The 62,228-nt window shown below is 42.8% G+C and overlaps 1 protein-coding gene across 6 annotated transcripts; it reads right to left on the bottom strand.

Annotated features, from left to right (window-relative positions):
* Positions 1 to 18,238: 18,238 nt before the first annotated feature.
* ASRGL1 (asparaginase and isoaspartyl peptidase 1) lies at positions 18,239 to 58,899 on the bottom strand. 6 transcript variants are annotated; one of them, XM_083177243.1, is made up of 8 exons: positions 58,745 to 58,899; positions 55,610 to 55,648; positions 49,384 to 49,575; positions 46,046 to 46,188; positions 37,510 to 37,664; positions 27,967 to 28,085; positions 25,468 to 25,578; positions 18,239 to 19,472 (listed from the first exon to the last, which is right to left on the bottom strand). In XM_083177243.1, exons 3-8 carry the CDS (start codon positions 49,568 to 49,570, stop codon positions 19,252 to 19,254), a joined length of 936 nt encoding a protein of 311 aa, XP_083033369.1. In that variant the 5' UTR covers positions 49,571 to 49,575; positions 55,610 to 55,648; positions 58,745 to 58,899; the 3' UTR covers positions 18,239 to 19,251. The 6 variants fall into 6 exon arrangements, with proteins under 6 accessions (XP_083033369.1, XP_083033367.1, XP_083033368.1 ...); XM_083177241.1 differs by lacking the exon at positions 58,745 to 58,899 and adding an exon at positions 58,346 to 58,444; XM_083177242.1 differs by lacking the exon at positions 58,745 to 58,899 and adding an exon at positions 58,180 to 58,297.
* Between the last annotated feature and the right edge of the window lie 3,329 nt (positions 58,900 to 62,228).

Below are 62,228 nucleotides of genomic sequence, written 5' to 3'. Positions count from 1 at the left end.
TGCCACACTCATCTGGTAGTCCAGAGAAGTGGGTTGTCTTTAATTATGTTAGGAGCCTTTTGATGACATTTGGGATAGAAAGAAGGCAATGGCCATGTAGAAAGTTTCTCCAACAATGTGGAAGTGTGCAACGAATCCCGCAGGTGATGTAAAGCATGACTGTAGTCTTTAATGTTAAGGAAAATTAATTCCTCCACCTGTTATATTGAATGATATAACTTTGTCATGTTAATTCCAGGGCACCCTCCTTTCATATAAATCTGACATTATTTTGCCATCTTTATGTATTAAAGCATTGGGAGGGATAATAGTATGTATAGAAACCTACAGAATGATTTAATTTCTTATAAACTAGCCTTTATGTGCTCACTGAAAGGAACAGTGAGTCACACAAAGGTGCTATCCAAGGAACAACGGTACGGAGATGTGGCAATAATCAAATATAAGCATATGCTGATAGTTTATCAAATTTCAATTCCAAAAAAGAGGGTCAATTCTGGAGGTGACATTGGAAAAGGTTGAGTGTTAAGGTAAAGAGAAGGGTTGAAATTGGAAAGCCCTGTCAAGTACCTTAATGAAGGGTGAATCTATTGTCTCATATATCATTGATCACAAGAGAAGTAGTAGGGGCGAAATAAGTAGAAATCAGGACAATAAAAGTAGGGATTAAAGTCTCTAGCTTCCAAGACAATATACAGATGTGATAATACAGTAGAATAGAGTCACATCTTAATGGGGGTAAACAAAAAAGAGAATAGAGTCAAACGCCTTCGAAGGTGAACTGAGGCGTGGCATCCTCTAACAAAGTTGGTTACCGGTACATTCCATGGCAGAATACGTTGGAGTCTTGTAGCCATAATTGTCGATTTTTCCTTAATCTACAATTAATAAGGTAATGGGGCAATACCAGAACTTAAGTCTTTATAAGGTTTCAAGAGAACTATAGTAAGGTAATTGTTTAATTATGGAAATAGGAAAGCATCATGTTGAATTCCAGGACAGTGGGGAGTAAATTATGATTGAGACTTTTATCATAATCTAGCCAGGTCTCAGTTTCATGGAGACGGAGGTGTTTAGTGGAAAAATGTAATTCGTCAATTACAGGTGTGAATTCTGAGTCGGAGAGCACTGTAGCCTATGGGATATATTGTGCAAAAATGATCCTCAACTGCAATGGGCGCTGAATATACTTTGAGGTCGACAGACTGTGCATGTGTAGAAGTTCCATTAACAGAGTGGAGACTAATGATGCATTTCTTATACTCAGAACACATCACTACCACCCTGTAGGTGATCATTAACCAACCCAGACAATCATTTCTTATTGCCGTAAACAGCAATAGGAAATTACAATTATCCCACAAATGTATAACTATGTCCTTATTATGCATGGTTTTACTAATTTTTTTTACTGTATTTTTCCTAACATTATAGGAATAAGCAATGCTCTATGCTGTACTCAAAAAGTGGGAGGGGGTAATTGGGGATGTTTAAACTACATATAGTAATTAGCAGTAAACTGTTGTAGGTGTCGTCTGAGGCAGCACAGGCTGCTGTAAGTATTAACAGATGTGTAATCTGCTGCTTACAGTTGCAATAATGAAATATTGTAGTTTAACATTTCTTTACCTTACATTCATTTTCTGCCTGTGAAGAATATGCAGGAAGTGTCACCTCTCCAGAGCATTTGCTGTCTGGCTGTTTTAAACTGGAGTTACAATAAATAAGCCTCTATTATAATGTCATATAAATGTATCATTCAAAGTACACTGCAAGCAAAAAGTTTTAGATTCCCCATTTTCCCAATTTCTATTTACATATGCACAGTTTATTGGATCATTATTTATAGTAGTTGCAAGATGCAACCTTGATCAACTAGGCATACACATAAATGGTGTTGTGGCAGCACATTTGATTCTTAGTGCCAGTCACTTTAAGTTGCCAACTCAGTATCCATCAAATACCAAAACACCATACTTGTTTGCTCCTCCATGTTTGATATTTGCTGTTAGATGGCTAATTTACAAACCTGGTGAGTTTTGGTATTAAAAGCATTTCCCTTTTCAATTTTGGATTTAACATGTAGCTTGATTGGTAAATAAACCCTACACACTAAGGACCCATGCTATTTCCTACTCAGGGCATACAAAAGCCCTGTGTGTTGAACCAAAGATTTCACATTTTGATTCATTGGTCCAGAACACCTTTATTCCAGTCTTCAGCAGTCCCATGAACCAGACAATTGTATTTTTCATTGCTGCACAACAGCTGAAGTAAAAGCTTAACCCATTACTAACCCAACTCATAACACTGAAATGTACATTATATTTCTGCTACCTTAAACCTTTGTGTGTTAACCTCTACCGTTTGCAGAGGTTCTCAAAAATCCAAAGACTAAATATAGTATAAATGGCACTTTAATGGAAACTACTGAGGAAGAGAGGGATCTAGGTGTCACTATTTAAGGGAATTTAAAGCAGGTAGGCAATGTAACAAAGCAATGAAGAAGGCAAGTCAGAAGCTTGGTTGCATAGGGAGAGATATCAGCAGTAGAAAGAAAGAAGTAATAATGCCACTGTATAGGTCATTGGTACGACCTCACCTGGAGTACTGTGCTAAGTTCTGGAGGCCATATCTCCAGAAGGATATAAATACATTAGAGACTGTACAAAGAAGGGCAACTAAAATGGTGCATGGCCTACATCACAAAACGTACCAGGAAAGACTAAAATATCTTAATATGTATACTTTAGAGAAGGGAAAGGGGGCACATGATAGAAACTTTCAAATATATCAAGGGTTTCAACAAGGTACAGGTGGGAGACATTCTTCAAAGAACACGAGGACATGCACTGAAACTAGAGGGAGGAAGATTTAGAGGAAATTTGAGGAAGAATTACTTCACAGAAAGAGTAGTAGATAAGTGGAATAGCCCACCATCAGAGGTGGTAGACGCAAATACAGTAGTACAATTTAAACATGCTTAGGATAGGCATATTGATATCCTTACAAAAAAATAAGGATCAAATATGGTTTGAGGTAACATGTTTAAATAAAGGGGCAGACTAGATGGGCCAAGTGGTTCTTATCTGCCGTCAAATTCTATGTTTCTATTATGTTTCTACCATTTCATGTTATTCACTGGATTTAAATTGCGTACATTTACAAAAAAAACTTGAAAAATAGGGAAGTTCTAAAAGTAATGACTAGAAGTGTTTACGCTTACATCATTATCAGTTAAGCCCCGTACAAGTGGGGTGAGTTATTTTATTAATTTACAGTTTCTTATATAACGCAGCATATTCCGTTGCGCTTTACATTTGAAAACAACAATAATTAAACAAACTGGATAGATACAAACCGATATGGAGGTAGGAGGACCCTGCTCGCAAGTTTACAATTTATAGGGATAATAGGAGGGATACATAAGGATAGAATTCCATAGCATGGCAGTCCCATCAGATTACAAGACAGTCCTGATGGTATGCAATTAGATATAAATGCTACTGGAGGTTATGTGAGGGTTACGAAATATTATACGCTTGCCTGAAGAGTTCAGTTTTCAGGGAATGCTTGAAAGTTTGGAGGCTAGAGGAGAGTCTTAGTGTGCATGGAAGGGCATTCCATAGGGTGGGTGCTGCCGAACAAAAATCCTGCAAGTGTAAGTGGCAGCAAGTAATGAGTGTGGATGAGAGACATAGATCTTATGCAGAGCGGAGAGGTCGGGTGGGGATATATTTTGAGATAAGCGAAGAGATATACTGTATGTTGGTGTAGTCAGAGTAGTGGCTTTGTATGTAAGTAGAAGTATTTTATATTGAATGCGGTAATATACAGGCAACCAATGGAGGGAATTGACAGAGTGGATCAGCAGACGATGAGCGTCTAGCCAGAAAGATCAGCCTCGCAGCTGCATTCAAAATGGTTTGTAGTGGTAACAGTCTTTTCTTAGGAAGACTGAGCCTTGTGGTACTCCAACGGACAGAGGTAGTGAGGAGGAGGTAGAATCAGTGAAGCGAACCCTGAAAGAGCGATTAGATAATTAGGAAGAAAACCAAGAAAGGGCTGTGTTCTGAAGACCTAAGGATTGTAGTGTTTGTATGAGAAGAGAGCGTTCGACAGTATCAAAGGCAGCTGAGAGATCTAGAAGAATAAGAAGTAAGAAATGGCCTTTAGATTTAGCAGTGGCCAGATCATTGACTACTTTATTCAGTGCTGTCTCTGTGGAGTGTTGAGAGCGAAAGCCTGACTGAAGTGGGTCCAATAAGTTGTAGGAGTTAAGAAAGTGTGTGAGGTGAGTGTAGGCAAGTCTCTCAAGTAGCTTGGAGAAGCATGGGAGCGGAGAGAAAGACAGTTTGGATCAGAATTGTGTTTTTTAGAATGGGAGTAATAAGTGCATGCTTGAACAGAGAAGGAAAGATACCAGTAGAGAGAGAGGTTACAGATTTTAGTTTAGTTTGGGATAAGCACTGTAGACAGAGCTTTACTGACTTGTAAGGGTATAGGATCAAGAGGAGAGTTAGCGGAGTAGGAAGATGAGAAGAGTGTGGATACTTCATCCTCACTTGTGGGGTCAAATGAGGAGAAAGTGGCAAAGGGCTCGGGAAAGGAAGTAAGCAAGTCACTGGCTGAAGAAGAGCATGCCATTTCATCTTGGATTTTAGCAATCTTTTCCTTGAAGAAGGAAGCAAGCTCTTGCGCACTGATATTGGCAGGTGGGGAGGGTGAAGGACGGTAAATAAGTGATTTAAATGTGTTAAAAAGTCGCTTGGGGTTAGTAGCATGAGTGGAGATGAGAGATTGAAAATAAGTTTGTTTAGCAGTGGTTGAGCATTACGATAGGAGTGGTAGGTAGTCTTAAATGTGACAAAGTCACTTGGATTTTGAGATTTACACCACTGACATTCCAATCCACATTATAGTTTTTGCAGGTGTCTTGTTAATTTAGAGTGCCACGGTTGGCATCTAAGCCTACGTGGATTGTGAGGAGTAGCTGGAGCAGCTTCATCCAGGGCAGTTTGTAGAGTCTGGTTCAGGTGGGTTACAGCTATCTCGGGACAGGAAAGTGTAGAAATGGGTAAGAGCAGTTGTTGCAGAGAGGTAGAAAGTTGTTGAAAGTCAATATTGTTAGTATTTCTGCAGGTTAGAGGAGGCTTGCATGATTTAGGCATTATAGTGTTAGGAGAAATGGAGGAGGTTGAGAAGGTGATAAGGTTGTGATCCGAGAGATGGAATGGAGCATTAGTGAAATCAGAAACAGAGCATAGCCTAGTGAATACATCTGTGTATCTGTATCTGTGTATCTTTTAAAATGTGTCAGTGATTAATGAGTGCAGCTGTGCAGCAGCTAGGTTGTCTGGAAAATGTGAACTGTTGGTAGCTCTCGAGGGCTAGGGTTGGCTACCACTGATTTAGATTGTCACTGTATGTACTCAAGATGTGAGCCGGCAATGGCGATGCACAGTGCCGCACATTGACATCACTATGAGCTGTACACAAGGAGCGATCCATGCTTAATTTCTAAACAATCTAGACAGATTGATTAGAAAACAGCCCCAAATTGCCCCATGTGTATGCCCCATAACAATTACCTTTGTGTTTAGTAGTATCCCACGTCTATATTCAGTACTGTATATAGAACCATATAGGCACATGTGTGCAATATAACCCTAACAATATATTCCCTCAAACTGTACCAATACTTATTTCGATATAAATGTAATGTAAAGAAAAATGATGAATGAGCTACTGTATATAGCAAGTACTAGAGAGGCACTACACTTTTATGCATCAAATGTTAACAAAACATTTTGAAGGTGATTTTTTTTTTTTGCGTAAGCAACTTTGTTCCCCTTTTCTCAGTGCTGACTGACTTCATTATTATGTGTACTGGTTTAATAACTCATAGCCAACAACTCCTTCAGTTAATACTTAATTAAATCAAAACACAAGATTAGCCAGCCATGACTGCTGCGCTTGGAGATTTGTGATTAACTGAATGAACTTTCAAAGGTCAACTCAATGTCAACACTTTGCTTTATTATAAAAGTTGCTTCAGTACATTACACACTACAGTATACTAAACCCCCCACAAGTGCTAAGTATCTTGTACTAAAACTAAATAAACTGAATATCAGTTGTGGTCATACATTGTAGCTTCTTGTACCTATCTATTGTTAGATTGCTCAGACATACAGATCAGTTTGCCTCTACTACACTGGTTCCATCTGAATAAACAGACAAAGTTGAAGATTATCTTGAAAATAGTTTCCATTAGACTGCATAGATTTACAAAGCACATTCATTCCTTTAAAGGGTTTAACCCATCAAGCACCACTTTCATATATTATCTAAAATCCTCAAATTGCATATGATACGGTATATTAAATTGAAATGTTTTATGTGAGCAAAATAATGGCTCACCAATAAAAATAAGCGATCCTGATTCTTAAAAAAATATTCTAATATAATATAACAAAAGGGACAAGTACAGTAAAAGCACATACATATTGTATGCATATAAAGTTGCATACAATGATTCTCAGATGAGGTTTACCATATTTAAGGATTTCATTTAATTAAATTTGTTCCGTTAACAGATGAACTATAGCTGGATTAGAGCAATCCCCCCCCTTAATATCCAGCACATTGCATGAGCCACCAAGTGTCCCCACCACTTAAAACAACTACTTGTCTGATGTGAAGGGGGGGGGGGGGGTAGGGTTGTTCCAATATACAAGAAAGATGTTCTAAAAATGGAAAGCCAGATGATCCATATTACTTAACCCCTTCAGTGGAGCGCTCCCTAAAAAACACCTCCACCAATGTGTCTCCTGGGGCCGAGCATCACCGCTGAGCACATAAGCCGCTGCCCAGCCCTGCCCCCGGCTGTATGCGGCATGACGTTAGCAAGGTTACACCGCACACAGCCGGGGGGGGGGGGGGAGGAGACAGAGCTGGGCAGCATTTAGCTCATCGCTCAGCTTATTGGCGCTGCCGGGCACTAAGCAGTGCAGACAGTGGCAATCCTGAGAAATTTCCGGGTTTGCCAGTCTGGGCACTGGAGCATAGCAGGAAAATTCTCAGGAGCACCACTAAAGGGGTTAATGAATATAGGAACCATTAGCAGGTTCCTAGAGGTGGATCTTATGTCTTAAATACCATTAGCAGATTGTTGTTTTAGAAGAGAGAGAGATTTAACAAGCAAGCTGATTGTTTATGCTGAGCAGCAATCACTTGGATGGTAAGAGTGGTTAGGGTTCTTGAAAAGGCAAATTTAAGTTGTTTCAGGGGATACCACTCAGTGGGCTCAAGCGCCTTGAAAAGTTTTTGGGTAGGAGAAAGCTTGTATATAATGTCTGTTTTGTACCTTCATGATACTGGGCACATATATATTATATTATATACATATATATTATAATATATACATATATATTATAATATATATATATATATATATATATATATCCACATGAAGTCCGTACCTATATTCAATGAAGCCGCCACTGTAATGCTCACTCCAATGGAATCAATCCAATAGATAACCGAAAAAAGTCTTGGAGGTATTTCTTATTTGCAAATAATAAACATCTCTAAAGGTGCCCATACACGGTACAATTATTGTATACAATATTGTATACAATATCGCATCTCATCGCATATCGGTTTTGCGATGAGATCAGATGAGATGAGATCTAGTACAAAAAGTATGTGCTGCACATCTCATCTGATCTCATCGCAAAACCGATATGCGATGAGATGCGATATTGTATACAATATTGCATACAATAATTGTAACGTGTATGGCCAGCATAAGACTTTTTTCATCTCAATGGTGAGTGCCCTCTTTCCTATACACACACACACATATATATGCCTCGGGACACCTGCAAGGGTGCCCTGGGTTGATGGTCCAGAACCAATTCAAATTATAGGTACTTATGTAGTATCTGGGCTGCCGATTTTGTGATTGTATGCCTTACCTTAAGGCATACAATCAGATGCGATGCGATTCGATGCGATTTTGCATAGGATTCAATGTTAAGAAGGTCCTGTTCATTTCCCCACTATCCAAGTGGGCATAGAGTTGATTTTATATAGCGTGGCGAGCGCAGCGAGCCACCGAGCCCGAAGCGTGGCGAGCGAAGCGTGCCCCGCGAGGGGACGCATATTTCTTTAAAAGTATTCTGTGTCCCCTCACGGGGCTCGCTACGCTCGCCACGCTTCGGGCTCGGTGGCTCGCTACGCTCACCACAGGTTTATATCCAACTCCATGCCCACTTGGATAGTGGGGAAAGGAAAAGGACCCCTTTTTCCCATTGAATTCTATGTTAAAATGGACTCAGACCATTTTAACATTGAATCTTATGGAAAAATCTTGACCATCGCATCGCATACGATTTGGTCGCATGCGATGCGATGCGATCCGATTTCTAAATCGGACGCCCAGATACTACATAAGTACCAAATTATATATGTTCTATGTAACAGGTAGAACCAGGGCTGGTGGGTGCCAATCATAACATATGTGAACAAACCAAAGCTAATCCTATCACCACTTAAATAAACCTAAATTGCCAAGAAAAAAAAATGTATTCATCATAATGACCTGTAATGTTTACCTTTTATAAAGGAAATATAAAAAAAAAAATTTACACACATTTTTTATTTGAATTTATATAACAAATGTGAGCAAGGCTGGTATTTGTAGCTGATATTTTGCAGATCTCTCACAGATGTTGGCACTCAAAGGGTTAAGATATTTTTTTCTAAATTAGAAATAAGAAACTTTTGGCCTAGGGTGCCCTGAAAACATTCAGATACTCTAGGGCAGGCATGTCCAACGTTGGCCCTCCAGATGTTTTGAAAACACACATCCCAGCATGCTTTGCCACAGTTTTGCTATTAGAGAATGCTAAAACTATTGCAAAGCATGCTGGGATGTGTAGTTTCAAAACATCTGGAGGGCCAACGTTGGACATGCCTGCTCTAGGGCATCGTGATTGAAAAAAGTTTGGCAACCCTTGATATATGTCCAAAAAAGCCAGCACTTGCTCTGTAATCACACACCAACTGCTCCAGTGCCCTCCGTTCCCCTCAGCAGGGAAGAATGTAACACAGCAAGATTCCGTGGCACTCAGGAGACTATATACAGCAGTGTCAGCAATAATAAAACAGTGACTCAGTCGGAAATGTTATCAACGTTCGGGCTGTTATGCCCTTTATCAAGATATGAAAACAATGCAAAGACATACTTACATATACACATATAGATGAAAAACATGACAGACACCCCGTGCACCCTCCTCCATGGCCAGCTCCCGGCGGAGACCCGATGACATCACAGACGCGACCCAGCGCTGACGCACCCAGCGTCTCCAGGGGCGTGGCTACCCCTCTGTGAATCATCACCTAGGTGATGAACAGTATGTTCACTAAAGATTGCCTCTGCCTGGTTATTGGACTGCTGTTATACCCTTTCTATGAGAGGGCACCGGGGCAGATGCAGTACTTTAGGGAGAGTGCCAGGCTGAACCCTGCTTATATATATACATACACATACATACAATGTACTAACAGACCACACTGGCAAAACTCTTATAGGAAAAAAGTCATTGTGAGTCTGTGTATGTGCAAGGGTTAAACAAAACCAAACCATCTAGCCTGACTATGATTACAATCCCCCTTTTATACCCTTATGTATCATATTCTGCCACTAGTTAGACAGGTTTTCCCAAAGCGAACGTCTGTCTGGATGGTTTTCAGATCAACTGTTATTCTAAAATTATATTTTATTAAAAGAAACATTATAACATAAACAAGCATCATTTAATATATAAATACATTTAAAAACAACAATAGAATTTTTTACCGTTAACAATTGCACATCATTTTTATATCCATATATCTATAGATAGATAGATAGATAGATAGATAGATAGATAGATAGATATAAAAATGATGAGCAATTGTTAATGGTAAAAAATTAATTCCAGGGAAGTTCACTTCAAAGTTCTGAAGTATTGAATGTTGTACAGTTTCCTTACAATGCCTTCTACGTGAAGGATAATTAGCTTTTAACATTCCCCAGTGATGCCAGAGGAATGGAGGGGGCTGTCAGTATTTGGGGAAATCGATGAACCCGATTAATTAATCACGGCTTGGTTACATGGGATGCGACTGTATCATCTACATCCATTCCCTAGCACAGGGGTTCCCAATCTTTTTTGATTCACGGCACCCTAGAGAATCTGAATTGTTTTCACGGCACCTCTAGGTCCCAAAAAAATGAATTAGATTGGGTTTATATGCGATTCTTAGCGTCAGTTATGTGGTAAAGGGCAGGATTTGCTTCTGTTTGTACACATTCTATGACTGGCAGCCACCAGCACTGGTTTTGCTCATAAATAATTAACCATTAATAATTTGAGTTGGTCCTGGACCACCAAGGCGCGGCACCCCTGCAAGTGTCCCGAGGCACCCCAGGGAGCCACGGCACACAGTTTGGGAACCACTGCCCTAGCATTAAAAAGGAAATCCTGGGAGGCATTTTTTTTCAATAAAATATTGAAATACATTTTTTAGAAATACTTTTCTTACATTTTTAAAAACAACTCAATTTTGCTAAATGGCCAATCCTTTCTTGCTATTCCCAGGCAATGGGTGATATAACTCTAATATAAGTTAATATTCTGTTTTATGCCCATTTATTTCATTCAGTACATTTAAAATTGTTCACGGTGTCTATTTTTATTATATTTTGAATTTGAAATATTGTGACTACTGTCATATTAAGCACCATTTAATACATTATATTGTTGTTTTTAAATGTATTCATATATTAAATGATGCTTGTTTATGTTATGTTTCTTTTAATAAAATATAAAATTTTAAAATAACAGTTGATCTGAAAACCATCCAGACAGACGTTAGCTTTGGGAAAACCTGTCTAACTAGTGGCAGAATATCATACATAAGGGTATAAAAGGGGGATTGTAATCATAGTCAGGCTAGATGGTTTGGTTTTGTTTAACCCTTGCACATACACAGACTCACAATGACTTTTTTTCCTATAAGAGTTTTGCCAGTGTGGTCTGTTAGTACATTGTACAAATCCTCAAAGTCTAAAAAGAGAATAACAGCCAAGGACTCAGTCAATCTCAAATGAAAAATAAGGTTTACATTTTTTTTTTCAGTTTTTTGCCAAAACTTGACAATTTTAGAGAAGACCATAAGTTATGCATGATGGCAGCCCCTGTATTTGGATACAGTTACAGTATGTCTTTCCCCCCACCAAGTGCTTCCTTTGGGCCTTTCATATCTATATATTAACTGTTAGCTTGTCTGGCTGAGCAACTCTGAAATCACTGAACACATTATGAACATATATTCACCAGTGTGTAGGCAGGGTTTAGGCTAAAACGGTGTACACACACTTAATTTTGAAAGGTTTTTGCTTATAAAAGCAAATTGAATCGAAATCCCATGGTTTTTAAGATGCATTCGATGCGAGCTCCCGTTTTCTCTATATCGAAAAGAAAAATAGACTGTGCAGACAAGGAAATATTGAATTCGATCCAGTAAATTGCATGTGTACACTGTACCTTGAATGTGTAAGAATGCAAAAATACAGATCTAATGCCAAATTGAATGCAGAGACCTAATGCCAAATCTAATGGAAAATCGAATCGGACATCGAATCTAAAGCAAATGGAAGCATGTGTAAACACCTTTAGCAAACTAACTTGTGAGGGGGGACTTTACATAAAAATGTGTTATAATGACATAAATCCCACTAACATGATTAGACACACCAGATGACGTGACCGTTCATTTTTTCCCAATGATCACATACATGAACAACTTTCAACGGTCATCAAAACCCCATCTGTATCACTTTGCAACTGTAACCACTACCATCTGATACAGAAACATTACCAGTGATGCAAGTAAGGGGGTATGGTGTGGTACGGCGTACTTTTAAGAAATATGTTGCCGGTATGCCGTACCACCCCACATCCCCTGCTGCGCACTGCCTCATTCTTCCTTCACCCCTCCACCACCCACCGACACTAAGATGAGGAGGAGACCGGAGCAGGCCGCCGCAGGCTTATCCACCCCTCTGGCGGATCTCAGACATTTAAAATGTGGGACAGTCATAGCTGACGTACCGGCAGCTACGGTGATTGGCTGCTGGGCTGCGAGCTTTGATTGGCTCACGAGTTAGCACCATATTTGAAATGACAAAGAGATGCTGGAGGGGTGAGGGAAGACTGCAGTGCTGCTCTCCACTCTTATACTCTCAGTGGCAGCGGCAGGAGAAGGCCAGCCCGGGACTTCAGAGGTGAGTCGGCAATACAGGGGCAGTATGTAGAAGCTGTACAGGGGATATTATAAAGTGGTACTACAGGGGGCATTATGAAGTTGCACTATAGTGGCCATTATGTATAATTGGCACTACAGTGGGCATTATGTATAAATATCACTGCAGTGGGCATTATGTATATGCGGCACTACAGGGGGCATTGTGTGTAGGCAGCCCTTCAGGGGGCATTATGTGTGTAAGATGCACCCAAATGCAAAGGGGTGTGTGTGCAAAATTTACAATTATGCTACTGCATGTATAGCATTACCTGAAAGTGCCGGGAACACTGGTGCCGCCAGGAGAAGATGCAGAAAGCAACCATGCCAGGAAAACCCTAGCAGTGAGTAATTATAAGCCTTATTGTGAAGCCTAATATTGAATGGGCATTAGGGTGTGTGGCATAATGGCTAATGGGCATTATGGTGTGTGGCATAATGTGTAATGGACATCAAAAGATTTCTGTAGTGCTCGCTAATCTAAGTCATTCTCTGGTCACTCAGATTAGCGGTGCCCTGCTCCGAGAACAGGGCGGGCAGCTGACATCCGGTGACATCAAACACCAACATAAAAAAAGTGGAATATGACTATTATGTTGGTGTTTGGTGAAGATTAGAGGAACCTATAGGAATATTTTGACTATCTGGCCGCTGGAGGCGCAAATTACGCGTTCACTTACCCCTTGTTGTATATCCGGTGACATCAGCTGGCCGCCCCCGGAAGGCTGGTGTCCATCCCCGTTCAAAAGTAGACACCCATCGCTTTCATGGGTATGCCCCCACAAATGCCCCCTGGCCGTCTCCTGCACACCCCCCTGCTGCAACTATGCAAGTCTCGGAGGCCTCCCACACTGAAGAACTGCACATGTGCATAAGCGATTATGCACATGCGCAGGCTGTCAACATCGGTCTCCGTTGCGAATTTGCAACAGGGCGAATGAACCAGAATCATCCCCTATATATGCTGCAAATACATGCAACACATAATATAATAAAATATAACAGTACAAATATAATCAAGTAGTAGGATAAACAGATTCAAAATAGTTACATTCCTGAAGATAAACAATACGAAGGCATGAGCAAAAGCTAATCGAATTAGCTAACTGATAACTGTTCAGTGCAGAGAAGCAAGCCTTTTAAAAAATAATAACTAAGAACCCTGAGAAGAGTATTGGGTCCACTCGACAGTGTCAACATAAGCAAAAAGTGGACAAATGAAAAGGATATATTGAGTTTGTGGAGTACAGCAGTAGCGGAGTGAAGCACCTTGCCTGAAGCATGACAAGCAAAGCAAGCCACTCAAGGGAAATCAGTACACTAATTTTGGGTCCATGTGATGAAATCTACAAATTGACCTAAAGAAAATTAAATATGCATTTCAACCTTTTATGTGATGACCATTGCCATGTCCATATTCTGAAGGTGTCGACATTTTGTCAATGTCAACACTTTATGCCATAACCTCTTGCAAGTGCTCAATACAGTGAGCACAGAACTGCTTGTTGTATCATTGTAATCAACCACCAGGTGGCAGAGAAGCTTTACTGATTATAAAACTGTCTTAGTGAAGTGGAAATAGAAATGGAAAAAAGGCTCTTGAAAATCAGCTTTTCTGGTTAATAGTCTGAGTTAACTTAACATTTCATTTCTCCTGCAATACTCTCAACACTTCACCTTTTATTGATGGAGAAAGGAAACACATATGTTAACCATAATGCAAGTGTAACGTAAAAAGTGGATTTTTGATTCTTACCTGTAAAATCCATTTTTCATAGGCCAAGCTGGACAATGTAGAACCAAAGAAAGGTCCCACGGGTTTGCAGGTGGGCGTATTGGAGGTGTAGAGCCCCTTGTAAGAATGTGTGAATTGGAGAAGATGCAGCTATCTTTTGTTGAAAGAGAACAGAGAGAGCAGACACCTGAACCTTCAATGAAGCATGGCTAAGGCCTAATGCGAGGACAGATTGCTGCCAGATACGATGGTAAACCCACACTGAAGACGGCTTTCTAGCCGCCAGCACAGTCTCAATGATCAAAGGTGAAAATCCTCTTTTTCTCAAGACCGACTGCTCAATAGCCATCCAGTCAAAGCTAGTCTGTTACACACTGCGAAAATAGTAAATATTTTTGCAGTGTGTAACAAAGTAAGAGGTGGTCCATAATTTTAATTATAATTAGAATAAAAAAGTTATGTATTAAGATTAGTCATAGTACTGCAAGGGTGCCCCCAAACAGAGTTTTCTTTTTCTTCTCTTGTTCTCTCTTGAACTAAATAGTCACATATGACACTTTTAAAACTCGGGGTGCACCACTGACTGTCACATCCAACCCAAGAATATATCTAAGGGCGTGGTGACTAATAGGAGAATTCACTCCAAAAGTCAGTAGTCCCAAAATATTTAAAACAGTAAAGACCACAACATCACAAATAAATATAACATAGTGCTCAACAGACTGGTGCGATCTCCATCCCATTCCCCTTTTCCTTCTATACACAATAAATAAATTGTACAGATATTCTATTGTTTGTATGAACAGTATACAGCTTTGTGTGACTCTTTAGTCTAAAGGTCCATACACACTGGGCGTTTATACCCAGCGTGTATGGACAGCAATGACCTCTGTCATCGCTGTGGGGAAAGCCGCTCAGTGCATACACACTGAGCGTCTTTCCCCCTGCCTGGCGCGGTCATTGTGTGCGCGGGGGGTTGTAGACAGCATTGCATAGCGCATTGCTAAGTAAAGCCGCTCATCTGCTGGTCATACCAGCAGATGAGCGGCTTTCCCGGCAATGATGCGCGAGCGCGCACCACCGGCCATAAAAACTTGTTGTTTTGAGTGGCTTTCAGCTCAAAGTAGCCAAGTGTGTATGGGCCTTTATGGCCACTAGCAGTTTACTGATAAAGTGCTGAATATGAGGAGCAAAATAATCATAATGTCATGGGCTGCGACCGCAGCCACAGCTGTTATTCATGTTCTGTGTGTTCACCGGATCATTGCTCCAGGTTTTGGCTGATCCACCTTGCCTTGTTTCCATGCATACCTTCGTCTGTGTTGGGTGTGGCTGCCTCCTAAGCTACTTGGTATATAGTCATGCTCAGAGTGTTAAAACCTGCCTGTTATACTCCTTGTATATATGGTGATTTATACTGTCACATAGATCCTCAGAGATTGCTAGCAAAACCAAACTCCTGGCTGGAGATTATTCCAGAGTCCAGTGTATTCCAGCCTGTAGATCTAGGACCTCAGTGTATCAGCTGTGTCCTAGATTGCTCCAGCCTGTGTCTGAGTATTCCAGTAAGCATACCTGCCATGTATCCTGTGAGATCATGCCAGTGTCAGAGCACCATTGATTCCAGTTTGTGAGATCTTGTCTGTGTCCAGCTTCTGTCCGGAGGTGTTGTGAGTACCAGAGACTTCCCCACACATTGTGGAGGAAGACACACTTTTCATTACTATCTGCCACTGGTATTCTCATGGCACCAGCTGGAGCCATTGGTTTTGTCACTCGACAGAGTCACAGAGGCGGTTAGGCACAGGCCTAACCAAATGCTACTTGTCATGTTTGTGTATTTTGTTTGTCTCATGGCAGATGGCAGAGATATTGGTCTAATTCTGTTACGGTCCTAGGGCAGTTAGGTAGCAGACTTATCCGCAATACCTTGGTTATAGTTCTTGTTTGGTTTATTGCGATGGATAGGCATTATAGCAGTAAAGGCCACAAATTCTGTGTTCAGTCCTTGTCTGCAAGGTTGCATACTCTAGTACCCTAACTCGGTTGGGACTTTGTGTCACCGCAAAAGACCAGGTGGCATCCAAGTACAGGGTGGAGCTAGTCTGCCTTAGAAAGGTGGCTATTAGTGGCAAAGTCTAAGACCTCCGCAGGTGCCAGCCAACTAAGGGTATTGTAATAAAGTCCGGGCCAGGTGCTGCTGTGGCTTCACAACCTTGGCCACAGAAGCACAATTCAGGCTGTAATCAACACCTTGCAGACCCGCCAGTCAGAGTGAGGGTTCACCCCACATTATTATAACAAACAATAATAACAATAATGATAATAATCTTTCCCCCTGCCCGGCGGCATATTAATAATAATAATATTAATAATAATATTATTATTATGTAGATACCAATCTACAGCACATTTTTTCAAATTGTAATTTAGTGAAGAAACTATTAAGGGCCAGATTCAGAGACTTCACATGTGCTGAATTTTCATTGTGCACGTGTCAAAGTGCCGCACACAATAAAGAGTTAAGGGTTAAATCCCAACTGCCGGGATGCCGAACACTAAGTAAATGTCAGGGCAGAGAAGGGGAGGGGGATTTAGGTACAAGGGGGGGAGATTTAAATTAGGCTATGGGGTGAGAGGGTTAGGCACTAGTATGGTGGCTGCGGGGGGGAGTTTAGGCTGCTGGTGTCAGTATTCTGACCACCGGCATCCCACCAACAGTCATCTGCATGTATCCTATAATGGATGCCCCCGCAAAGTGATTGACAGGAAGTGACTGTTTGGGGATGTTTACATAGTGTTAGCAGGGGGTGATTGTTATAATGCAGATATGTAATGGAATGTATCTGACATCAGCTACAATCCCTAGCCTACAAAAATATGGCACCTGTGTGACTGTATGCTGTTGACTAAAGCTGGCCATACATCTACAGATCGATTGTCCGATCTGTCTGGTTGGAACAAAATCCTGGTAATGGATGAGAGCAAATGACAGTTGACCATTTGCTTGGAAATGCTGGAAAACTGCCAAAAACTGTCACTCAGACATTACCAGGTTTTTGTTCCAACCAGCCCAATCTGACAATCAATCTGTAGATGTAGTCGAGCAGTCAGTCTTGCCATAGCTCAGGTGGGCATCACTAATTTCTGGGAGGCAGCTTAATTTGCTGAAATTAGCAACTGATTAGCAAAAGACAATTTTGAAAGCATTAGCGTCCATCTCTGAAATCGGGCCCTAAGACCACAGAGTTCAAACTGCATTTAAAAGGTGTAAAATATCGTTCATGCACAAACAATTAAAACACATTTTTTTGATGGTAAGGAAAGGGGAATGAAAAAGGCATGGTGATGGGGAGGGGGATCACATCATTATCTAATAAAAAAGGGTACATGTGAGTTATCCGGACGCCCGATTTGAAAATCGGGTCGGATCGGGCACATCGCATCGCATCGCATGCGACCATCGGATGCGATGCGATGCGATGCGATGACCCGATTTTTCCATAGGAATCAATGTTAAAATGGACTGAGTCCATTTTAACATGGAATTCAATGGGAAAAAGGGGTCCTTTTCATACCCCTACTATCCAAGTGGGCATGGAGTTGGATATAAACCTGTGGCGAGCGTAGCGAGCCACCGAGCCCGAAGCGTGGCGAGCGTAGCGAGCCCCGCGAGGGGACACGGAATACCGTCCCCTCGCGGGGCTCGCTTCGCTCGCCACGCTTCGGGCTCGGTGGCTCGCTACGCTCGCCACAGGTTTATATCCAACTCCATGCCCACTTGGATAGTAGGGGTATGAAAAGGACCCCTTTTTCCATAGGAATCATTTTAACATTGATTCCTATGGAAAAATCGGGTCATCGCATCCGATATCGCATGCGATGCGATGCGATGCGATATCGCATCGCATCGCATCTGATTGTATGCCTTAACTTAAGGCATACAATCAAAAAATCGGGCGTCCAGATAACTCACAAGTACCTAAAAAAGCAACCATATTGTATGTGAGAATTAATAGAACATGGAAGTATCTTTTTTTTTATATAATACATTTCATTTCAAATACTTCTCAACAAAGTTGCCATATTAGTAAGAATTAAAAAACTTTTACAAGTGCAGTATATAGATTAACAAAGCACGAGTAGAAAATCAATGATCTTTATTGGGAAATCTTGTTCACACACCATGAATTAGCTATAGTGCAATTGTATGCATTGTCTTCTTGGTGAATACATGAAACCCACACTGAAGCTTCAGGTATCCGTCAAGATTCATAGATTGCTATAAGAATTTATTTTACACCAGTGTCTGCTCACACCTCAGTGTGTGGAGCATTTGCTATACCTCTATTTCAAGTCCATTGTTCCCCGTCACCAATATATTTTACTATTTCTTCAGGTAGGTTCTTAACTCTGCATTTAACCTATGTCAGCACACTATATGAAGTCAGTAGCCATCAGTTACTATAATATACTTTTCATACAGTATACTGATATTAAGCAAAGCCTTTCAGCTTGCTCTCAACTGGTAGAATTGAGTAGTATTTACTATAACGGACACCAACTAGAACTTGTAACTGTTGTACTTTATGATATTGGGACAATATATTAAGCCTTTTGGAAGTGATAAAGACCGATAAAGCACCAGCCAAGCAGCTCCGTCCATGTTACAGGCTGTTTGAGAAATGGCAGTTAGGAGCTGATTGGGTGGTACTTTTTCACTCTTCACTTTATCACTTATGTCTTAAAACATTCAGCCCATTGTGTATCAAATTGATACATATTTAACTTAAGAACCATTGGCATGCTGGACCTAAAGCACAATTTTAATGCTGTATCTTTTCCAGTTATATTCTTGTTTAAAACCCCAAAAAGGTTTACGTTTTTTAAACTGCAGCGTGGATCACAGCTGGTTAATTACATGTGTTTTACCAAATTGCACTAGATATTTAGTTATAATCATAGACATTTGCTTCAGGTGATCAGTAGCGCTTTGGGGGTTATATCCATTACAATTCTATACTCGCATTTGGCCATCAATTTTGATATTTGTATCAAGGCAATGGCTGTTTGCCACACACATACTTACATTTATAATCACATTTTGCGGGATTACATAAAATAAAAAACAAACCAAGAAAGGTACGTGGGTGTAATTAAAACGAAAGAGATTCATCAATAGGAATGGTATTGGTTTCTCCTGTATATAGGCCATATTGTAATTGTCCTTCTTTAGCGGTGGCCCACGACATCTGCTCGGTGGAAAACTTGGCTGCCCATTCACCAGTGTTGTTAACAACTATAACACCCCCATAGCCATCCACCCTGGTTTTCATGTAGTTTAGACCTGCATCTGCAGCCTCTTCTGTACACATACCTAAAATAAAACAGATGTTATGTCAGACTTAACACTCAAGTATACTCAACAGAAGGGCTCGGCAGCTAATCGTAACACCACTCAACTTTTTTTATTTTACTTTAACAAGTTTCAGTGGTATACGGTCAGTTGCTCGACCCTATTTAGGTCGACATGAATTGGGTCCACCAGTGAAGGTTGACACCTAAAATGGGTCGACATAGTTAAGGTTGACAAGCATTAGGCCAACAATGGCAAGGCTGACAGCCAAAAGATCGACATCAGTTTTTCACTTTTTTTTAGCTGACAGTTAGTACTTCATGGCCTACCATCTACTGCGGCGTGGTGGGAGAACAAAATAGTGTGTCCCGAGTGCAGCGAGGCACCGTGGCCGAAGTATGGTGAGCACAGAGCCATGCAAGGGGACGCGGTACACTTTGACGGTGTCCATGTCGACATTCGGGACAAAAAATAATTGTAAAAATCCTGTCGACCTATTTCAGGTGTCGACCTAAGCCCTGTTGACCTTCAGTGGTCCACCTAATTAGGGTCAACCCAATGACCCATAACCATTTCAGTACAGTTTTTGTGATGAACAAAGAATACATATGGTCAAACGTTCACCTTTAAAAAAAGGCATGTAAGCCCCGTAACATCCGCTATATGCACGAATATATTTGCAGTTTGCAAAAGGCTGAGTGACACGGTTTCACCTTTTCCCATATACTGTATATGCATTCTAAGTTATTAGTTTAACATTTCAACACTGTATTGCTGCGTTTTTGTAAGGAAAACACACACGTAGCAATAAATCGTTCAACTGCTAAATAAATCACTTGGAATATATTGAAGTCTTGTTCGTTTACAAACAATACACATAGGTGACATTTAATGGGAAGAGATATCCCGACTTTTGCAATTTTTTGTAAAAAAAAGGCCAAAATCGCACGTTTGAGAAATCGCCAACTTAATAGGATGCGAATTGCGCTTTATATCGCATCTTTTTCCTGGCCAATTCACACCTGTTGTTTTTTTTTTTTTTTCTTTTGTATAATCAGTTTTTATTGAATATTGAAAGTAATAACAGGGGGTTCAAACATTGAGACATTGAATTATGCGAAAAGTCTGCTTATCTCGGCGCAGCGAGACATACAGTTGTCAACAGTACACAATCTTATAAATACTCTTAATAAGGTCCTCAAAGGTCTATGAAGTCATTTAAGTGTAATAGATTGAGGCACAGAAAGTAGATCGAGATGTGTGTATTCGCATTAGTACAGACAGATTAATGTGCCTGAAGTTAGGTGGGGAGAGAATACAAAGATTCTATTTGTAGGTAAACTAGTTGGACACAGTCTTGAATTATATTAGTTTCAATTTTCCTCTAACCTTCTGTATTCGGGAAAGGTCAGTCCCCTCCCCCCCATCTTTATCCCCATCTTTCGTTCTCCCCTTACTCCCCACCTGTTGTTTTTAATTCACACTTCACCTCGCATCCAGATATTTTCCCATTGAAAAGTATACAAATCGTTGATTTAATAGGATGCAAATTTGGAATTCGCCTTTGAATTTTTAGTAAAAATCACCACCTGAACAGACCAGGTTGTAATGGGCGTTTTGAAACACACCCATTTAAAAAAAAGGGAAATGGTTAATTTTTACACAGGTGTAACCTACTATAATCAGAAACTCCCCTACATATACCCCAACATCATCAAGGGCGACTGTGAGGGTTTGAGAGATGGAGTTTTTGCAGTTTGGAGTTGAGCTGTTCGATTTGCAGGCCATGCAGGGTGTGCGGGTGACCCGGCATTCGCAGGGCGGCGTATGGTGGACTTGCAAGGCTGTGAATACGCAGCCTTGTGAGTCAACTACAATAACTACAGCCCCTAAGAAGTTCTGCCCTGCCTGTTGGATTCTTTCATGCATACATGCTGCTAAGTATGGTGTGCATATGTTAAAAATGTACTTTACCTTTTTACCCATTTAAAATCCCATCAGTGCAAATCAACTATTAAAACATTTTTCAGACATATTTAGAAACAAACATGATCATGTTAAGCATTGAAAATAAGACCAAAATGCAGGTTACAGTAGCCAAACGTGTGTTACTGTGCAGAAAAATGTACACATACAGTATACATTTGTAGAAATTGTGTACTTCTACGAAAACGTAATCACATTCAAGGAATGTCAGAGAAAGATTTACCCCCCAATTAACGCTCCTCTATGTGGCGGCATAGTTAGTGAGGTACTGATAGTTGGCCAGGAAGGCAATATGTAGGCCCCCTGTGCGACTCGCCCGCTTCCTTTCGGTGGCCATTTTCACTTTGAGGAGCCCCCTGATATCATTGCAGCACTTCTTCACATTGCGCACTTTGTGCTTATGGTATTCATAGCGGTTAAAAAGGGGCACAATGGAACGTATAGGGGCAGAATTTTCTTCCGTAAAAAGCGCACATGGCGCCCACTGGGAGTGCATCCTGTGGTAAAGCCTGTGTCCCCCTACATCCCCTCCTCATAGTCATCCTAGCCACCATCACTCTCCTCCTCCTGCCAGTCTACCTCCTCATGCTGTGTGGCAAACAGGTCCTTTTGTGTGCTGCTGTAGCTGGTTGCAGCAACAGCCTCATCCTGCTTGTCCTGTTGTGGGTGCTCCTCCTGCCTCCTCCCTGGCACTTCCCTCCTTGGCACCATGCTAGCTCTGTCACTGCTGGTCTCTCTTGGTATATTTCCTCCTCTCCTGTCCATGGTGCTCTCCTCACTACCTTTCAAAAGGTCAAAATGGCGCCAGACATAGGGTATGTGATGCATAATTTAGGGGACTTAGTTGGGCCAATAGATGTGTGTGTGTGTGTGTTTGTTGTATGGTTTGGTAAGGTAATGTTAGAAATCGCATTTCGGTTGGTCAGAAATTCGCACATAACCAGGTCATTATCGCACCACATCACATTTTTCAGCTGGGAATTCGCATCCCATTAAATTGTCACTTTTATAAAACATAAAAAATTGTCAGAAAATGCGATAAGGTGAGATTTAGAAACCTTACTAAAAATTGCACTCTATTAAATGTCACCCAGAATTTCTAAAAGTCTCCAAGTGAAGCGGTTTGTTTCTTTTGTACCAGTGCCAGGCTTTTTGGGACATATATACAGTATTTATTTAAATAAATATTTAATTTTAACTTTAAAACTTTAGGCTTGACAATCGAATTGCTGTATGCATCTTTCTTTGCTGTTGAAGAAACAGACACTGTATGCTATTTCACACATTTCCGGTTTTGACCTGAAGGCAAAAAGCTGGACGACCTTTTTTTTACTGGACAGCAGTGCCTTTCACATGCAATGCTTTTTAGTCAGATTTAATGATGTGCTTATAAAAAAATTGGTAAAATTAAAAAAATGATACATATATATTTTATTTTTCAAACAAATCAAAATATATCTACAACAGTTTCGGCCATGGTTGTCACATTAATTCTGGTGGCGGGGTTTATATATGATGTCAAGTTGGGGGCAGGGGGAGCTGAACTTGCACACTGAAAACCAATGTGTGTGAAAGGCCCCCATATCCCTATGAACACACTGACCTGTCAGGACAGGCCAAGCAAGGGCCAAACAGCCGTCCTTTCCAGGGGATAGATTTGGCTGTTACCTGGCCGGCCCTTGTGAAAGGACCAGGCAAGGCTTTCTTGCCATCTGGCCATAACCTGATAGTGTGAAAAGTATCTTACAGGAGCGTGTCTCCAGCTCTCCCAATATAGTTATCTTGGAACAAGTATCACAGTAGGCAATTCAGTAAAAGTTAGAGGACTTTTCTCCCCTAATACTGGAACCCAGCAGGTAAACTAGAGCACAATACTTAATTGGGACATTTACTTATATATTGCTCCAATGCGATTCCATCCCATTAAAGGGGGTATCCAATTATCTGTGGTAAATTACCATAGCAAATTGTTTCACCTGGGGGCTATCCAATTAGTTCTGCTAAAGGGGTGTACACGGAACGATTTTTGCTAGTGAGCGACTTTAACTAAGCGATTTTGACTAAGCGATTTGACTAAATGCACCAGCGATTTTGACTAAGCGATTTTGTCTATGGGCGATTTTGACTATACTAGAATTAACATACTTGGTTGGTATTCATTGCAGATCGCGTAGTGAATATCTCCCTCAGCAGTGAATAGCAGCAATTTTGACTAGACTGCCAGCGATCTAGTCAAAATATTCTTGCCTGGCAACTCTTTTTTACTAAGCGATATTATAGGGAGATTTGTCTAACCTTGACAGAGATCTTTACTAACCTTCTAAGCAATTTTGACTATGTAGTCAAAATCGTATAGAAGGATCGCTCCGTGTGTACACCCCTTAAGTTTGCATGGGCCGCAGCTTATCAGCAGATTTCGTATCACCTGCCTCAGGCGAAACCAAATCCCCAAACGCAGCCCTGATTTCAAATAAAACTGGGGCTACGTATAATGAAAACTCACAGGTTTCACTGAACCTTTGGTTTTTGATTAGAATATTGTTTTCCCCCAGAAATTCTAAATTGGATAGCCTGTAAAAAAAAAAAAAACGAAACCATTGGTGAAATACCAAAAAAAATAAAAATTAAACAGAAAGTGGCTGTTTTTGACTTTTCACCACTACCTGGATAATACCCTAGGACAGGGGTGTCAAACTCAAATTCATCGGGGGCCGCATCAGCAGTTTGGTCACCCTCAAAGGGCCGGTTGTATCTGTAGGTCCCCCTGTATAATTATAATGCCATGACACCACAGGCTGCTCCCCCTGTATAATATAAAATGAATGCCATGACACCACAGGCTGCTCCCCCTGTATAATAATAATGCCATGACACCACAGACTGCTCCCCCTGTATAATATAATAAAAGTAATGCCATGACACATAAATGATTATACAGGAGGAGCATCCTGTGGTGTCATGGCATTATTATTATTATACACGGGGACACCTCAGGAAACAGCAGATATATATATATTTTTTAATTGTGAGTGTGATCCTCATCCTCACTTACTGTTTCTCCGTCTGTCCTGCAGCTGCTGCGGTTTCCAGCTTTTCTTCACTGCTTGCTGCGGCCACACTGTCCCCGACTCCCGGTCCAGCTTCCCTGCCTGCTCCTACTTCTCTACAGACGCATGGGCGGGCGGCGTCATCGTCATGACGTCCCCACCCAGTGTCTGTCACTGCCGGGCATCAGAGGGAACAGGCGGCCGGGCCCTCCTCCACGTAGCCGTGGAGGCCGGCGGCCATGTTTCTGTAGCCGCATACATATGTGCCTACAGGAACATGGCCGCCGACAGTGGAGGAACAGGTAAGGCGGTGGGGTGGGTGAGAGGAGGTGGCCTAGGCAGGAGCTGGGACACACTGCCCTGCCTGCTATCTCCTCGCGCGGGCCACATGACGAGGTCTGGCGGGCCGGATTTGGCCCGCGGGCCTTGTGTTTGACACCCGTGCCCTAGGAGTACTCTTCTGTTAACTTTTCAATTAGGGTGAGTTTATTTGATGTACTACACATTATGCTGGTGAAATGAGATTGGTTTTAACAATTATTTGGATATTAATTGTTATATAAGCAATTGTGAATTTATGTTTATTCAGTTATAATAAAAAGTTACCTGCAACCACTGCTCACAAGTGGCACTTTCTCTCGTATATTAAAGTTTTTGTTGAGCAGAACTAAATACTGTAACTGAAGATGGTTTATCTCACAGCCACTTTGTTAATGATTGTTCTCTGCAGATATGGGCATGGCTGTGCGGTCACAGATGGAAGACATAAGTGTTTGACTATAAGGATTATGATGTACTGATCTAACACATTACAATAAAACATGGGTCACCAACTAGATAAAGACAGTTTAAGTATTAGTGTTGTATATCATTCCACTAGAATAAATGTAATATAGCGCTGTAATAAATTACAAACTATACAAGTTCCCCATTCTCAGTCATTACTGTCGTTACAATGCAACAAAAATATCAAGGATGATTACCTTTCTCCATATAATGTAGGATAAGTCTGGCTAGAGTCACTCTCATAATGCTTTCTCCATGTCCTGTGGTTGAGATTGCACCTACATTATTATCGGCATAACCTCCAGAACCTACAACAGAGACAAGTTTAGACACTATAATCTAATGGAGAAAATCCTCTCCTATTCTCCATTAAGGTTTGGACACATTATTTACTATGCATCTCTCAAACCCTCCCCAATTTTTGAATATCTTTCCACATTGAGGAACTTTTTGCATCCTTTCTTATTTTTTCTAGTTTTGCATATTTGTCACACTTAGGGCTGTATTCAATGCTGTGGCAAAGGGGTTTTCTACAGTGAGGATGGCTTATTTTTGGCGAGGAAAAGACATGCCCGCCGTCAAACCCCCTCACCATATTCATATATGTTAGGCCAGAATTATCACCAGATTCCCCGCAGGTTCGCCGCAAATCCGCTGCATTTTGTGGTGAGCCCTGCCGTTCTAATGGCCACACTCGCCGTTCCACCTCGCCGAAAGGAACCAGCAAGTTGGAAACGGCAAGTGAAGGGAGTTGAAAACTCTGACAGCAGGCTATAGGCACTGCTCGCCGTCAGGGTCCTTTAATACCCCTCTTAATTGTTTCAGACTGAACATATGACAAAACGATATCCGACACTAACTCACTCTGTGTGATATAGTAACTGCCTAATTTAAAACAATGAACCAAAAGGATTTTGACAACTGGGATCAATTACACTAAACAAAAATCAGGCTTCATTACCGCCAGCCTTGTCGAACGGAGACACAACTAAACCATATTTTAAACAAAATTTGCAGATAACGACCATTTGTTACGGCAAATTCTTAATACCCCTGTCATTTGTACATGCATCCCAATCTGGGGATATCGTAGCGATGCCATGCTGCATGGCCCTCTTTCCCCATCCTGCCCCGTTGTGTAGTGTGTACCCAGCATTAAATAGAATCTTACTAGCAATCTAAAGTTGGCTAAAAGTAAATCTAATTGAGAGACTGTGGCAATTGAGAGAATGCTGGAAAACTCTTCAATGTGTCTGAAGTAACAGCAAAATTCTTCCACAATGATGTGAAAGACTGACATCTAGTTATCTGAAGCATTTGGATGCAATTGTGGCTACTAAAAAGTAGGACAATCGTTTAATAGGTTTAGGGGGCCAATTATTTTTTTATTTACTCAGGTTTTCTTGATCATAGAATTTAATATCTGAAACAATTAAGTGCAACAAATAGGTAAAGTCCAAAACTATTATTGTATAAAATTAATTCCAGCATGTTAGGACCATCTAGGCGTTTACCCAATAAGGTGGATATATACTGTCATTAGCTGCACTAATTTTTTAGGATGACAAAAATGGGCTATTATTAAGCTAACCTAGTCTAGCAAGTTTTTAAAAAAACAAAACTATTAGGCACACAAAGCATAATCCACAATAAGTGAGGCCTATCGGGGCTAACTGAATTGCTACTGAGGAATCGCCAACCACGGTAATCTACTGTGGCTAATTGTATATTCCCCTAAGAAGGTTTACTAAAGCTTCTACCCCAAGTCTGAAACAATGTCAAAGACTTTTCAGTACTTATTTCCTAGCACAGCGCCCACGATCTTCAGTCGTTTGGCATCTTATGCATTGTATTGCATCGCATACCATACCATACCATACCATATACCCACATGGGATGCGATGCAATTTTAAATTGTATAAGCACCCTAATGGGTTTTTTCAATGTTCATTGGCCCCCCTATACCATTTTTTATTGTATAAGCATGGGTGCTTACAATGTTAAATGCACCCCCACGGCACCCCCACTATCAATGCCATCCCGAAGCGTGGCAAGCGCATCGAGCCCACGAGGGGCGGCGGTACGCTTCCTCCGACCTTTTCATACCCCCAACATCCACGTCGGCGTGGAGTTGATTTTATATAGTGTGGCGAGCGCAGCGAGGGGACCCGTATTACTTTACATGTATTCCGCGTCATGCCATGCTGACCTATTTCATGTGTCGATCTAAGGGGGACAGGGTTGGAAGGTTGACAATGGCTAGGTCAACAGTCAAAAGTTTGACATTAGTTTTTCATGGGGGTTTTTTGAGCCGACATGTGCTGACAGGTGGTATTTTATGCTCAACCATCCACTAGGAAATGGAGGTAGAAAAGAATAGTGTGCCGAGCGTAGCGTGGCACTGCGCCCGAAGCATTTAAGAGCCATGTGAGGGGATGCGGTACACTTTGACGGTGTCCATGTCATCTATGTCGACATTCGGGACACAAAACTTGAAAAACTCATGTCTACTTTTTGACTGTCAGTCTAGCCATTGTTGACCAAATTCTTGTTTCGACCTTCCAACCCTGCCGCCCTTCTGTGGTCAACCCAGTGCATGTCAACCTAATATGGGTTGACTCAATAATCCATACACTTCTGAATTCAAATTAATTATTGTAGAAATTGCACATCTTTATTTTAGAGGTTACTCTCACCTATACATGCTGTATCCCCAACACGGCCGACCATTTTATTGGTTATACCGCCGGTAGATGTTGCTGAAGCCACATTTCCTTGACTGTCAATAGCAACAGCTCCAACTGTTCCCAAACCTCTACCAATAAAATAATATACATGTTAATTAATGCCAAGTGTTTTTAAAGAATAAACAAAATATAACCGGTACTGTATTTGTAAGCAGCTAGTAAGAGTAAACTCTTACCCTCACACACACACATATACATATATATATATATATATATATATATATATATATATATCTCGAGAAAAAGAAGGCCACACAATGCGCTCAGTGAATTTAGTTAAGCAGCAACCCTGAGGGGGTCCCCTGTTAGATAGGACCCAGTATAGACATAGAGAGAAAAAGGACCCAGTATAGACATAGAGAGAAAAGGGGTTTTCAGGGTGCGCTAGGACCTTTTAATTATTTAAGACAGTATGGTTTAAAATAGGAAAAATTTAATAAACATTTGCTCACAGAGCATAGCAGTATAAACAAAGGTCGAATTGATACACTTTACAATGTATAAAATGACATAAACACAATTCAGGTCAACAGTTGAAATGCGCCCAATAGGCCCAACGCGTTTCGTCGTGAACACGACTTCCTCAGGGGCACAATACAACAGTAGGCAATGATGGTCACACAGTCAATGGTTTAGGGTTTGGACACCAACCAAATATAGAAATTTCACAAAGAGGAGATGTCCTTAGGTGATTATAACATAATGTCCACCAGCTTGTTTACAGATGAATAAACAAATAGAGAAACCATTCAAAGTTATACGGCTATAATGACCACTTTCAATTGTAGATAGATAAGGGGAATTAGTAGCCCAATGGAAAGATGTGTACTGCTCAGCTCCAAAAGTGAAAGCACTTTCACTTTTGGAGCTGAGCAGTACACATCTTTCCATTGGGCTACTAATTCCCCTTATCTATCTACAATTGAAAGTGGTCATTATAGCCGTATAACTTTGAATGGTTTCTCTATTTGTTTATTCATCTGTAAACAAGCTGGTGGACATTATGTTATAATCACCTAAGGACATCTCCTCTTTGTGAAATTTCTATATTTGGTTGGTGTCCAAACCCTAAACCATTGACTGTGTGACCATAATTGCCTACTGTTGTATTGTGCCCCTGAGGAAGTCGTGTTCACGACGAAACGCGTTGGGCCTATTGGGCGCATTTCGACTGTTGACCTGAATTGTGTTTATGTCATTTTATACATTGTAAAGTGTATCAAATCGACCTTTGTTTATACTGCTATGCTCTGTGAGCAAATGTTTATTAAATTTTTCCTATTTTAAACCATACTGTCTTAAATAATTGAAAGGTCCTAGCGCACCCTGAAAACCCCTTTTCTCTCTCTCTCTCTATATATATATATATATATATATATATATATTCGAATAAAAGACAGCGTCACTCCAGTGGACTTTTTAGAAAATGACGTATTGTAGAAATCAGTAGTATATCGACATACATCTACTGCATCAACGTTTCAATGTACATAGACATTTTTCTCAAGATGAGATGTATGGACAAACGTAGTATCACAGTAAGCAGATACATATATACTCACCAGCCCCTTCATGTCCATGCTGGTGAGTATATATGTATCTGCTTACTGTGATACTACGTTTGTCCATACATCTCATCTTGAGAAAAATGTCTATGTACATTGAAACGTTGATGCAGTAGATGTATGTCGATATACTACTGATTTCTACAATACAAGTCATTTTCTAAAAAGTCCACTGGAGTGACGCTGTCTTTTATTCGACTACCTGACTGTTATCAGAAGGCACCCGTGGCACTACCGTGTTGGAGACACTCACCAGTCTTTTAGCAGAGTCACATAAAAATTTTAATCAGGCAGCATGGCAATCACAGAGGGTCGACGTTTCGGTCCACCTCTAGGACCTTTGTCAAGAGCAATGGCATACATCAATGCAGCGATATTTATACACAGCTTAACCCGGAAGTGATACTCCTTAATTACTGTGGTCACAATAGGTTCACCACATACAACAATAGATACAGCCTAATAGAAAAATGCACTGGGTAATATTTACAACATCAATCATTATTATTTTTAAATGTTATACTGTACCTTGTTAATGATCTCGTTTAGGGAGGTGAATGGACTGCGTGGAGCGCAGCGAGACGCATGCCGCCGGATGTTGTGGGGCAGCGTGTAACCAGGAATGTGTTCCTCTATTGAGGGATACACTTTCACCAAGCAGGAGCGTGTAACAGCGTCACCTGACCAGGAAATGTCTGGCTGGTGCGTGTCACGCTTCTGGGGGTAGTTCTATGGGCAGACAAAGCAGAGGGAAGCACTGACAACAGCGCTTCCTCTGTATGGAACGCAATATGCGTTCCACCTCATAGTATATACGTTTGAAGCATCAATTACGCTATTCCTAGCATGATAGTGCTTGTATAGTGCCACAGGCATATTAAATCAAATTTAGCGATAATCTATCTTCACATAAACTGTCTAAACCTGAAACCGATTTATTAGCTAAAGGTCTCTCATTTATACCCACTGTACCGTTTGACCCTTTCCAGTGGTCCATAGACAAATATAAGATGTCTAGAAAACTGCGTCTTGCAGAGAAATTCTGTGATTCTACATCTGTTGCTCCTGCGACCGCGTTCAAACGAAAAAGTGCATACGACCCACAGTCATTTAACCCAAGCATCAAGATCTTTAACAGACTAGTGGACAGTGATATACCGACCACCACAGCTCACCCCAACCTAAGGAGACAAAACTTAACCTACCCTGAAAAAAACGCCTTGCGATCATTAAAAAACAACAAGAATGTTACCATTAGACCGGCGGACAAAGGGGGAGCTGTGGTGGTCCTCAACACTGTTGACTACCACGCTGAGGCAACGCGCCAATTAAGTGATGCTAATACGTACAAATGCCTCGATGGGGATCCAACGAGTGCTTTTCAAACCAAAGTTAAAACCCTACTCTCTGAGGCCCTAATCAGCCAATGGATAAACCAGGACTTGTATAACTATCTTATGACTGATTTTCCAATCTGTCCGATTTTGTATCTGACACCCAAGATACACAAGACACTGCAGCAGCCCCCTGGCAGACCTATAATATCTGCCAGGGGCTCGCTATTCTCAAATATTGCTATCTATTTAGATAGTTTTTTGCAGCCGCTGGTCCAAAAAACCAATAGCTATTTGAAAGATACGACAGACTTTATCAAGAAAATCATGACTGTACCGTTCAATGAGAGTAACCTATTGGTAACCATGGACGTTACGTCCTTATACACGGTTATCCCTCATGATTTGGGCCTCCAGACAGTCAGGGAAGTACTCATACTTAACAATCATACCCATCCTCCAATTGACTTTTTGATTGCACTGTTGGAACTTGCACTGACATGCAACTATTTCTGATATGCTGACCGATATTACCTCCAGACTGCGGGTACCGCTATGGGTAGCAACATTGCACCGTCATACGCGAACCTATTTATGGACGCGTATGAACGGACCCATATACACCCGCAGTTTGGAGGTAAATTGGCATTTTACCATCGATTTATCTTTGATATCTTCCTTATATGGAATGATACTCATGAGTCTCTGCAAGCGATGTTCAACCATCTGAATGACCTTAATTCACCCATAAGATTGACTATTAACATCCAGAAAGAGTCAATTGAGTTTCTAGATGTCACCGTGTATTGTACTGACAGCGGCTATGGTCACAGGCTGTATCGCAAACCCACTGACCGCAACACGCTTTTAAGATCAGAGAGCTTCCACCCAGTAGGACTGAAGCGGAATCTGCCAATATCACAGTTCCTGCGCGTGTTCCGAAATAATTCAGACCCCAACAATGCGGAAGTACAAATACAGGAGATGATTTTGCGCTTTAGGCACAGAGGATACGACAAACCCTCGATAATGAAATGCCTACAGAAAGCACACAAAATACATAATACCAGTCAAATGAACAACAAGAAACAACTGAGTGACCCGTTTGTAATCACAACGACCTACAACACAGCGAGCCACATATTGCATAAAAACATCAGGCAGCATTGGCACATTCTTTCCACCGATCCTGTCTTTAAGGGTAAATTGCCCAAAAAAACCCTTGTCAGCTACAAGAGAGGTCGCAACCTCAAGGACCAATTAATGAGACCAGAATTGACGCCTATCACCAGCTCAAGCACATGGTTGACGACCCCAAAATTGGGCTGCTATAAATGCACCGGGTGCACAACATGCCGCAGCATGAATACTGGCCCTTCATTCCATCATCCCTATACTGGGAAGAAGATAGAGATACGACACCGATTATCGTGTACCTCGGACTTTGTGGTTTATATCTTAAAGTGCCCATGCTCTCTAACCTATGTGGGTAAAACCACCTGCCCATTTAGGCAACGCATGGCCAACCACAGGTCATCCATTTCGACGGCACTTCAAACCGGTATAACTGACAAACCGGTGGCCAAGCATTTTTTGTCCGAAAAACATCCTCTATCTTCACTACGATGCATGATAAGGATACCGCCACTACCGAGAGGTGGTAACAGAGCAAAAATACTTCTGCGCCGTGAGGCGATGTGGATTTATAAGCTGGACACTATCTGGCCGCGGGGCCTGAATGATTCAATCCATTATAATATCTTTTTAGATGAATAATATCTTTATTTCATCTTTACTTTATTAAGATGTACCATTTGCGATACAGCCCGTGACACTAGTATAACCACAATGCACCCTTGCCTAATATGCTAGCAATGACTTATATACTTATGCTGTAGTATGCCATATTTTATCGTTATTAATACTTTAAGTTTCCTTTATTTATGTTTTATCACGCTTTTTTCACGTTTTTTTTCTTATTTCATTCACTCATTATTTGTTGCACTCCATGTATTTAGCATAAAATAGAGAACATAAATGTCATTATACAACAGCAAAACCTGATAAGTGGACTCCCTTATATTATCGCTAAATTTGATTTAATATGCCTGTGGCACTATACAAGCACTATCATGCTAGGAATAGCGTAATTGATGCTTCAAACGTATATACTATGAGGTGGAACGCATATTGCGTTCCATACAGAGGAAGCGCTGTTGTCAGTGCTTCCCTCTGCTTTGTCCGCCCATAGAACTACCCCCAGAAGCGTGACACGCACCAGCCAGACATTTCCTGGTCAGGTGACGCTGTTACACGCTCCTGCTTGGTGAAAGTGTATCCCTCAATAGAGGAACACATTCCTGGTTACACGCTGCCCCACAACATCTGGCGGCATGCGTCTCGCTGCGCTCCACGCAGTCCATTCACCTCCCTAAACGAGATCATTAACAAGGTACAGTATAACATTTAAAAATAATAATGATTGATGTTGTAAATATTACCCAGTGCATTTTTCTATTAGGCTGTATCTATTGTTGTATGTGGTGAACCTATTGTGACCACAGTAATTAAGGAGTATCACTTCCGGTTTAAGCTGTGTATAAATATCGCTGCATTGATGTATGCCATTGCTCTTGACAAAGGTCCTAGAGGTGGACCGAAACGTCGACCCTCTGTGATTGCCATGCTGCCTGATTAAAATTTTTATGTGACTCTGCTAAAAGACTGGTGAGTGTCTCCAACACAATCTACCTATAACTATTGGACCTACCATTTGGCCCTCTATGGAATGGCACCCCAGCTATTTTAACCACAGCAATATGTGAGTGCCAGCAATACGAAGAATATATATATATCTAGCAGAATCAGGCGGCACTCACGGAGTTCTTTTAGTGAAAAAAATGCAAATTTATTGCATGTTACAGACCCTGTAAAAATTATCTGAGTGAATACACAATTGTATAAATAGACATTTTTTTTTTTTCCCCTTCGGCAAAAATAGGGAAACAAAGGGGGCGTTTCATAGTGTAATATTTTCTTTAATAAACTTTAAAAATTAGTTCACAGAAAAAAATCCCAGAGGATAATACTCGTACCAAGTATTTATAAGGTTTTATATCGACCACTGTCATGACACCGCATGCAGGCTCTCCACCAGCAGGACTCTGGAGCCACAATACCACACAGACCGTCCTCCATGAACAGCGTTGTACGCCGGGAACGCTCTCCTCCGTGTAGCAGCCACACACAAGATGCCAAGCAGGATCACAGTTGCATCACGCATGCCACGCCCCAAACGCGTTTCGTCACTCAGACTTCGTCAGTGGGCTGGTCTGCGTGACACCAGATGCTGCTTTACATATACATTGCAACTAATCCCTCTCCGGCAATTGCCGGGTAGCTAGTCCATTCAGAAAAAGACGGGTTTCATTAATTTCACAATTACTCATTTAATATGCACGATTGCTAAGTCCCGCCGGGGATTTTATCATAAAACTTAATGAGGATAGTGTTTAGCACCTCATTTTTCACAAGAGTTATTTTAGTGTCTGCAAAGGAGATAGTTTTTATTTACCAGTATGGTGCTTAGACATGATCATATACATGCCCCGCTTGAAGAAACCATTAATGTGCGTATATACCCTCTGGGGGCCTAGAAGAACTGTTTTTAAGAATTCTAAATGTCAGTCCTGTGTAATCTTTATTTTAAATGATATGTATGTATTGAAATTTTTTATTCCAAATCAGCACTTCCAACTATGCTGTATTGTATATAAAAAAATGTTACTATTTAAAAGCTGATACTTTATACTATTAGTGTTAATATAAAGTCTCATTTTATTGCTACACAAATAGTCTTGAAAGGTTTCCTGAGATGATATAATTTTTAATTGTAAAGCTGATCCATTTAGGACAGTGGTTCCCAAACTGTGTGCCTAGGCACCCTGGTGTGTCTCAGGACCCTTGCAGGGCTGCCTTGGGTTGGTGGACCAAGATCAATTCATATTATTTATGGTCAATGTACCAGGCAAAACCAGTGCTTGTGGCTGCCAATTATAATATATGTGGACAAACAGAAGCATATCCTGTCCCTCCCCACATAACTGACATATACACACAATGGACTTAATATTATATATTTTTTCTCTAAATTTCTCGATAAGAAGCATTTGGCCTAGGGGTGCCTTGAAAATATTTTGTTGCTCTAGGGTGCCGTGATTTGAAAAAGTTTGGGAACCACTGATTTAGGAAAAGCACGGAGTGATTAGTGAAGACAAAATGAGAGGATTTATGTACTATGTGGCAAAAGGTTTTCTAATAAAAAAATAGAGATATTCTAACAATACTCAGAAGTTAATGTAAACAGACTAAGTCTCCCCAAAAATATTTCTAAGCACCATACTGGTAAATAAGAACTATCTCCTTTGCGGACACTAAAAAAAACTCTTTCTTGTGAAAAATGAGGTGCTAAACACTATCCTCATTAAGTTTTATGATAAAATCCCCGGAGGGACTTAGCACTCGTGCATATTAAATGAGTATTCGTGAAATGAATGAAACCCGCCTTTTTCTAAATGGACAAGCTACCCAGCAATGGCCGGAGAGGGATTAGTTGCAATGTATATGTAAAGCAGCATCTGGTGTCACGCAGACCAGCCCACTGCCGAAGTCTGATTGACGAAACGCGTTTGGGGCGTGGCCTGCATGACGCAACTGTGATCCTGCCCGTCGTCGTGTGTGGCTGCTACACGGAGGAGAGCGTTCCCGGTCTGTGTGGTATTGTGGCTCCAGAGTCCTGCTGGTGGAGAGCCTGCATGCGGTGTCGTGACAGTGGTAGATATAAAACCTAGTGGTATTTCAGTCCACAGCTGAGGAAAGATTCGGTACGAGTATTATCCTCTGGGCTTTTTTCTGTGAACTAGTTTTTAAAGTTTATTAAAGAAAATATTACACTATGAGGCGCTCCCTTTGTTTCCTTATTTTTGCAGAAATTTAGCACCCGCTGGACTCGGGTTTATACATCGGGAAGCAACAGTCTAAAGATTTTGGACTAAGGCCCTTATTCTAGTTGACTCGGACGGATGCGTATTTTCAGACGGCCATCGAATGTTCTTAGCCCCGCCTACCGTACGGATTGCTCACACCATCAGAATGAGATAAGATGCTGTGCGAACGGACCGCAAGTGGATGTTTCATGTGAACAACTCCCCCATCTGTGGGAACTTCCCCCATCTTCCGATGGTCGCCGACCATCGAATGATGGACCAAGCGGTCAGACAGCTCCGAGTGCTTCAGACCACTCGGACATTTCTCCGTGCGAAAGCAGGGATATGGGTGGGCAGCTGGCATCCGGCTAGGTCAGCTGTCTGCCCCCACACATGCGTCACGGCCGGATTACCATACGTACGCCCAGCGTTTTCATGGGAACGCCCATGAAACGCGGGGCGTACGCATATGGTAATGAGCCCAAACAGCCCTGCACGCCCCTCTCCACCTCCTGCTCGGATTGTTCCGACCTAACGTTTTCTTTACGGAATTCACGCCATATTCGGACGTGCGCGGCATTCGCACATGCGCAGAAACGCCTCTGCACATGCGCAAACACAATACATCGGCCGTCCGACTGAACACGCAGCCATCTGACTTAATCAGAATAAGGGCCTAAGTGTGGGTGTCCTGGACGTAAAGCACTAGAGACATTTTTTATGAGAGACGCTAACACCAAGTGCTGAGGACTGCATGGTTTGAGCACACCCATAATCTTTGATTGGTATATATCTAAAATGATGAAAACAGGTGCCTCATAGTGCAAATATCTTAGTAAAAACTTATTTTAATAGTTGCACACACAAAACATGGATCATGTACCACAGACAGCGGTATACAGACCGCAAACAAACCGCATGATATTGTGTTGGAGCCAGTTACACTCGCATCCAGGACTCCTTCGTTTCAGTGACGATGCTAGGCCACGCTGCTAAACATTTTGTCATCGACTTCGTCAGAGGGCTGGCCTAGCATCAGTCAGTAACCTCCAAAAGCCCCAGTAGGAGGTGACAATTGCACCTTAATAAGTTTTCAAATCGAATTCCATAAAAACCACATTAAATAATTACATAAAATAGCATTATTATAAGAAAAATAACCTAATGGCTACATTGTAATATCCATTAAAAAATATTAATATCGAATGATGTGGGTGTTCCCTATGGTCTGGGAATGGATGTTTATTTTAAACATCCATTCACAGCCGCAACGATGAGTGCGGCTACATTTGTAGCTGTACATTACATATGTAATTATGGATGTCTGTTCTGCAAAGCCTCTTTCATTTTGAGAAATCACTTCAGCAAATGCTGCTTACACAAATAGGAAACACATGTCTATATTAACGGAACTAACTTGCTCTTGCTATCTATTTACTTATTTTAAATAAGTAGAAAGTCTACTGTGCCATGCATTTCTACTAAAATGGCAATTTACGTATGGATTCTAACTAACTTTATTATGAAACAGACATGAACTTAAGCTTATTTCTGATTAAATGCTGCTGCTATTATGATGATCAGGATTTGGTGTATGTATAGTCTTACAATTGAGATGCCACTGGATATGAACCAGGCTTCAGATTGTTCTTCCATCTAGCTCTAGAATATTCCGTGACAAGTTGTTCACCAGGAACTTCTGGAATGCCTTGTGTCTTCGCAAATAAAGAGGCTCCTTTACAAGTTAACAGCATGTGATCTGTCTGGGATAAAGAAAAATGATTGGCCTGTCCATTAGGAAATGTCCACTAGATGTCACCATGTTGCTGTGTAAATTAACAATATGCACGTGGGAATTTCAGTCAAAGACATACTGGAAAAATGCTTGTTACAACCTATAATGAAACTTATACCCCTTTCACAAAATACCCGGGTCTGACCCAGGTCCCTGTGCAGAGTCACTACTGGCAACATTCTGTGGTTGATATTCTGTAGTCTAAGTAACTAAAAAAAAATTTATGATTAAAAACAATTGTTTGTTCATTGAGCTGAGCACCATTGCGCCCCTTTGGAGTGCATATTATCATAAGCTATATGCTCTCTATCTCCATTCTGATCTAAGTAACTACATCCCATAGCTGTTAAGAGTGATGTGTGGAGACCTGGTTGCGGATGCCTAGCAGTCCTTTCTGCCTCCTGCAAACTAAGGCTTCACCTAGAACAGCCACGTTTGTGGGGGCAAATTAGGTCTGCCCACACTCCAATGCCACCAGGTCCTAATGAGGGACAAGGAGGCTTGACACCACAAAAGGAGGTTATAGAAAGACTAACCACACACAACCCACTATACATGGGAAGTATGGGCCTACGGGTGCAACAATGCACAAGGTCTTATTTAGGATACACAAATCCCTAAAACACAGGAGGTGCAACAATGCACAAGATCTTAACTGGTATACACAAGATCCCTTTTAAACAGGTGATGCAACAATGCAGAGGATATACCCTGAAAGTGCAACAATGCACAGAGATGATATAATCAAAAATAAAAGGATAGTGCAGGAGAACTGGACTTATCTGAAGCAGGTGGAATGAGCAGATACAGTCAGTGACTCTCTGGAGCAGGCAGGGAATGCGCTGGACACACTGTGGCAGGACAGGCAGACAAGACGCTATAACTGGCACCTCAGAGAGAGATGAGCCGGGCTTTATTCAAAAGACCAGCCCTCATCTGGCGTGGGACACGTCACCTGATGCTGTCTGAATCCCTAAAGCTGTACGGAACCCGGAAGTTTGGGGCATTGCCTAGCAATGTTCCCAGCGCTTCTGCCTTGCTGCCCAGCAGACACCAGAATATGGGCGCTACAGTCCCCTGTCACCGGAGCTCCTTCACAGCTGCTTGTCCCAGGGTGCTGGACAGGACTAGTGCTCGGGAACGGCCAAGCCACCCCCTAACAATAGCATAAAGCAAGTTATAGGTACCAATTTTTTTTTTTTTTTCATATTTTGGAGTCTCTCACTGCTGAACAGTGAGTGACTATTCATAGAAACAGTAAATGTTAAGGTTGATTTAAAATCATTTAAAAGGCAGAATATATTAATGATCAAAGTAAAAGCATAAATCAACGTTCATCTAGAGAACACTTAAGGGAGAATTTAACATTCATTTCCCTGGGCTGCATCTTTTGCAATGTAAAGTTTCAATAAGCTTAATGTTGTAAAAGACAATTAACTCTATAGTTACCTTGGGGCAATTACTAAATAGGTTTAATTACCATAGCCGTTAGCAGATTGACCTTCATTTGAAATAGCAAAACAGACTAGGATCTTGTCTATTTCTCTTTTATGGTCCTGTCTTAAAGGGATCAAGAAATGCCCTAATTATACTACTTAAAATGTACCTTAAATACCCTTGTGGTTTAACATAGGGGCACTTCAGATCAACACTAATAAGGGGATTTTTGTAAGAACTTACTGTCAAACCCCTTTCTCTGAGTCCAGTCCAGTGACACAGCTACGATGGGATGTAGGAGGGGTCCGTAGGAGCCAGGCACCTGTGCTTCAAGTCTTTGGGAGCAGGCTCCTCCCTTCTGCATCCCACAATGCCTCAGTTTAACTTCAAGAGCACACTAGGATACAAAACTCAGCACAATGCCTGAACATCTTATATGCAAACATAAAGCACCATAACACGATAACACATGAACGGTATAACTTACTGAGCGTAAGGGAGGGATCGCTGTGTCACTGGACTGGACTCAGAGAAAGGGGTTTGAATGGTAAGTTCTTACAAAAATCCCCTTTTCTCTGTTGTCCAGTCCGGTGACACAGCTACGATGGGACGTTCACGAGCCGGTTGGGAGGGTACGCTCAGACCGACAGTTCTCATCACTGCCCGTCCAAATGAAGCGTCCTCTGACGCGAACTCATAAAACCTGCAGAGACAGGCTTACGAGCCCTAAGCATGGTCTGTATTACCGCATCCCAAAACCCCTTCTTTAATAAGGAGGTTTTATAAGCCACGCCGTCAAATTGAGACGAGCAGGGTCTGAGTGAAGAAACGGCCCTTGCTTTAGTAAGGCCTGCCGAAGCGGGAGTCGCCAAGAATCCGTTGACAACCTCAGTACGTCGGAGTACCACGACCTCCTGGGGCAATTAGAATAGTCTGCACTCCCTGACCCTTCACTCTCTTCTATACCCTCGGGAGCATGGGAAAAGGAGGGAATATGTAAATCATGTGAAAATTCCAAGGAAATGTCATGGCATCCACTGCCCAAGCTGATGGATCGAGAGCAAAAGCGCCACACCTGACAGTTGCTCCTTGTCGCCATCAGGTCTATGTCTGGCAGACCCCAGCGATCCACAATCTCCTGGAACACTTCCTGATGAAGTGACCATTCTCCCTCCAGCAGTGTCTCCCTGCTGAGAAAATCCGCTTCCACATTCCTGATCCCTGGAATGAAGACAGCCGACAACACAGGAACGTTGCTCTCTGCCCAAGTGAAAATCTGGGAGACTTCCTTCATTGCCATCATGCTGCGTGTCCCGCCCTGGTGGTTCAGGTAGGCCACTGTTGTGGCATTGTCGGATTGAACCCGCAAGGGTGAACCTCAGAGGAATTCCTCCGCCTGCAGCAACGGATTCCAGACAGCCTGAAGTTCCAGAATATTGATGGGAAGCCTGGATTCCTTCTTTGTCCATAGGCCCTGTAGCCGTAGATTAAGAACTACCAACCCCTCCAACCCTTGAGACTGGCATCGGCCGTGATGACCAGCCAATCCGAGGATCGGAGGGCGCGTCCAAGCTATAAAATCTCCACATCTGTCCACCAGATCAGTGATTCTCTCAACTCCAGAGACAGAAGCAATCTTTCCTGTTTCATGATCTTTGCATTCCCCAACCAACAAGACAGGATGTTCCATTGGAAAATTCTGGAATGGAATCTGGAAAAATGAAGAATCTCAAACGTTGCCACCATCTTCCCAAGCAACCGTACTCCTTGCCACACCGTAGGTGCAGGTGCTTGCAAAATATTCAAAACCATCTGCCGAATTTCCACTGCCTTGGGCTCTGGCAGAAAAACCCCATGCAGGTGTGTATCCAGAATCACCCCCAGAAATCGCAGACTCTGTGTGGGTGTCAAATGAGACTTGGGTAGATTTAGTATCCACCCCTGTTCGTAAGAAATGTGTTGCGATGCTCAGGTGTTCCTGAAGCTTCTCCGCTGACTCTGCCTTGAATAGAAGGTCGTCCAGATAAGGATTAATTTTTATTCCCTTCAGCCTGAGGGCCGCAGCCTTGACTTCCATCACTTTTGTGAAACCTTTGGGGCCATTGCCAGCCCAAATGGCAGAGCCTGAAACTGCCAATGGTTCTCTCTGATTGCAAACCGGAGCAGGGACTGATGTTCCCTGTGGATAGGCACATGGAGGTACGCATCCTGAATATCTACTGGATGCCAGAAATTCTCCCGGCTCTATGCTTAAAAGCACTGACCGCAGAGACTCCATGTGAAAGTGATCCACCCAAAGATGAAGATTTAAAGATTTCAAATTTAGAATGTGTCTGAAAGACCCGTCTGGTTTGGGTACTAAGAACAGGATAGAATAAAATCCGGTACTTATGTACTAACTGGGCTGCCGATTTTTAAATCGGGTCCATCACATCGCATCACATCCAACCATATCGCATGCGATGCGATGCGATGGACCCGATTTTTCCATAGGATTCAATGTTAAAATGGACTGAGTCCATTTTAACATGGAATTCAATGGGAAAAGGGGTCCTTTTCATACCCCTACTATCCAAGTGGGCATGGAGTTGGATATAAACTCAGTCCATTTTAACATTGAATCCTATGGAAAAATCGGGTCATCGCATGCGATATGGTCGTATGCGATATCGCATCGCATCTGATTGTATGCCTTAAGTTAAGGCATACAATCAAAAAATTGGCAGCCCAGATAATACATAAGTACCTAAAATCCCTTCTTTCTCTCCTCCTGAGGTACCGGGACCACCACCCCTTTCTTCTTGAGAGACAAGTCTGCTCCCAGGAGCGCGGACCTCAGTGATGCGGTCCGTGGTAACGGAGTAGGGAGAAATCTGTGAGGGGGAGGACCCCTGAGATTTATCCAGTAACCTTCGGAAACAATGGAAAAAACCCAGGGATCCCCGGTGGACTCTTTCCACCTGTTCCGAAACTGCAGGAGGCGACCCCCCACTCTGATCCCAGAATGGGGAGACTCCGCCCTGTCTTGCAGAGGACTTGTCCTCACTTTTTGCTGCATGTTTCTTTGCAAAGACTCGCCTTTGGAGTCCTTCCTCTACCGGCCTGGAATCTTCCACACTCTGCCTGTCCACGTTTAGACGCTCCACCTCGAAAGGGGGGACGAAAGGACGGCTTAAACACTCCAAATTTGGATCCTGAAGGCTTAGGAGTAGTAGGGAGAAAAGTGCTCTTTCCCCCGGTAGCCGGTTTTATAATGTCCTCTAATTCAGAACCAAAGAGCAACTCCCCCTTAAAGGGTAGAGTTTCCAAGGACTTTTTGGATTCACTATCCGCTTCCCATGCCTTTAGCCAAAGTGCCCGTCTGGCTGTGACGGAAGTTACAGAAACCATCTTTGCGCCTTCCTCACCAGCCTCACAGATGTACTCAGCAGCACATCTCAACTTTTCAGTTAATGAGTAGGCCTCTGCATCATGCTGGAGCTGACTGGCCAAAGTCTCTGCCCATTTGACCATTGCTTTCGCAACCCAAGCCGAAGCAATAATGGGATGCAGCGTGAACCCCACGCCTTCCAAAAAATTTTTTATCCACTTAGATAATCTGGCCACAGATGCATCAACCAACGGAATCTTTTCCCAAATCTTAATATGATCCTCCGGCATGGGGTACATATTCGCATATTTCTTAGACATTAACAAATGTTTGTCTGGGGACTTTACTGCTTCCCCTAACAAAGAAACCATCCCTTCATCTGAAGGAAAAGAAACAGGATCCTTACGACTCTTTTTAAACACACAGTGTGCAGGGTTTTTTTCCTTGTCAGTTAAATTTAAAGCCTGCTCAACAGCCAAAATTAAATCCTCAATGCCAGAAACGGAATTGTCTGCTTCCTCGCTCTGGTTCCAACCCAAATCCTCCTCACACACCCCATCATGATCAGAATCTAAATTCAAAAGAGGGGGGGGGGTAGAGAAAGCGTGTCTACTCGCCATATCCTCAGAGGATTTGGTAAACTGCTCCATATGGGATGTCATCTTATGTACACCATGCGCAGTATCCTGCATAGCCCGCAGTAAAATGGGGTCCCCCTGCACCGGGGTAACCGACCCCCCAGAAGCCTGAGAAGACTGGACATGGCCAGGACACCCTAACAAAGAGTCCTTTTGCCTGTTCAAAGCTTCTGTTAAGGCATTCATGGACCTTCCTAAGGTAACAGCCCAGGCAGATTCAGCTACTTCAGACCTCAGGGTCCGCGACTCACAGGGAACAGCATCACAGGAAGGGCACAACTCCCCCTGGTCCCCTTGTTCACATGTTAACATTGCATTACAGTTTTTGCAATAAAACATGTCCCTCGCTCCCTCCTCCCCAGCAACATTAGTGCACTCGTCAATCATGTTAAAAACATAATGCAAAATGCCAGGCAAAGCACAGAGTAATGTATCAGTGTACTTATCTATGATTCCTCTGTTGCCAGCGATCAGCGGTGGAAGCGCTTTCCAGGAGAGACCTCTGTGTCAATTTCTGCCCAGTTTCAGCTCCGCAGCATAGAGAGAAACGGCGCCAGAGCACAGGTCAGCGGGGAGGGTTGCAGTTTTTTGCACCTTTCCCCCTTCAGCCGCTCCCACGAGTGTCTCTCCTCACCTCCAGTAACTCCCCTACAATGGGATCACTTGGAGTTGTCCAGCAGCACTGGACTCCTGTAGAAGACGTCAACTCCCCTAGGGGATTTCAGTCTTCACGCTCAATGCAAGATGGCGGGCACCATTACCATTACTTCGCAGCTGCGAAGCATAGCACCCACTCCTGTGGGCACCTAAAACTAACTGGGGCATTGTGGGATGCAGAAGGGAGGTGCCTGCTCCCAAAGACTTGAAGCATAGGTGCCTGGCTCCTACGGACCCCTCCTACATCCCATCATAGCTGTGTCACCGGAATGGACGACAGAGAAATTAGTATAACAGATCAAATATTGATAAATAAGCATTCTGATTATAACCAGATATACAGTTCATTTATTTGTAGCAACCTGTCCGAGAATAAAAATGAAAAGATAGAACTTAATATTAGCTTGTAAATATTTTAAATTCTTATTAGACCCCTTTGTAAGCATGCATATAGGATTATCATTGGATCTAATAGGTCATCAGATTCATTGGTAAACGACAACAGCCAAGCCAAAAAGGACATTGCATATCATAGCAACATTTGTCCCAATGTGTAAACTGTAATGTACGTAAAACATAAAAAAAAAAGATAGCATACCTGAAGTCTACAACTTGTGATAGCTCTTTTTATGGTAATTATTTTGAGCAATAGAGTAGAAACTGCAGAAAAGTGGAGTCCTGTGAAGGGGACTGCAGGCTTAAATGCATTAATCAATACATAAAATTAAAACTCCACTGTTTATACTGTTAGTTAATAAAGTGAGTGCAGAGCCCCTGTGGTTTCTATTTAAACAATGTGGTCTACCATCACGTTGCACCCCAAATCTAGCAATGGCCAGTGCAGTGGTTTATTGCTTTTTGTTAATAAGATTCATTTTTTAATTAGTCCTTTTGTGATCACATTTTCTCATGCACCCTGTATTCATTTCTTGGTACTTATTTCCTTGCACGGCGCCCACGATCTAGATTGTATGTGTCGGGACGATATTGCAAGCATTGCATGCATCTTATGTGTTTGTGCATGGAGGAGATCGACGAGATATACAATTGAAAAGATTTTTAATTGTATGTACAATATCGCATCTTATGGATCTGGGTGTGGTATGGGACTCTGACAGTCGGGATCCCGACGTCGGGATAATGACTGTCGGGATCCAGAGTCAGAAAGCATGGCGAGTGCAAAAAAGCCCCTTGCGGGCTCGCTGCGCTCGCCACGCTGCGAGCCACCTATTCTATTCTCCCTCTATGGGGGTCGTGGACCCCCACGAGGGAAAATAGCGGGTGGCCGTCGGGCACCCGGCTGTCGGCGTTTTGACAGTCGGGATCCAGACGTCGGGATAATGACTGTCGGGATCCCGACTGTCGGGAACCCGTCCGGCACCCATGGATCTTATGCATCCATAAGATGCATAAGATCCATAAGATAAAAGATCCATCAACACCAACCTGAAGCGTGGCAAGCGCAGCGAGCCCGCGAGGGGCGGCGGTACGCGTCCTCCAACCTTTTCATACCCCCACTATCTCGCCACACTATATAAAGTCAACTCCACACCGACGTGGATAGTGGGGGTATGAAAAGGTCGGAGGACGCGTGCCGCCGCCCCTCACGGGCTCGCTGTGCTCGCCACGCTTCGGGTTGGTGTTGATGGCTCTTTTATCTTATGGATGCATAAGATCCATAAGATGCGATATTGTACATACAATTAAAAATCTTTTCAGTTGTATAGATCGTATGCCTTAAGTAAGGTATACAATCTTATGCGATGGGCGCCGTGCTAGGAAATAAGTACCCATTTCTTTCTTATAGCTTGTGTCAGCTGTTTTCCTAGGTGCTTTACAACAGGTTTGTGGGTAACTGCCTCACCTTTAAAAGCAAAGTTGCTTTGAGCTTTAGAACAGATGGAATGCCTGAAGCCTAACACTAATGCGATAGCTATTTTTATGGTAATTTTATGGCCAAATCACCACGAACATAGGAGAACGCCTGATTGAATTTACATTAGAAGTCATGCAGAAATGCTGTTACCATGCAAGGCTGGACAGGTGCATTTAAACACATCACAATCAGGGGTGACAACTTACCAGGAGTTTCCAATTATAAGGAATTATGTCAGTTTTTATTCACAGGAGTTTTTACACATGCCAACATAACTTGTGTGTTATAAGGTTATATTTTAGTACATTTCAATGATTTGTAAAAGATTGAAAGACACAGCACATATCACTTAAATATTTTAATTGAAATACCTTTTCCATTACAAGACGGGCAAGTTTTATTGGGTTAGCAATACATTTGACTGCAGAGACAGCTCCTGAGGTTAAATCCCTGCCATCCATAATAATAGCATCCATCTCAACTTCACCCTCTTCATTCAAAACTGACCCATACCCTAAGGAAACAAATTGTAAGGTTAATACACAAAAGCCTGAATTTTCATATATCCACTATCACTCATATAAAAATCTAGAGCACCATTATGCTGCCCATGCATAGCAACATAGTTTATTCCAGAGACAAAATTAATTATTTTTTATTTTTTTTTGCTTTACTGAATCTGGTCCAAAACGGTTAAATAAAAGCTATCCCTTTCTGACATTACGGGGGAAATTTACTAAAGGAAATTTGTAAAAAAAAATAGGTGTATTTGTATCCAGAAATACACTTATTTTTGACATTTACTATCCTGAAAATACTGCAATTCGTATTCATATTGATGTGCTATCAATACAAATACGAATTGCCGTATTTTCAGGATAGTAAATGTCAAAAATAAGTGTATTTCTGGATACAAATACACCTATTTTTTTTTACAAATTTCCTTTAGTAAATTTCCCCCTACATGTGAGATGCTGGGTTAAGTGTGTGGAATATGGAGCCTGGTGCTGAAACACTAAAAGATGTTTAAAAGAAAAGATGGAGCATGCTAGTGTGAGAAGTCCTTATGGCAAAACACACAACCACCAAATAAGGAGAGCAAAGCAAGGGCATTAAATCCCCTGTGGAATAGGAGAATGGGCTTTTATGGGGAGTAAAAATGTGTTATTTTTCTCTACTGGGGGACACCCCAAAGCATTCCTAGAGGGTGGGAAAACAAAGCTATTCAGACCACTTTACACCCAAATCTAGCATCCCGAAATGCGAACATATCAAACCTATAAAATTTAGTGAAGGTGTAAACGAGCAACCAAGTCACTGCTCTGAACAACTGCTCAACAGTGGCCCCTAGATGTTTATGAGGCACCAATGACTGGATGGAACATTCATCACCACATAGGCCTAACGCATCACATCCTTAACCAACCGAGTCATCGTTTGTTCAAAGGCTTGCCAGCCTCTTTTTCAAAAATCCTTAAACTAAAAAATAAACGTAAACTATCTGTCCACCAGATTTTTTTTTTCATCCTTTAACCCCTTGAGTGGTAGGTTTTGCTGGGGCAGGACAAACCTACTGGGGGCAGGGTTGTCCTGCCCCAGCAAAACCCACCACAGATCATAGGTAGGCCATCCCCCTCACCTCCCCTGCCTCCAATGCCCCAGCCACCACTCATTCATCATTGACTACACAGGCGGCAGGCTCGGGCATGTTCGCGGTGGCACGGGAGGACTCGGGCGCCTGAACTCTGAATCCCCCCAAACATCCCCGAGGCTACCGCCTACATCACTGCTGTAATGGAGAATGGCGGCAGGGGAGCTCCGGTGCACAAGCGGATGGGGTGGGCCGACAGGAGGGGGGCTCTAGAGGTGGTGGGTGCGCGCACCTATTCTAGATTAGTGTTATGCCCAAAAATTTGACAGCTAAGCCTGGAAAATTTCCGGGCATACCACTGAAGTGGTTAAACACAAATTTTTAATGCACAAACACTCAAAAGGATGAAGGATACGCCTTCATACTTAGAAACACTAAATAAGGTAGAGACAACAAAATGCTTCTTACTTGCAAAATAGCTCAAGGGCCAGATGCACTAAGCTTCAAAAGTGATAAAATGGAGAGTGATAAACAACCATCCAATCAACTCCTGTCTGACATTTTTCAAACACAGTCTGTGACATGGCAGGTAGGAGCCGATTGGCTGGCTGGCTATCACTCTCCATATTGTCACTTTTGAAGCTTAGTGCATCTGACCCCAAATACGATGCACAGGCAGCGACCGTATCTGCAGATGAAATTCTACATCACAGTTTTTTTTTTCCTGGAAACCAGGCATTGCATAAATGACGTGGAATATATATGAACTGGAATATATGAATAGCATTTTTCAGTCCTGTTTTTACCAAACAAGCAAGCAAACAGTCCTATTCAGTCCATTATGCATTGCCTGGCCAGGAATATATCCAAAAGGAGGTAAATGTACGTGCCTCCTAATTCTTCAAGAAAATTACTAATGTTGAGCTCTGTGAGCTAAAAGCCGCAATTGCCTCACTAAACTGCTGCACTAAAAACTGAAATTCAAGCTTTGATATTAACTAATTAATTTAAACAAAATACTAGCTGACAGACTGCCATACCATCTCTATAATGTCGGTTTTCACTTTGTTAATACTAAGAATAGTGAGATGCTGTTTAGATATACAGTATATTTATATGAAGTTAGATTTTCTTTTTTACTTTATTTTATATTTATGGTCCAGCGGTACTAGTGTATTATAATTATTACTATTAAAAATATCTGATTCTCTAACACCTCAATTTTCTATTCGCCTTTGTTCAGGCTCACTTATTATCTTTTCTTAAAAAATTTTTTTTGTATTTTGTCCTTAAAAATTAACAAGGTTATTTCACTATGTATATTGTAATGATCTATATTACATAATAAATTGTTCAAAACTATATAATACACAAAGACTACATTTATTCTGCGGGGTAGATGTATGAAGCAGCGATAAGGGAGGAGAAGTGGCCTGTCACATCGAAAAATTAAATCAGTGCAGTCTTATGACACAAATTTTTCATATCGTAATGCGATTCAAATGCACATTCACATAAAAAAAAAAAAGGATGCTTGGCACAACTGCAGCAATAGTATGTGAGGACACATCTGTAGCAAAAAAGATATTTCATGTTATCAAAATAGAAGGTTTTTTATGTTTTATGTTTTTCAGTTAATGTAATATAGAACATTATCTAAGTAAATATGAGCTAAATGAACATACTACAGTAACTCTAGAATAACTAGTGCACACATCGTTGACAGTGCCATGTGACATGGGGCCTTATTTTGGTTCATTCTTTCTGACAAAATCCTTCTTAGATGGACAAAACCATGTGCACTGCAGGGGGGGCAGATGTAACATGTGCAGAGAGAATTAGATTTGGGTGAGTAATTTTGTTTCTGTGCAGGGAAAATACTGACTGCTTTATTTTTACACTGCAATATAGATCTCACTTTGAAGTAAAACCCCACCCAAATCTAATTCTCTCTGCACATGTTACATCTGCCCCCCCTGCAGTGCACATGGTTTTGTCCATCTAAGAAGGATTTTGTCAGAAAGAATGAACCAAAATAAGGCCCATGGAATCAAACCTCCATGGTCTTCTTTTTCATTATTTTTTTTTTTATGTAAGCATTTGGCAGCAACCATTTACCTGCATTGAAATGTGGATCATCTTCTAACACAACCACAGCTTCTTCTACCGCAGTCATTGCATCACCTCCTTGTTCAAGAATATCATAGCCGCGTAAAGCCGCTCTCTTCACTCCAGAACTATGCCCTTCTGCTCTCTCCTTCCGGATTGCTCCAGCACCACCGTGGACAACAATAACTGGTTTCATAATTACTAGAGGCACAATGCACAACACAGAATTAGAATCACTGTACAGCTCAGGTTAACGCTGCTATGCGTGCTGTTCCGATGCATGCTTTGAGGTGCGTGCTCCCGCGGCACCTCATTGCACAGTAAAAAAAGTATGTGCTTGCACATAAGTTTCATCGCATTGCATGCACAACGCATGCAATGCAATGCAATGTGATCCGTGCTAGTACAGCACGGAAAGCACACCCTTCTAAGTGATTGTCGCCGTGTAGCAAATCGCCATCTTTTCATGGAGATGTGGAAAGTGAACTTTTAAAATAAAGTTGATGTTGTTGTTTTACATTTGGTGTAAAAAAAACAGGAATTTTATTCTGTGAAGGGGCATGCTATTTTAATTCATGTGCTTATATATAACACATGAATTTATATTTAATTTGAAAAAAAACACACACACACATATACATATATACATATATATATATATATATATATATATATATATATATATACTCAGACACTCATACTATGCATGCAGGGCATGAGATAGGAGGCGGCACTCAGCTGGGTTTTAGATAAACATCTGTATTAGAAAATGCATATTACAGCATGATTTACAATGGTGTCCATGACGACGTTTCAAGAACTAAACGTTCTTTTCATCAGGTCATGTGGTGCAGAGCAACAATAGCATGTGCAGACGGTGACAAACAAACAGTATCTTACCTCTCCATGAGACAATTTATACGTGACTAATTGTAAGCAGCGTGTAGCTCCGATGGTGCGCCGTCAGGACTTCCGGGAGGCTGGTCACCCAGGAACGCCCCGTGGGTGTTACCTTCTTTCAGTCCCCGATAGCCACCTCTCATTGCCGGGCGCTACGGTGATGTAAATAGGATTATGTGTAACCAAAAATCAAGTGTTACCGTGCCAAACGCAACATTATAGCAATCTGTGAAACAAGCAAATAGTGACATAATCGGATGTACGTGTTAGAGTAGCAGTGAACATAAATAAGTGTTAGGATAGGTTTAAAATAAGCCAAGGGACGAAATGCTCAATATATATATCTGTCACGCCGTGGGACATCCACAGGAGCAGCACGGCTGCAAGAGGACTCGAGACTGTTCGGCCAGCAGGCAGATGCCAAGAGTATATGAGCGTGTCGGGACATAAGTGACTCAATGCTTACGGTACATAGACGATCTGATAATATTCTGGAAAGGCACCAGCAAGGACCTACAGGAAGTGATCAACCAGATTAATCTACAAGATACCCCCATAAAATTCACGTTTCAGATGGACACAAAGACCATCAACTATTTGGATGTACTGATACAGATCGAGGATAACCAAATACATACCAAGGTGTACCAAAAAGAGACTGACAGGAACACCTTCTTGTTAAATTCCAGCTGTCATCCACCTGCCCTAAAGCGCGGTTTGCCCCGGTCTCAGATGCTACGGGCGGCTCGCATCACCAGTGACAAAGATGCTCTCGCCATAACATTAGACGAGATGATCATGAAATTCGTCACCCGGGGATATGAGTACAAGAACCTCATTAAAAATAAACAAGAAATATTACAAATCCCCCGACAGGAATTGCTAAAAAAATCGATTCAGAAACCCATGGGTGCAAAAATACCGTCTGAGTATATAATTCTATTTGGAAGGCACCGTGGTTTTCACCCCTTCATCCAGAGTGCCAATCAACCCCCTACCGTATATATATATATATATATATTATTTTTTTTTTTTTATTTTTTTTTTTACACATAGCAGCCAGCAGGGGGCTGGGAGCAGAGAGCCGCTCATTACATATTCATATATTGACTGTTCCCGATCATTACATATGCACGATCGGGAGCATTGCATATTTGGTCCCCTGCTGGCTCTCCCGGGGGGGAGGCTTGTGCTGCCACATACGTTCTGGGGCAGGCAGGGAGACTTCCATCTCCCTGCCTGCCACTGTCCTCCGGCTCCCTGCGGCGTCCGGAAGAACATTATAGGGAGACATAATATAACATTACATTTAATAAATAAAAAAAATTGAGTACAGGTAACGGCAGAGCACAGCAATACAATACTCACTACAGCTTAGGCAGGTATTCAATGACATTTTTCTCCCCGTGCAGCGAATCCTGTTTCGGATTCGCTGCACAGTCGCCGGGTTCCGGAGGGCTGGAGCATTCGCTGCCAGCCCTCCCTCTCCCCCTATTCAATGCCGCAGGGGCTCGTTGCCCCTGAAGGCGATTTAACGCACACACACCCCAGCGAATGCCGCAGGGAGCCAGGGGGATGGTGCAAGGCAGGGAGATGGAAGCCTCCCTACCTGAGCCGGACACTGTGGGGGAGAAGGAGGGGTCCTGGGGACACAGGCAGCAGAAGCTGCCCCCGAGAGAGCTGGCAGGGGACGCGGTGGAGGGAGCCGCTGCGCTGGTCCTGCTTGTGCCTATGTAATGAGAGGGACCAGTGTGCAGAGAATATTTAATGAGCAGCTCCCCCTGCTGACATCTTGTGTAAAAAAAATTAAATATATATGTTCATGAGCTGCAGGCACATGAATCCAAACAGCATGCCCCTTCGCAGGATAAAATTACTGAGTTTTTGACACCAAAAAAAAAAATACACCTTTATTTTAAAAGATCACATTCCAGTTCACCTTAAAAAGATGTTGAATGCAAAACTGTGAATCATGGCGAAAATAATAATAATGATGAAAGCAGTTCTCCATCCTAGCATTGAAAACACTCTCGGCGAATCACAGTGAAAACCCCAAAGACCCCAGCTTTCAGCATTGAATAGGGTGAATCAGATTTTTAGTGAAAAAGATTCACCGCAAGGAATGAAATCAGCCCGATTCTCCGAAAAAAAAATGGTGAATCGGGAGCATTGAATAATGCCCTTAGATGTAAGTAGCAGAAGAGAGCTGTAAGTGAAATTTAAGAAGAGGGTCCTGCTCTGAGTAGCTATAGTTAATGCCCAAATCAATCAGGAGATAAGGGGACATCAGGTATTTGTGTATTATGCCTGTCACTAGTGTTCATTCTAGCACCCACTATCTTTGAAAACCCATGCAGTTCCTCTTCCCTGTCTGGGGTGTCGCTGTCTGCTGTGGTGTTTCTAGCACAGGTCTGGTTTGCATATCAGTGCTGATATACAGACCACACTATGCTAGAAGCACTACAGCAGACAGCGACACCCCAGGCAGGGAAGAGGAACTGCGTGAGTTTTCAAAGATAGCGGGTGCTAGAATGAACACTACTGTATGTCACTGTTGTATATGAAGCTTTGATAAAATTGCTTGGATTTCACCTAAAAAGAACATGGAAATGAAAAATGTGGACACATTAAAAAGGTATCAAATGCTTTTATGGAATTATTTATTAACAGCTTCTTATGTAGTTCAGATCTTTAATGGAGTTAGCAAACTCCAAACAAAACAGGAATACAGAGAAAAGGGGTATACCAGGCTATGTGCTCAAATAATGCTCAACACATAATTAGGGAAGGAAAAACAAAATATTCGCTATTAGCCCAGTAGGCCTTAGAATTAGCACTTTTTGTCATTAACCATTACATACATGTCATACAGAAACATAACACACAAGGCTACTATGAAACATTGCAGCCAATTGAATTGATCCCAATAGGACACTCCCATCTGGGGGACTTCACCTACATACGTTTGAATAGATGTACAATTTAAAGAATAGCTACATCCTCAAAATATTGAGAAAATAAAGCAACTGGTATACTAGACTGATGAATGGGTCAGGAGGGGTTGAGGAAAACCCAGGCAAATGTGTTGAAAGCATGTTGAATTCTAAAAAATTAACAGTACCAAGGGCCGGATGTGATGACACCAGAGTTTGACTTTTTTATTTTTTTTAAAGGTGCCCCTTTGAATCTTGCCCTAAGTGACAGGAAGAAATGGCAATGCACTTGTAAAACTAAATTCCTGTGTTATATAACAGACAGCTTAATCATTATTAAAGCAACGCACAAGGAATTAAGTATGTGCACGCTCTTCAACCTTTGAAGCCAATAAACAGGTAAGTACATCCCACAAAAATGTAAACTATAAACTAAAATATCAGAAATACAGCATCCAGTGTGCATGTTTATTTCATAATGCTGTAATCATTCCAATATAAACATTGCAGAAATATTTTCCAGAAAGAAAAGTAGAAAAATGCAGTTATGTGAGTAGCTCTATGCTTAAAGTGCACATTAATAAAAATGACAGAACCATATTCCCCGTAGATATAAACAGAACATTGTCATGTAAAATAAATACATAGTAAAATGTATTTATATGAAAGATTACATAGTCCAGGTGCAAATTGTGGAAGAGCAGCAATGAAATAAAAATGTTCTGTTGTTGCGCCAGAATGGTAGAAGGTTGTAAGGCTATTGTGTGACTGTATTGTGTGGATGTGTCTTCTGAGGCGATGAACTATCCACATCCTTCTTCCAAAAAACAGGACTCCGCAACGGTGTAGTTATCATAGTTTCAGGGAGTGCAGCCACTACGGGGCCCAGGCACATCCCCAGGTACTTGTGTACTAGCACGGCGCCCACGATATTTGGTCGCACAACTTTTAATCACATCGCATGGCATACACCCGATGCACTGCGATGCGATTTAAAATTGTATAAGCCCCCTATACGATGTTTAATTATATAAGCACCCTAATGGGGGCTTACAATGTTAAATGCACCCCCACTATGAACGTGAACCCGAAGCGTGGCGAGCGCAGCAAGCCCGCGAGGGGCGGCGGTACGTGTCCTCCGACCTTTTCATATCCCCACTATCCACGTCGGCGTGGAGCTGACTTTACATAGTGTGGCGAGAGGATGCGTTATACCTGTGAAGTAATGCGCGTCCGCTCGCCACGCTTCGGGCTCGGTGGCTCGCCACACTATATAAAATCAACTCCACGCCAACGTGGATAGTGGGGGTATGAAAAGGTCGGAGGACGCGTACCGCCGCCCCTCGCTGCACTCGCCACGCTTCGGGTTCACGTTCATAGTGGGGGTGCATTTAACATTGTAAGCCCCCATTAGGGTGCTTATACAATTTAACATCGCATCGCATTGTATGGCATTGTATGCAATATACAATGGTATACAATTTTAAATTGTATAACATCGCGTGACAATTGCGTAGCATCGTATATCATTGCATGCCTTATGGTCTGCGATGGGCGCCGTGATAGTACACTAGTACCCATCCCCACGCCGGGTCCGATACGATTTCCCGGCGGTCGGGATCCCGGCGTTCAGAATCCCGACACCGGAATCCCGACCGCCGAAATCCCGACAAGGGGGGGACATGGATCGCCCCCCCTTGCGGGCTCGCTGCGCTCGCCACGCAGCGGGCCCGGTGCCTCGCTACGCTCGGCACGCTATTTTATTCTCCCTCTATGGGTGTCGTGGACACCCACGGAGGGAGAAAGTTTCGGGATTTCCGCGGTCGGGATTCCAGTGTCGGGATTCCGACCGCCGGGATCCCGACCGCCGGGAAATTAACCGCATCCCCCCCACGCCTATCTCCCATGCACCAGTCACCTCATAACCTCTTATCAAGTCAAGGGTTTCCTGCATGCTGGGAGGGAGGCAGTCACATCACAGCTCCCAGCAGCTCTGTGCCTGGATGTATCCCCATGGGGATGCAGTCAATATGCCGGCGGTAAAAACACTGACGCCAAAATCCTGACCGCCGCAATGCCGGCACTTTGTCCCTCTATGGGGACCTCCACGACACCCGTAGAGGGTAAATAAAATAGTGTGCTGAGCGCAGTAAGGCACCAGGCCCGCTGCGGGGCGAGCCCGCAAGGGGGGGGGGGGTATGGGCGGCGATCCACGCCCCCCCCCCCCTTGTCGGAATTGCGGCGGTTGGGATTCCGGCGTCGGTATTTCGACCGCCGGAATTTCATACCAGACCATCCCCATGTATCCAGTGCCCCAACCCTGTTCTTAACTGAAACACAAAAAATGTAGTGAAGACCAGGTGTGGGCACTTATATCATATGAAGTACTGAGTCATGCTCACCTTTATAAAACAACTGGCAGTGTCAGCAGCAAAATGGATCTGAGTGGATAATAACACAAAACTTTATCAATGTAACATAAAAATACCGATGCAGCAGTAAATTAGTCAGTAGCCACGCTAGGGTGCTCAACCCAGGCTGATAAACACTGCAGTGGCTTCTCCCCTGACAATGCTATAAAGGCACTGGTCCTTCTACACTATCAGCAGACACACAGGTCCCAAAACCTGCAGAGACCTTGATGTGAGAAGACTTACCAGTCCATTTCTCCTGTCAGCCATAACCCCTCACCAATTTTGTGTTACTAACTAAAGGGGCCCATTTATCACTCTATGGGGGTAATTCACACCTGCTTGCTAGGCTGCGTATATTCACCATCAAATGATTTTTCCTCTGTTCCTTATGAAAAGTAAGCCTAGACTTACCTTTCATATGGATGCTTTCTGATGAATTCGGAGCAGGCACTGACGTCGTGTGAGGTCATCCACCGGCCCCAAGCAGGTAGGGCCACACCTGCGTTTGCTGGAGTTCACCCAGTGTTTCCATTGGCGTACCCGCCGTTTTTGTGGGCACGCCTATGAAACACTAGGTGGACCTCAGCACACGCCCCCAGCCTGTCACTCAGGCAGTGCGCGCATCAGTGAAGAGAAACTTCGCCAAAGGCGCTCGCAGCTGCGGAACACTTTGGACCAATGCGCATGCGCCGACCCAAACCTTTGGAGACAGTGCCCCTATATATGCAACTTTTTCCCAGAAAACTGTTTTAAGGAATTTCTTATATTGTTTATTTATATGGCGCCACAAGGGTTCCACGGCACCTCACAATACGTGGATGAGCAAAAGAACAAAACAAGAAGGGATTTACAGTACAAATGCAAATTACTTGTACATGGTAAAAAAAAAAAAAAGAAGACAGTTGCAGAAGTGGACACTGGTGTAATTATAACAATTATTTAAGTGCAGAGATATGGTCTTAGAAAAGCACATGAGGAGAGAGGGCCCTGCTCGTTAGAGCTTACATTCTAAAGGAAAGGGGCAGATAAACTGGGGTGACACAGCTGGGATAGAAGGGAGCATAAATAGAGGGTTAATCACAAATATTAAGGATTCCCGGAATATATGTGGGAGTGACATTGGCAGATATCTCCAATACCTACTATGATCCCTCCATTCCCACCTTCATAGGTTTCTATGTGGCATGCAATGCTTCCAAATTTACTAATATTTGGAATGCAAAACATTCTGGAGAATAACCCCTGCAGCTACCAGCAGTGGCGGTTTTTACCTATGGGCTGCAGGCAGGGCAGCCGAGAGGAATGCTGGGCCCTGGTAAAAATTTTGAGGCGTGGCCTAAGTGTGGTAGGTGTGGGCACCTACCGCACTTAGGCCACGCCCCCAAAATGTTTAAAGGAGGGTGAAAGAAAACTCTAAAAACTGTAATCTCAGCAGCAGCACACACCTACAGCATGTGCTGTGCTGACTGCAGGCTCAGCATGACCTCTCACGCTGTTAGCGAGACACTCATGCTGAGCCTGCTGTCAGCAGAGCACATGCTATAGAAGTGTGTGCTGCTGTTGCTACCCGGGAGGGATGGAGGGGTCGGACCAGGGCCCCTGCGGGGCCCCCCCAGCAAGCCTGGGCCCGGGTAATTTGTACCTGCTCCCCCCCTCTCTCGGCTGCCCTGGCTGCAGGACTGCTGCCCCCCAGGTAAAATTTGCTACTGTGCTCTGCCTATATGAAGCCAGATGCAGTCTGTGAGACTGAACTGGCTTTACTGTGACTGGCAGTGAGTTCCTATTGAAAGTCCGACCTGCCAATCACCCAAGGCAGCCTCATTGGAACTTGTAGCCTCCCTCCAGTATGTGCCTAGTTCCCCTTCGCCATAAGGACCTAAGGAGGATAGAGGACAGTGAAAGGGGGAGCAAAGGTCAGAACAAGGAGCCCAAATGGACGCTCACCACTCTTCGGGCACGGAGGGCTTGCTCCTTCACTATCCATACCACCACTGATTGCCTTTAGTAACCAGGTGGCGATTGAATCGAGCAACCGTGCCCGGAGCAAGGTGAGTGAAGCGAGCCCACGGGGGTCCGTTTGGGTCCCTTGTTCCAACCTTGCTCCGCCTATCCCCACCCCATCTCCTCCCCAGGTCCAATGGGGAACTAGTCACACCCAGGTCTCTATGGGCTGCTTCGGTTGCAGCACACAAGCAGCCAATAGATTGCAATAAATATGTGATTAATAATATATGGGCCGTTAAAACGTCAGTTTGCTGGACAGGGCAACGGGTAGTGGTGGGAGTCGGACTGATGATTACAGCAAAGTGTTGCATTCAACTAGTCGGTTACCCTGCCCACATCTGACCGTTATTTGGGATGAGCCTGTATTGCACTCAATTCAGCAGTATCAGAAAATGGGAGATATATTTGATTAAAACATTTTCTGAACTATAGCAATTTTTTTTTCAATTCCATTTTTGTAGTTTATTAAATCAGAAAATCAAATTATTCTCAACCCGATAGAGATCGTAGGAACAAAACGTGCACAGCGGGCTGCATGGTGCTATAGTACTCACTGAAGGGCGCAGGGCAGCAGCAACACCCGCCGGGGACCTTTGGATCTGACTGTCTCCTCCTGCCAGTGCCCACACAGTGTAAGCACTAGTCTAGTCTCACGCTCCTACCGGTAGTACTATTATAGTACTGTATCGTGGTCAGGTGACCGCCGCAGCGCATCCTCACCTCCGAGTCCAAGCTACGTCAGGTAGCGACGCCGACGGCCATTTGCAGTGAGCCCTGGATGACGGAACAACAATGTGACTGCCTACAAAAACAGGTGGTGCTGTCACTAGGGACGCATAGATAAGAACCCGGAAGTGAGACGTCACCCTGCGCATGAGTTGGTTCTCTAGTGCCCGGCCCGCTGGCCCTGGCTGCTCCCTCTTCTAATGAATGTAACACCCCCTAGGTTGGGCGGGCCTGGACGGGTAACAAACACAAACTTTGCTCCTGTAGACGGCTGTGCCGGGCGTGCACTGTGTGCTATAAGCGCTGAGCGGGGAACGAAAGTGACTCCCTGGCAATATGGCTAAACGGGCCCTTGCCGAGGATCTGACCTGCCCCGTCTGCTTGGCCACCTACCAGGACCCGGTCTCCCTGGGCTGCGGCCACTGCTTCTGCAGATCCTGCATTACCAAGGCGCTCGACTTCCAGAAGGGGCAGGATAGAACGTACTCCTGCCCTATGTGCCAGGCGGTGTATGATGACTACCCGGGCCTGCAGAGGAACCTGCAGCTTGGCAGCATTGTGGAGAGCTATAATGCGCTGCAGCAGAGCCCCGAGCCCCGTGAGGTTCCCTGCAGCTACTGCCTGGGCGTCCCCAACATGGCGGTGAAAGACTGCCTGACCTGCGAGGTGTCCCTTTGCCAGCAGCACCTGGAGAGGCACAGCAGCAAGAAGGGCCACGTCATGCTGGAGCCCGGGCAACCTGTGGCGGAGAGGAAGTGCAGCGAGCACGGCAAGCTGCTGGAGTACTACTGCCAGGGGGACAAGAGCTGCATCTGCGTCACCTGCTACATTGCCGGCACACACTCCGGCCACACCATCGTCACATTAAAGCAGGCCCGGGAGCAGGCGAGAGCAACACTGTCCCAGACCACTGACAGCCTGGCTGCTAGGGTGGCCGGTTTAGCCAAGGACATAGGGGAGCTGAACCTAGGCCTAGCACAGGTGAAGGAGAATGCAGTGCAGCTGTCTCAGCCTCTGAAGGAGCAGTCTGACACCATCATCTCAGTAGTCAGGTCCCTGTTTGATGAAGCTATAGACACAATCCTTAAAAAGGAGGAAGAGTCTGTGTCCCAGGTGACTGCCCTGGCCAAGCAGATGGAGGGTACCAAAGGAGATCTGCTGCTGTTTATAGAAGAACTAAACACACTGAAGGGACAAGCAGATGAGCTGATCTTTATTAAGGATTACCTAAGAGTACAGGAACGGATCACACAGCAGAATGTTGATATAGGCACATTGCGTGTCCTAGACCTGAAAGCTGATCCGCAAATTATTCAAATGCTAGAGAGCACTACCTCTGCTTATATTGCCAATCTCCGGGGTGCTCTGAAACACATGGAGACTGATCTCTCTACACAGATCCAGCAGCTGGTATGCTCAGACCTCCAAATTGGTCCAAAAACGAAAAATCAGCCTGTACTTTCCAGAGAACAATCTGTATCAATAACTCAGAATCAATGTGCATTTTCAAGAGGATTCGGTTTTGGACTAAATACTCCAATTCACTCTGCGTTCTCCACAGGATTTGGATCCCCTAAATTACAGCCTAACTTTTATTCCCCCAGTTGTGTTGGACCTAAGAAAATGACTTTAACTTTTAACTATCCCTTCTACACACACTGTAACTACAGAATGGTGGTTTCAAATGGCAACAAAACAGTAACAGCCAACATGAATGCAACATATAGCCAAATAAAATGTAATTGTAAACTTTCTATAATGCTTAATTGCTCCATTACAGAAACCGTGCATCCTAACACGGTGTACTTTTTATTTGATGTTACTAAATCTACTAACTGGAGTGTAGGAGTCAAAAATGGATTATTGCAGTGGTATTTAAGGAGTGAAGCAGGCATTCTTTCCTATGAGTCAAATACCACCCTTCTGCTGGGAGCGCATGCTGTCCATACATTAAAAATGCAGTTGGATTTTGATGCCAATACACTAGGTTTTTATGATGCATTAAAAGATATACCTTTGTTAGTATGTAAATGTGACAGTTACTTTGGTGTGGGCACAAGTCCAATAATGCACCAAAACGCTCCAAAATCTATAAACATTGGGATTGGACTTCTAAAGGGCTCATTGACCCTGCTTTAAGAATGTTGAATCTGAATTGTAAAGAGCCAGTTACCTGACAAGAGTCCAGTGTATATATACCTGAGATACAATCATCCCAGTTTAACTTGTTAATGGTTTTCATGTATGTTTTTTCTGTCTAATGTTAAAATGGCAATAAATTCACACAAATTAACCCCTTTGACAGTTGTTTGCGTTCACCTCCAAAGGACGACTAATCTAACCTCTCTGAATGTGTGGAGTGCTGCTATAGACTGTGATTGGCTGAATAGGTTTGGATTTATGAATGGCATAAGTACTATTAATAGAGGCATATTAATCTGACAAGTTACCATTTGCTGAATCCGGTATGAGTTGTAGGGTCGACGGTCATTAGCTCGACCACTATTGGTTGACAGGCCAAAGGTTGACATGAGGGTTTTTTCGGGGGGGGGTGTCTATGTCAACATAGATGTGGTATAAGTGTACTGCGTCTAGGGGTGGCCATTGGTGCAGTCGCCATCGATGGCAATTTTGCATCCAGACATCGTTAGTTAAAAACTAAGTGATGGGCACAGTTTAGCTATTGATGGTTAGCCATTCTCTTTGACTGACTGGCCCACAGGCCAATCAGAACGTGGGGGCGGGGCTTCTGGGTTGTCGGCAGGCAGAGCTATGCTACGTGTCCTGGAACCTTGAAGAAGAAAAAAAGAAACCACATTTCTATGCCATAGATTGTAGGGAAACCATCTGGTTCTTCCCCATCGATGGCAAAAGTATTTGACATCGGCCAAGAACCATCGATGATTTTGAATCATTGGTGGTTGATGGCCATCCCTAACTGTGTCCCCTCACTTCGCTCACCAGATTTAGGGCTCGGTGACTCGCTGCACTCGGCACACTATTATATTCCCACTCCATGTCCTCATTTATTTTTTTTATTCATGAAAAGTCATGTCGACCTTTTGCCTGTGTCAACCTACATGGCTGAATTGGAAGCAGTTGCTCTACACAGCACATCTGACTATACCATAAGACTGAAAGAAGCCACAAACTGATCCCCCTCACCATTTGATGCAGGTCTTATGCTGTGTATACACGGTGAGATTTGACATTAGATTTTGACTATATAGTCAGTTACATGCAGATCGTACAGGTTTTTCCCCTTGCACTCCCGTGACAGCACAAATTGAAACCCAGATAGACAGGGCAGCAATGACTATATAGTGCAAATCTAATGCAGATTGTTTGTAAACAGTATTTTGTAAATGTCATACAGATTAAGTAAATTGGTACAATTGGACTGGAACATCTGTAAAGGTGTGTACACACGGTGAGCTTCCCTTGCTAGTCGACTTATGCTGTGTACACACTGGTACAATCAGCATGAGATTTTGACTATATAAAAGTAAAAATTATAGTAAAAATCACATCGGGATTGCATGCAGATCGCACAGGTTTTTTACCTTGCGCTCCCTATGCGCGCTCCCGTGGCAGCTCAAACCCAGATAGACGGTGCAGCAATGACTATATAGTGGAAATTGAATGTAGATAGCACAAATTGTATGCAAATAGAACAGTTAGCAAAGATTGCATAGCACTCGAATCTTTATGGTGTGTACACACTTGTACTATGTGCAAAGTCTATATAGTCAAAATCTCATCTGGATCGCATGCAGATCGCACAGGTTTTAACCCTTGCGATCCCGATGCGCGCTCCCGTGTCTCAGTCAGAAAGTCTTGGCTGCATAGACTATATAGTGCAGATCTGCACTATATA

Source organism: Crinia signifera, chromosome 3 (assembly GCF_055691185.1).
Source record: "Crinia signifera chromosome 3, ASM5569118v1, whole genome shotgun sequence".
Lineage (NCBI taxonomy): Eukaryota > Metazoa > Chordata > Amphibia > Anura > Myobatrachidae > Crinia > Crinia signifera.
Note: the sequence above shows the minus strand (reverse complement) of the source record. Positions and strands in the feature narration are given on the sequence as shown.

Excerpts from the sequence above, each read along its gene's own strand:
- ASRGL1 (XM_083177243.1), bottom strand. The coding sequence starts at position 49,570 with ATGAAACCAGTTATTGTTGTCCACGGTGGTGCTGGAGCAATCCGGAAG. Across the intron at positions 37,665-46,045 it reads CCCGTCTTGTAATGGAAAAG|ACAGATCACATGCTGTTAAC; the intron begins GTATTTCAATTA and ends TCTTTATCCCAG. Across the intron at positions 19,473-25,467 it reads CCTACATTATATGGAGAAAG|GTATGTGTACAGAAGAGGCT; the intron begins GTAATCATCCTT and ends GTTTTATTTTAG.